Source organism: Netta rufina, assembly GCF_964035555.1.
Source record: "Netta rufina genome assembly, chromosome: 6".
Taxonomy (NCBI): Eukaryota; Metazoa; Chordata; class Aves; order Anseriformes; family Anatidae; genus Netta; species Netta rufina.
The window spans coordinates 14,543,051-14,615,139 of record NC_140129.1 but is presented as its reverse complement, the minus strand read 5'-3'; the positions used below and the strand labels follow the sequence as shown (position 1 = coordinate 14,615,139).

The following is a 72,089-nucleotide window of genomic DNA, read 5'->3' as shown; positions in this document are numbered from 1 at the left end:
TTCCCCTCTTGGCATTCTCATTTCCCTATTTCTGTCTCATCAAGAGCCCTGTCAGATTTTTTAATGCAGAAGCTGTTTCCCTAGGATGTTCAAAACTTGTAGCTCCTGTTCCCAAATTCTGTGTGCCCACGGGAAGGGATACCCATGTTGCAGTCCTGAGATCCATTCCCTACACAGGCAAATCACACTGAATGTAGAGGTGTGACAAAACACCTTTAGAAGCCTTCATCCATGATCCCAAGTCACATCTTGATTGCTGAAACATTCTCTTCTCAGGCCTTGACAAACCTTGGCTCACTGCTAAGTATTCAAAATGTTACTGCAAATCTGTCATTTTGAATGCCTTGTCATTCTCTTTGTGTCTGTCCACTGGCTTCTTCCTTCTGCTATACTACTAAGTTTTCTTTTCTACGTTTCGTTTTGTTTCGTTTCATTTCATTTCATTTCATTTCATTTCATTTCATTTCATTTCATTTTCCAGTCCATTCCATTCTAACTATCAGCTCTCATTCACTCTTCAGAAATGGCCTCCAGACTTGAACTGGTGAGCAACGCTGATCTTCATTACCCACTTGTCGTTAATTCAAAGAAATGTGCTCCATGCCATCCTTGGATTTGAAAATAATTCCCCATTGTGAGTTTAGGAGAATGCCTTTCTTTGTCAGGTCTCCTATCTTTAAAATATTTGGATTCTGCATATGTACACTGATTTGGAGCACTATCTCCTTTATGTAAAATTGTTTCAATGCTTTGTTTGATGTATGTTGAATGGAAAGGTTTAAAGGCTTTCCAGGAGTCCTGCTTTAACCTTGTGGTTTGAAATGCCATAACCATTTAAATAAAAAAAAAAAAAAAAAAAAAAAAAAAAAAGAAATACAGGGAATATTTAGCCCTATGAAAACTGAACAGGAAGCAAGATCTTAAAGTATATACTACGGGTGAGTTACATGTCTCCTCTGTACCCTTTAAAAATTATTTCTTAGGCTTCTTACTTTTGAGGAGAACAGTGCTCCTCACATGTCTTCAACAAATCTTTATAATGATTTATGCTTGAGATCCTTGTTAAGTGCAAACTTCTGTACTGTCAGAGCCTGAGACTATTAGATTACAACTATCTTTAGCTGGTTTTCCTTTTTGCAATGTTTTAAGAAACAAAGGAAAGCAGAAGTAAAACCATTCTCCAGTATTTTTCCATGTCTTCACATTTGCAGCTAATCACAGGGTATACCCAACTGCTTTGCCTTCAGATGTGAGGGATTCCTTCAGCTCTTTTTTTGCTTTCTCCTGACCACCACGTAGTTTTTAGTGATCGCTCCAGGATGAAGGTGTCCCCTTAATTGTGTGTTCAATCCTGAGTGACCAGCCTCCTAAGAAGAGCTTTGTGGTGCTCTGCTTTGCAAAGCTCCTTTCTTAAAGGCAAGTCCTCACACATCTGCCAAGTCACTTTAGGGCTTGTTTGAGTTCCTCCTAAAATCTCTCCCTTGCCATAACCCCCTATAGAAAACTGGAGAATAAGGAAGCTGATGTGTAAAGGTTTTTTGCCTGTTACTTCTCAGTCCTGTCTCTTTATTTCCTCTTACTTCTGCCTGTACCTTTTTCCATAGTATCCCATCTTACCTTTTGACTGCAAGCTGCATGGGGCACAGGGTCCTGGTTGCTGGCAGGTGTGCACTTACTGGTCAAATACACAAATACCGTGTACCAAACCCAGGCAGATAAGAGATACAAGGCAGACCTTCAAGGCCAGCTGAGAACTGTTAGCATGGAAAGCTGGGAGGCAATTCCTCTTTGTTAGGTAACTGTGGATGCCCTGAATTTCAGGAAAAAAACTTGGATGTAATTAGCTTTACAGTAGTGGAAACAAAGCCTGGAGTTTAAAAAGGAAGTACCAACAGCACAAATAAAAGGCACTGTCACACACCCACTTGTGCCTCAAATCCTTCTGGACAGTTGAGCAGCCAGCAGAAGGGCACAAGAAGTGCAACCCCTGTGTGCCCTGAGAGGCAGTGGCATGAGAATTCCTCAGTCAGTGCTGTCCTCGCCTCTGCTCATCTCTGCTGAGGCTGGACGGAGGGCACAGGCTTAGGACTAGAGAGCAGCACCTGCGAATCCAGGTTAGAAGCTGGCAGAAAGGCCACAGTTCTGAGAGATTTAAGAATCGGTGGTTTTGTGATGTGAGTTGTGGTTCCTTCAGGAACCAAGACCGATCCACCAAACTTGGTCATATCTAGGGCTTTACTTAGACTAACCAGGTTTTAGTCCTTTAATGGTAATGAAACAATATTTTTTTCCAGTCACTGTGTTATTTCCTTTTCTCTTTACCTATTGTTTTGTAGAAAAGGCTTTTTCTTCAGCCATATCACCTAGAGGTCTGGATTTTTTTTTCAAATGACAATGCACTTCAAAACCCCAATAGGTTTGTGGCAAACTACCACGGTAAAAACGTGAACTGTTTAACATAATAAGACATGATCTCACATTCTGAGTTTAACAAAATATCCTGAAACCAGATACTTATGCAAATGATAAGCTTCTCTTCTCCCCATTACACCTCAAGCAATTCACCAAGCTATTTTTTTTAAGTTCCTGTCAGAGAAGAAGAAAACATAGGCAGCATGAGGCAACTTTTTCTCTCAAGTGTGAAAATAAATTTGTGAATAATAACATTTTGCAGTGGGAATTCTGACAGTGTGTCAGCAGAAGGTGCACCCTAACAAGTATTCTATGAAGAAAAGCAATTCATATCACTAAAATGTGAACGACCAACCCAAAACGACAAAGAAGCTTAAATGAAAAACCTAGTTATTTAACTTACTAGCAATATGACTAATCACAGTAGCATAGTCCAGTGCATGGTGCACTCAAGTCCTTCTCTGTGCTAAGTTCACGGAGGCCATGAGACCAGGGCTGCTGCTAAGCTGATTCCTCAGCTTAAGACTACAGCTTAGCTCTGCAAGGCCCTCAGTCCCTTCCACTGTCCTGACTCTTTGCTGTGGAAGCACGTGTGGAGCGTAAAGGTTGCCCCTGATCTGGGGACTAACATCACCCCTAAGAACAAAGGGAATAGAACTATAATCTAAGCATGTACATTAAAGGAAGGATTTATCTAACACAGAGCTTTTGAACTTGGCAACTGCAGAGCTCAGGCTCTTGGAGTCAGCCTGAGGAATATCCTTCCTAAAAGACCTTCTGAATAACAGAGTCAAGGGACAGGCTCTTCTTTGACCCAGTCCCTTGCCCTGGCCCTAGGCCAGGTGTCACATTCCAGTTATGGGGAAAGGGTGATAGAAAAAAAGTTCAAAAGATGAGGAAGTCAGGGTGGGAAGATGCCAGACTGCACAGATAAGAAGAATCTGTAACTAGGTAAGATAGGTCCTTTGCCTGTAGCCCACAAAGCCTGTGTGGTATACAGGGAAGGTGCACCAAGCCGAAGATCCAGAGACTTCATCAGCTGAAGGGTTGTTAGAAGAGGAGAAGAGCAGAGAGAAAAGGCCTCCCTGACCATTCTTGTGGAACTCATTTTAGGGGGTAACTCATTCAGTTATCAATACCTTGTTTCATGTCGTAACTGAGCTCCAAAGGACAGGAGCAGTGAAAGGCAGATCACTGGGAACAAGAATCCTATTTTGCTATGTCATCAATCTGGTATCTGCATATGTTAACTCCAGATCCAAAGCTTGATTAGCAAGGAGAGGTAATCAATCACTCTGTGTAAAGGTAATCTCTGTCCACTGGAAGGGGATTCTCTGGGCTCACCTTAGGTTGCCCTAGCCATGAAGAGACTCCCCAGGGAGACACACTGTGTCTTGCTTAGAAGAGCAGCCATCATAATGTGAAGCTTTGAGGAAAAACAAGGGTAGAACATATCAAGTGGTAGACCTGAAAGGACACCATGAGAATGAAACAGCCCAGAAACAAGATGGATAACAGTGGAAACACAATGATTGCCAGAGTGGTTTTGATTGCTGGAGATACAGGCACCTGGAGCTACCTCTCTCTCTGGCTATACACAATCCTGTGGTTACATGGGGCAGTAAGCACTTGGTTTTACATGGCAATCTTTTGCAATTGTTTAGTGGTCAATTGTACCATCAATTTGCAGCCTCAATCAATTATCAGGAGATGACATTATGACTGATGATGACTGACTCAAATACATGATTTGTTTAACTGCATACAAGGCCCAAGACAAAAAGATACATAGGACAGGCAATTTGGTTACTACTCTGGATATGAAAATGTCAGGCATAACCTGGTAATTTCATGCCATAAATCTCACTGATATCCTGGCACATGATGTTGCAGTAGCATTAATTTGATATTAAATTTATTATTAACATTGATTTAATCCTGTCTAACCAGTAATACCATATGGCCCAGACTCATTATTCAGGTGTAGTTTTTCATTTTCCTAGAGCCGTATTTTTACTTATCATCTATTCTGATTTGAATGCTGGTTGAAATCAAATTGGCTATGAATCTGTCATTATGAACAATTGTTGCATCACCTAAATATAGAAGTAGTAAATTTATTTTTATCATTATGTATTTATGTGATTTTGAGATCAAATATTTATCTTGTGTCTTTGGATTGAGCAAGCTACTGTTCAAGAATGAATGTTGTTATTTTTTCTAGGTCACAGTTCAAAAGTAGGTCTTTGTAATCTACTAGATCTACATGTATAAACGAAGCACCTCCTAAAAGAACTTCTCAAAGTAGGAAAAAAAAAAAAGAATGATGACCTTCGGGGTAACTGCATTTTTATGAAATTCTTTAGGCAATGATTCATGGATGTGACAGCCTGTCACATAAAAAAGCACAACGATTTTCAGACCTTACATGACTTTTAAAAGGCCATTGGGTGAAAACTGTTTCACTGAGATTTGAAATGAGGCAGTCTCTCTAAGCACAGATAGCAATAATCAAAGCTCCCGCAGTGTTTTTCATCTGGTGATCTCAAGGTACTTAGACAGGAAAGTCTTTAGGAAGGAAAGTACTGCACAGATGTGGAAGTCATTAGCTATAAACCTAGATAATTTTTTTCTTGGAAACACAAAATCCTAAAGAAGCTGCGTTATGATTCAATCACATTGCTGATATGAAAAGTTGAAGCTGTTGCAATTGTAATCAGTATTTTGAAGGGGGCAGCAGTTTTTAAACATCAAAAGCATTAACATTAAAGGAAGCAAAGAAATTGGGGGCGGAGGGAAGTCCTCCACAAAAAGGCTAGCTTGCACTGATTCACTGTGTCACATTAGGCAGAAATACAGTTCTCTGTGTGTTGTCCTAGTGGGAAATACCTGATGATTGCTAAAATTTTAATGACTATGATTGTGCAAGCAGGCTGCACCAAAGGGCCTGCACTGCTCTATTGGATGATTACCTTTCCTCCCCCAATTCTTAAAGCAGAATGGATGGCAGTTTCAGATTGAATATATATTTTCCATCTGCTGAATAGTTGTTTTTGTTCATCTGTTTGAGGTTAACTATGCACGTACTAATCAAACCCACTACTTCCTTTCTCGTAAAACCAAAACAAAGCTTCATATTACTTTCAGGTACAGCATCTGGGATCAAAGCTATATATATACACACTGACTCTGTGTGGGTTCAAACATTTCGAAGATTCAGTATCCTGAAAGGTGTCACCTGTTTTCCAGTCCTTCTGGGAGTTCCAGTTTGTCTTAACGTCTGAAGACATCAGACACCTTCAGTCCCTTCAGCATCTGTCCCAGCACAGGAATGCTCTCAATATTGATCACCGTGGGATTTCTCTGCACAGCCACTGCCATTGCAGAAGGTGGGTAGATGAAGGAGGCAAGGTAGCCGGGGGTATCTGCATTTTCTCAGTTTCACATCTTTGTAGGACAGGGGCTGGGTACAAGAGGGAGAGGGAGATGACATGGAGCCTCTTCGCAGGACAGACTGAGAACTGAGAGGTGTCTGGAAAACCAGACGCAGACTTCAGAGCAGAGGCATCTGCAGAGAGGCTGGGCAGGATTCAGAGTAGCTCAAGAAGGGAGAAATATTTTGACAAACTAGGCCTCGTGAGTGAAGCTGGCAGCTGATGATAAGGCAGAGACAGAGGTTGGAATGGATGGAGAGATTTTACTCCTCTCTCTCCCAAATTCTGGCACTGAAGAATTGGGGAAGATAAGTCCTGACCACAAATGGACCGATATAATATGAAATCCAATACTGTGTCCTGACAGCTTTTAAAGAAAAAATAATTGCATTCCCATACTATAGTGGGACAGAGTACAGCAGTTGTAAAAGGTAGCCAGTGGTACACTAGTTTCCCCTTAAGATTTGTTATGATTTTTTTTCAGTATGTTTACCAGGCTTTGCTGTGCATTTCTGTGCTGTGGCTTAGGATATGGATGCTATTGCTGTACAGTGGCTGGGGAATAGCTAGTGCAAAAAGATCAAAATCAAAAGAAATGCAAATACAGTTTCTGTTCAGTTTTACTGTTATCCTAATGGTTCTGGTTTGGGCAACAAGTGATTGCTGAGATTTATAATATAATTTACAGTAATTAAAGCACTTCAGCGTTTCTAAGTATATTAATGGTGCCCCTATGTGAATTGTGGTTGTTGGTTTTTTTTGGAAGAGTTTATCAGCATTTCTAGGAGTTACCCATGGTTGACAGGGTGTGGTAGGACACTCCTCCTATTGCACAGGTTTCAAGTAAATATTACATGACTGCAGATAATTTCTTGACAGTTCATTTACTATCATGTCCTTTGCTTCGTTACAGTAATGGAAGTGTCTCAGCCAGCAATGGTGCTAGCCAACAGGCAAGGAGTTGCCAGCTTGGTGTGTAAATACAAGCACATCGGGAATGCAAAGGAAATTCGAGTGACTCTGCTGAAACAGACGGGTGACCAGTTCACTGAGATCTGTGCTTCAACCTACACGACGGAGTTTAAAATGTTCAGCGTGGAAGAGGTCATTCAGTGCCGTGTTAGCCCTAGCCGAAACAATGTGACCCTCACCCTCACCGGCCTGCAAGTTAACGATACTGGTCTTTATGTCTGCAAGATGGAGCGGATGTACCCCCCACCATATTTTATGAACAAGGGCAACGGGACACAGCTCTACGTGATTGGTAAGCCAAGCAGCTTTACAGAACTGTGGCACTCCCAGCTTAAGGGTGTTGCTATTATGCCTCAGAGATCTTCAAAGTTCTATTTGTAAGAAGTGTGGTTGGACACTTATTCAAGCTTTGAGAATCGTGCTCTTATTCCTTTAATGTCTCCCTGTAGATACCTAAAGCAGGTGTATTCACAGGCATGCAATGTATTTAGTAATGTATGAGCATTGGACAGCATAAGCAATACCATACAGCATATATGCTGTGTCCAGGCAGGAAGGCATGTAGGTGCTGAAACAGCAAAGCTAAGATGTGTGTTCTTCTGCAGATAAAGCTATTTTCCTTGGAAGTTGAGTGGGCAGGGACTCACAGCTCAGTCATGGTAGTATCTTGCAATAGTGCAGGTTAGAGAAAAGCAGTGTGGAGGCTAATCTTTGACTCCAGGGGATTCCTTATGTTGTGTCCGAGCAGTAAGGAATGTAAGTGCAGAAACAGCAAAGAGTAAGATGTATGTTCTTCTGCATGTGTAACATGACTTGTGTGATACGATATATTTTAGATCCAGAACCGTGTCCAGACACTGCCATATATCTCTGGGTATTAGGAGCTACTGCCTCAGGATTCTTTCTTTACAGCTTCATCATCTCAGCTGTTGTCGTGGGCAAAGCGGTAAGTCCTGTCAACTCAGCCCCATCCTGCTAATAATACTCCTCTGTGTGCCAAGGAAAAGGAGAAAGAACTGAGAAGAGGGAAGAATGTTGGGAGCAAAGGCATGGGGGTGTTCTGGCTCCCTTTTACTGGTGCAATGCAGTGCTGTTACAATAATGCAAGATGAGATCTTCCTGGACCTACCGTGACAACTTGTTCATGGATCAGTTGTGTTGCCAGAGTACCAGAAAGCAGCCAGCTTCTATCAGCTGGACTGATCCTTGGCTTACGTTTGGATGCTTAGAACAGGACGGAGTCTTGGATGCTTCTGGAATCAAAGGCAACAGACTTCAGGTGTACAGAGGCATGAGAAACCTGGGTTGCCCTTTTTAGTGTGGGTCTGGTGTGCTCAGCCTGTTAGAAATAAAACTGATGCCAAAGCATAAAACCAAAAAGTACTCCTGCCCTGTATTTTTCAATCCACCCTTGTCCCTAGAAGCCAAATGAAGCAGTCAGGTGTCAACATTCATAGGTTTGAACTGTTGCTGGACTCTGCAGCAAGAGCAGCTTCAAAGTGCTAACTGAATAGTAGGACTCCATCTTTTCCTAAACAGCCACTGTAACTCCTGATTATCCCTCAAATAGTCTTAATGGATCTTCTACAAAGAGAGGTGAATGGGAAAGGTGTCTAGAATATGTTTTACTCACTAAAGGCAGTACACCTAGCACTCTTTAAAATGTGCTTGTCAGTGATTACACTGCGATTACTTGTTCATTTTTGTGTCTTCCCATATTTTACAGATACAGAGAAGACGACGTCTCACTACTGGAGTCTATGTGAAAATGCCTTCTGAAAAGCTAGAGAAAAAAGTGATTCCATTTCACATCACTGTGAATTGAAACAGGGAGAGGGAGCCTGTTTCCTAGCTGGGGTGGAGAATCTGCTAACTGACTTAAGTCAAAGAAATAAAATTTGTTATCTTATTACAAAGGTGTATGGGAAAGAGAGATAATATTCCTTGTAACTTCTATGGTTCGGAGGAGAATAAATATAGTTTATGCATTAATATTTCAAGGTTAACCCTGTTACATAAAAATGGCTACATTAGGCCATTGATTCTTTGAGTTGTATTGTACCAATATGTAGTCTCTATATATATGCATATATATATGTATAGCATTAAGTGCTATTGCTGTTGCAGCAGAACATCTTATTGTTAAATTGTGCCATATCTACCGATCAACTGAGATCCAAACACTATTAAGACAGAAGCTCGTGTGTCATTGCAAGGCTAATCCTACAGGTCTGGAAGGCAGAGGAGCACACTAATGTACAAAGGAATGTTGACTTGTTTCTGTGCAGTGCTATTTATTGGTTCCATTTCTTGCATTAGTGCTTTGCGCTTCAACAGAGGCATCACTGTAGGCTGGCAGTGATGATACTGCTGCTCTAAAAGCCTGATCTCAGCACCTTTCTCTGGCATTGTGTCCCAGCAGTGCTGCGCTGGAGTTAACATTGATGATATCTGAGCCAGTGCTTGGACAGAAAAGCTGCCCAGCTGGAGACCTCTTAAGCTGTTGCTGGGAAGATGTTCCAGCTCTGCTGGGGCCTCACATTTTACAAATGCTAAATTAGCATCTATCCAAAAGGCAGAAGTATGTTGCTGTGTTTATCTGAGTCTATTTTCCATGAAAATACCAACAGTGTATAATCTTGTTTATTAGTTATGTACCATTCAATAAAAACCTTGAAGCTTTGCCCAAATTCAAGTTCATTTCTTATTCACCATTCTCAGAAGCAACAGGAAGTGGCTACATGTTAGAAAGCAGCGATGACAAGATGAACCTTTCCCCTCTGACCCTGTGTTTTGCCTTTCTGAGGAGCTTGTGTGCTCATGCCAACACTTACTTTCTCAGCCCTCCTCCTCAGGGGTCACCATTAAAATCTGCCAAGTCTTCTGTTTGTTTAGTTAGAGGCGCTGTGATGTGGTTCGCAGACGCTACCAGCCGCCTTTACGCTTCCAGCAAAGTTACTTGCTTGCAGAAGGTAACAGTAACGACTTTGGTAGCATCTCCGTTACCTGTTTATACAAAAAGCTAGTTCTAGTTTCAAATCCTGTTTTCTTTGCACCTCCTTGACACTCTCACTCACTTAATGCTACCTGACACACAAAGCTTTTAGAGCTTAAAACCATTTGAGAATTCTCAGATCTACCGTTTTAATTCTTTCTGATCAAAATTTCACCTTACAACCCCAAAACTTTGCAGAATGTACCTCTGTTTAACAGTTGTGAATGCATCTTTTTGCCTCAGTAACTGCGTGATCAAATCCCCACAGCCCCCTACATTGCTCCTGCAGCAGCAGCAGCTCGCAGGACACCAAATCTCGTTACTCTCTTGGTTAGCTTTTTCCCTCTTCCCCCATTCATCTTGCACCAGCTCCCACTGTACAAATAAACATTCACCTTCTCAGTTTGCTACCAACTCAAACATTTGCAGGTGCCAACTGCTTTCCCAATGTTGACCTACAATTGTAGTGCATTGAGTAAAAGTAGCATCTGGTGACATATGCTTTCTCTGAAGCCATTTTTTCTTATTTTGACAACAGTCTGGGTTTTTCCCTAATTTTCCACTAGCCTGTTGTTCTGGGCGTTAAAAATGGTAAAAACTCACATGGCTGACCTCACTGCAAAATGACCAAATTTCTTTCTATTCAAGTGCAGTCTGCTAAGAGAAATGTATTCCATGACTGGCAGAAACAGATTTGACCCACACATCCACTTGTTTGACCTGTAAAATCTTCCAATAAATTTACCCTGGCAAAGCAAGAATAATTACTCGGGTCAACTTTTTTTATCCCAGCACAGGAAGTAATAGCTCAGATATTCCCTGAATTGTGTCCAATTGCTAATCAGGAACCAAGTGTTTCTTCTTTTTCTCTCCCTTGACAATTTGTATGCACTACAACCAAGTGCTTCCTTCTCTTGAGCAATCTAAAGCAGCTCAAGTAAATGATTTTCTACATTTGTCCCTTCTGGGGGAAGGGATGCTTTGGGCCTCTGTCAACAATCTCATGACCACTGGCCACAGCTGTGAATCTGTGTCACCACAGAATCCAAGTATAAATAATATTCACTTTCTTTGCTGGCAGGTAAGCTGACCATGGTTAGGCCTTCTGCATCCACCAGGACTAATCCCTCTCAGTACACTAGCATTTCCTTGAGACATGCAGCCTGTAATGGGCAGTGGAGAATTCTGACTTAAAAGAACTGCAAGTTGCTAAATTACCCAAATAGTGAAGATTATGCAACACCTGAGCAGAAACAATCATGTCATATACAGCAATAGCAGTATTTTATGTTTGCTCCTGCACTTAAGTAATTTCTGGTATGATGCTTTTTAACTATTGTATTGGAAATTAGTTGGCCTATATTCTCTATCTGTTCTGAACTTCTCTTCATTCTCAGTTGCTTCCAACCCCAACTTTTTCCAACCTTCTCTTATTTCTGCAGTGCTGACTTTGCTCTGTCTTTTCTTACCATTATAGCAGCTTTACCTGAGCTGAATGTTACACAAGTATGCGTTACCATTTTTGTTCAAAGCCAAGTTCCTCTTTTGAATTTTCTGGCAGAGTACAAGGTGCACTCAAAACAGCAGATGTAGCAATGAAGACCAAAGTGGGATTTCAGTTCAGATTCTATTGACAATAATACTCTCGTAATTTATATCTGGCACTACAGAAATGAGTGGAGCCCAAGTGCCCACAGAGATGTTATTTATGCCTGTCCCCATATGGTCCATACAGCAGCTCTGAAGAGTGCATAGCACAAACCTCAGGGAATTTCCATTCTGCTCATGCCCTGTGCCGCCCTTCAGGACCTTGAGCTCTGTGCTTTCTCCTGATACTCGGAGAGTATCTTGTCACAATCAGCATTCAAAAAAATTGACATATGCAAGTAAGATATGCTTTTCTCTCAGACTACAGCAATACCAATAAAAAATATTACTCTACATCCCAAAAAATGTAAAAAGGAGGAAATGCTGACTCTGGGAAGAATGTGAAATGTAGAAGCCAAAGGAATTGGTCTCAGAAGAATTTAGGGCTCATTAAAACAGGGAGTTCAAAAACATAACTGAGTATCTTACCTGGGCAGCCAAACAATGAGACCGCACTGCTTGTTGAGGTTTAGGAAGGGTCTCTTTTGATGTCCCCTTTACCCAGATAGGAGATACGTCAGCCTGTTTGAGAAACAGAAATAGTGAGTTTCTGGCTGCATCTGCCTGGGCATTCACGTGTATACTTGTCTGCATCAAAGGCAATGGCATATGCACACACACACCGATATTCTACTTTCATTTTCATCTGCTTTTTTATATGAACAATTTTTCTCCTTATCATTGTCAACTACCAGATTCCTGTCTGATGCAGAAAAACATGCAACAAAGTCTCTCATCTGGCTATTCTATGATTTGGCAGAGTGGTCCATCACTTTAGCATTAGAGATCTTCCTGTGAAAAAGGAAACAACTATGCACATCTGAACTTGCTACTCAGTCAGGCCTTGAGATCTATAGGGAAAATCAATTCATGCTGTTTTCCACATCAATTTTTTCCTTACTAAATTAGAACAAATATAATCAAGGGCCCCCAAGCTATTCAACCGCAGACCTGTTTCTATTCTTCCTAACTTCTGAACTTTGCTCAAGAAGTGCTTGGGACTTATTTCTAGTTTTTCAGTAACAAACACCTCCATTGTCCAGGTAACTCCTAGCTTGTTTAATACAATTCCTGTCTTCTGACTTTAAGCTTTGCAGCTCCAAAGAGCATCAGAATTTGTGTAAGGAACTGAGGTGAGATTTGGAGGCAACAGTCTCTAAAGGTGAGGCTGTAAGTCTGGCTTCTTCCTTTTGCTAGAGAAAAGCTATTGCTGGGGAGAGAGCTCTGAGGAATAAAAAAAAAGTTTCAGTCCTCCCTGTGATGGGAACAGTCTGAACCATGACTAAAGAGCTGTGCCTCTAAAAGGAGAGGCATAAATAGGAATCGGATGATGTAGCCAAGAGTTATGTCATGAAATCCAAACCAAAGAAGGCTGGTGTATAGCAGATGGTTTTATGCATTACTAAAACCAATTTACTTTTGACATTTGTAAACTTCATGCTTGCTTGAACACATAAACGGTACTTTAAGCTAGTTTCTCTCACTGTGGAGCCTCTACATTCCCTGGGAGTGCAATGTCATTTTGAGTGCAGGCTTATGGTTGGGGACGAAAGGTGTGGGGAAGAGGTGAAATTCAGAAAACTTCTGAGCTGCAGAGAAAGAGAAAAGAATCACAAATACAGGGCATCGTACAGTTGATACTGCAAATTCCTGAGCACTTGTGCATGATTATTCCTCTACTTCTACATCCAGATATTTAGCACTTAAGAGACTTTGTTATCATTTTGTGTGAATGTTTTCTGTGACTGATAAAAGAACAGTCTTATTTAAGGCACTCTTACATCGCGTATCAAAGAAGAATGTTGAGGAACTGTGGCATGTTTGAACAAATTAACAGCTACTGATACAAGATCTTAGTAAGTCGGGGCAGGAGAGTTGTAAAAATGGCCCCTGAAATTAGTTTAGAAATTCCTGTTGTTTGCTAGAGGGATACAGCAAGGAAGCGTTCAGATAGGGGAGAAAACTCCATTTGGAATCATTAATAATTCCTTTCGATGTGACCTGGCAGATATTTCAATGAAACAGAAGATTATTAACTATTCAAAATGTCACTTTTCTACTTTTCTTTCCTTTTTCTTTTAACTTCTAAAATGGAGTTTTCTTTCAATTTCCAAAGTCAGTTGCCTTAACCACATACACGGTTTTAATTCTTAATGAACGTTTTTTAGTGGTTATGAAGTTACAGTTGAACAAAAAGTTCTCAGTTTCTTCACTGACAGTTTTTCTCCTTCATTCTCTTCTGGCTGTTGTTTTGAAAAAGTAGTTCTTTAATCTGCTCAGTTTGATCTGCTTCATTCTCTGCTCTGGGGTGGGACATTTCTACACAACACCACGTCTGTTCTGTTCAAACATCCACATGATACAAATGAGGTTCTGAACATTTTAAGTTACTTTAACTCACAGGAGCATCTACAGGCAAACTTCTTGCAGCACAAGCGGTAAGACAGACATTTTTCAATGTAAGTATATTACAAATTGAAAACAAATATATGTGATTGCAGTCCAAATTAGGACTAAAGAATATGGATGAATTCTGTTATAATATTTATTGGCATACAGTTTTCTTGCAAACATGCTATGTAGTACTTCTTTATTTGCAATGAAATCGATAATAAGAAAGCGTATCTTACTAATTATCAAGTAATTGACTGTTCAAAATGAAAAGTAGCATACTGATGGTTCTTTATTTTCATTACAAACTCTTTACACAAAGAGCAGCCATTAAAGTCATCTTTGGTATCACAGACAGCAACTGGGCAGCTGCAATTGCACAGAGCTGTCCTGCCACAGTGATGGAAAAGCATGGCAGAAATCTGAAACCATATATCAAGCAATCAGACAGTCATGACTTTTATTAAAAAAAAATAAAATTTTTTTTCTTTCCTTATTGGATGCCTTCTGGATTAGTTTGTTAGGTTTTTGGTTTGGTTTCTTGTTTTGTTTTGTTTTGTTGTTTTGTTTTGTTTTCAACAGTAGGCAAGCACTTGTTTTTAAGGAAAACAAAATTTCTCACATAATTAATTACATGATTCCAGTAGGTGGGACTTTGAGAAGAACAACTCCTGTTAGAGGTTATGTGATACAACGGGGAGAGCTTGAATTACCGGGTAACATCTGGTTGGACCGTGTTGTGCCGTGGGTGGAGTTTATCAGCATTCAGGCTCTGCCCTGTGATGCAGCAGCTTGTGTTGAAAGCTGGAGCAAGCAGCAGGATGTCTCGTTCTTCCTCGCCAGGATCAGTGCCCAGGATGTGGGTTTTCTGTTAGAACTGGACATTAATGTTTGGGCTGAGAGCTCTTGAAAGAAAGGATTCCTGTTTGCATGTAATACATAGGATTGCTCTTTTTATATAAATAAAAATAGCTACACCTAGCAAATACTCCAGGCTTCTTTCAAGGTACGAATTGAGTGGCCAGTCTCCAAAGACTTCTACAACTCAGTACGCACAGGAAGTAAATGAATGCTGCTCTTCATGGAATGGGTTACTGTTAACTTACTACTTGTTAGGCAGCTCTTAGGCTTGCTTTTAGAGCTTCTCCTTGGGGATTTGCAGCTTCCTTGAACTAGCAATGAAAGGGGCCCGCGGAAGTGCTTACTTTTGCAAAGTCTCTTTCCAAAGTTTGAGGGGATTGGCATGTAGTGACTTCCATAGTACTTTGCACTGGGCACTTGCGTCATCATGAACTATAAGAAATATTTCAAACTCCTTTTCTGTGAAAATTCTCCTTGGTCTCTGTTGGCCTTCAGTCACGCTGCAGAGCCACACTGCTCTTCATGTACAGCTGTTTGGGGAAAGCTGAGCTGTTTGGAGCTCTGCAGGAGCTCTGATAAGACTTCTTTTTCTTATATGTTTTCAGAGTCTGTATTCTTACCTGCTAGACGAAGTCTCTAGTTCCTGCTATTGTCATCTTTTTACTTAATTTGAAACCAAACAAATAGAACAAATAGGTGACTAAAAATAGGCTGTCTCTTTGCCTATGCTAGAAACTGTGCCAGGCAGTACTACGGAAACACAAAACCTGCTCTAACTTATTTGTGTCATACAGATTAAAAACTTAGATGCAATCAACTGGTCAAAAATTGTAGAAATAATTGGGGGGGGGGGGAACAAGAACTAAAAATAACCCACATTTGAAACTGTTATAAATTGTGGTATGCTAGCAGCACTTAATCAAGATCAGAAAGCAAAACAGTTCATTTCTCTGTAAGTTATTAAATCCTTCTGGTAAGTGACACTCTGGAAACATTCAATAGCTTCATAACTGGCTGACTTAATGTTTTACATGCAGGAAAGATGGCTAGAACAGCAGTAATCAGCAGAATAAGTTGGTTTCATAGTTGAGCTTTGGTGAGGTGTTACATCGTGTGGGTAGCATTTATAAGAGCTCTCTCACTTTTAATTCGGTAGCAAAGATGACTGTCTGCTTCACAAATTAATAATATTTTCCTTTCTCTTATAATACCAAGCTAATTCATTATATCGTATTTTATTTTATGACTCTTCGCTTAGCCTGCTCTTTATAGTATCTCTCACTGAGATAAACCATCTTTTAAGTTCTTTTTCTCTACTTGTCTCTGCGCAATAATATAATGTAATTACACCAGTAGTTTCCAAACTCATGTTACCCCCTCCCATATGTGAACCACAGATGCATATCCTGTGTAAAGATTCTTCACATTAACGTCATCATTTATATTGTAACTTTCAGATTAACTTCCATTATTGTTTCTCATCTTTTTACTTTGTATTCTATGATTAAGAAAGTCCAGGTTTCCATACCAGTTTTACTAAATACAGCAATTTCTTGGCTATCCCTGAGCACAAGCTACTAGTCGTTCTTTGATGGATATGGACAAAGTCACTTCACTCTCAGGTTTCAGAGGCCTCAGTCTGAAATGCACCTTAAGCATTTGCTCTGTGGTTCCGGGAACTAGGACAGTCGTGATGTTAAGTGTGGACATCTATTTCCTTTCTCCTCTTTCATTTTTCAATGGTGCATGCTCCATAGGACCGGATTCCTAGTGTCTTGTGCAATGAAATAGTTGGGAGGACAAACAAGGAGATGCAGGCTGTGTCTTGTTCAGTGGGTGGATGACATGCACAGGAGGGTAACAACCTCCATGGCACCTGAACGAAAGCCAGGCTTCAAGAGGAAGAGTCTGGAGGAAGTGAGAGGAAGTCAGCCTGTGTGCACAGCACATAAATGCCATCTCTAAATGCAGTGCCTTTTTAAATGGTTCTCCCCCATAAAACGCCAGTTTAGGTGTGGCAACATAGATGTTGTTGGTGTTATTTTCCAACATGCAGAACAGAAACACTCAGCACCCACGTCTGCTCCAGACAGATGAAGTATTTCAACTGAATACCCTTTTCCACTGATAAGCAGCTCACATAAGACATTTTGTCTATGTTGACTTGGTAAATTCGTGTGTATAGAAAAAAATCTAGGGAAAAAGGAGGTATGTTTGTATTTCAAAATGAAATACTTTGACTTCTTTGAAATGATGCTTCACTTTAAAATTTACTTTAACCATGTTGAAGTTCTAGCAAGAAAAATGTTTGTCAGACATAAAACTATCTTTTTCTCAGCTTCCTAGTTTGTCAAAAAATCACATTCTTTTCAGATTGGACAGTGAATTCAGAACCAGTTATTCTCATAAGTCTAGTTTTTGCAAAAGAACAGAAATTATGTATCTGAGTGAGAAATCTTCAAAGAACAAATAATAATACCACAAAATGGGGATGAGGTCAAATGTAGCAAAAGCTATTGTGTTGATCCTCCTTTCCTAGTTTACAATAAATCCAAAAGCATTTTGAATTAATTAGGACATTTTAGAGTGTAATGAGGGTAATGAGGGCAAAATTCTTTTTCAATAATTGGTCAACCTTTTTTCTTTTCATGCTATTAGATAGCTGCCATTATGTGATTCCAAATTCAATTAATTATTAGGATGAACAGAACTTCTGAAACTTCCAATTGGATCCAACTGGATATTTCCAACTGCCATTTCACTTTTTTTTTTTTATTATTTTATGAATTTAATTTTCTGAGACGCCAGTATGAATCGACACTTACAGCTAACTAGTCAGACTACAAGCTTGTTCATATGGCTTGTGAATAAATCACAAAATATTACTCATCATACAATAGTAGCATCTGTGTAGGGTAAAGTTTTGCAAAATGTTTCAGTGTTGTAGAAAACTGTCCCTGAATAAGAGCTGGAAGAGCAGAAGCTGGAAATAGTTTGTTTTATGTGAAGCAGGTGGTGTGGGAAAGTAGAATTAGAATTTAAATTTACTAAATATATACAATAAAATATATGAATATAGAAATAAGCATCTGAAATGCACGCAGCTATATGTTGTGCATACCCAAAGGCTTCCCATGCTACCTCAACCCACACTTCATTTTAAAAAGTGAAAAAAGTCACTTATTCATAAATACATTGTCTTGCATCTGTTCTGAAATAAAACTTATAAATTGGCTGAAAAATGAAGTGGTGCTAGTTTCTGTCTAGTTGCTAGAAAATAGTTTCATGTTTTGCTGAAATGCTATTTTCAGTTCTTTCAACATGAAACTGATGCTCTGATGATATTTGATCAGTAGATACCATGGCATTTTTGTAATTGTGAAGTGTTTAAAGAGAATACTCCAGCAAAATCTCAAATCCTGCCATTTTACACGTCATTCAGAGTTCTCTTTAGTTCCTGCCCTAATTTGTTCACTTGGATATGCATGAGTAAGTGGCTGCCACTTTCCAGTGGTGGGCGAGTTGGTCCTATTAGTCACCTTCACATAATTAGAGTTGTCCAGAAACTTCATACAGAGAATGATCGTTTGTTTTAAGAAGTGTGTGTGTGTGTATATGTATAGATGCATGCATGTGCAGCAACTAAACCTTTTTTGACAAAACTTTCCTTGAGTCAAAGCTAGATCTGCTCAGTGCCAGACACAGGAATGCAAAGAGCCTGAAGGTTGTGGTACTCATCTGGGAAGTGAGACGCAGGCTGCTGCTCCTTTGCCTGATCCCACATCAAAGGCAGGAACATGCTCAGACCACTGACTATCCCAGGAGAGTGCTCACTCCCTCTGCATTTTCAGCAGGAGACTGTCAAGGCTGGCAAGCTTTCCTGATTTTTACTGAAAAACTGAATGGTTGCAATTTTGCCCTGATACATAATGGAAAATTCTTATCTTTAAACTTAGCAAGTATAATAGCAGACATTGCAAGAATTTATTTGTTGAATTCTATTCAAGATTGTTAAAATCTGAATGTTGTTGACAACGCTGCCCTGCTAGAACATCGAACACCAGTAGATTTAGTGATGAGTATTGTGAATCTGTATCTTGCAACAGAACTAAGAATTGCTGTTTTCAACAATTTTGAGACACTTAGAAGTCCTTTGCACAGCAGATTTTAACGACAGCAGAAACTGTATGAGGTTCCAAACCAGTAACCCTTGTTCCTTCTCATACAAGAAAGATCTCTGGTCTGAAAAACTCATATTATTAATTTACGTGCTAATACCTATCAAGGTTGGAGTTTTATTTGTTCTGGTAATACTATGTTTAATCTTTCTTTTCTCTTTCCAAGTCACACATATACTGAAGTCAGGCATCTTATTTGTACAGTTTGTAGGTATTTAAGCATGAGATGCTGTAACTCATCTTTTTAAAACTTTCTTCTTTCCATAGACACAAAATAAATCAGCCACTGTTAATCTACGGGCTGTGGGAACACCAAAAGATGTTCCGTTCTGTGGTAGAACAACACATCAGCAGTTCTCTTGAATATATTTTATATAATATTCTTCTTTGTAATAATAAGGACAGTACATTATAAATGAGTACTAATCAAATAGTACTTGTTTTACAGTATCTGCAGGCCTGATTCAAGACTAGACATAGCAGGCAGAAGTGAAGATAGAATGATCCAAAAAGACACTGCAGCAATTAAGCAGATGCTGATTTCCACCTCTGAATTCCTAGGTGTTAAGCAGATAGCCTTTCCCCTTTGTTGCTTCTGTCGGAAAGGCTGAGTCAGGATGAAACCTAAAACTTATACAGACACATCAGAATGTACGAATGCCAAAATTCAGATGCCTGGAACAAAGCCATTGAGAATCATGGGACAGCTGAGGTGGGAAGGCACCTCTGGAGATTGCCTAGTCCAAGGTCCCTGCTCAAAGCTGGGTCAGCTGGAGCAGGCTGCTCGGGGCCGTGGCTGGCTGGGTTTTGAACATCTCCACAACCTCTCTGGGCAACCTGATCCAGTGTTTGACTACCCCCAGTAAAACTGTTCTGACATTTAAATGAATTTTTTTGGACTGCTTCTTGTCCTGTCACTGGGCACCAAGAGTCTAGCTCCATCCTCTTTATCACTACCCTGAGTATTTATACACACTAATAAGATGCCTCCTGAGCCTTCCCTTCTTCAGGTTAAACAGTCCCAGTCTCTGAGAAATCAGGAATGGCCTATGCTTGACATATATGAGAAACTACTAATGAAAATAATGAACCATGTTGGGTTTCCACAGCAGCATCTGCTTGAACTGCTGCAGTTTCACTGATATACTCTCTCCTCACTGGAATATCTGTAAATCAAATGTTTTTGTACTTGTATTCTCACTCCTTAGATTTCTGTTTGGGAATTCATGACAATACTAGAGTAACAGTTGATGCAAATTGCTTTCCTTTAGACATCCGCACATAAAAGTGTATACACGTATGTATTTGCATGCATATAACTCAGATATGACACAAAGCAAATGACATCTTGGGTGTGTAATTAAGCAGTTAACCTGTTAGAAGAGAAGACATTTAACTCACTTTAAGCACACAATCTGCAGGCTGTTCGTGGAGCTCTTTTTTCAAAGCTGATTGCTTCCTCTGTTTGTACTGAGTACATCCAACTGCTCCCACAACTGGCTGTGTTGCAGGAGATGTGCTTCACAGATGAGCTGGCTGCTCTGTAAGGGAAATGGCAGGTTGGTCAGAGAACTGGACTTTTTGACCTACACAGTCACCCAAAAGCACTACCTTTTTCCTGCAAAGCAGTAAGCCCATCTGAAAGGCACTGCAGTGCCATGAGCTTCAAATGATGTGGAGCACACTGCATTTTTTAGGCTTTGATGGCATTTAGCAAATCAAATTGCAATTTGCTATCCTAGTCAGCAACAATGAGAGCATAAGAACAGAACTGAGCCCACAGCAGGTCAGACACATGATGTACTCTTTCTACTATCCACCCCTCCACAGTGACCAAGAACTATATCTGGGAAGAGAATAACAACATGGAAAATATGTTATGAAATTTCCACAAAATACTGTTCCAGCCTTCCCTCACCAGCAGCTTAGGAATGTCAAAGTTTGGTATCTGTATGTTGTCGTGGTTCCGCTTGAGTGGGCAGCCGAGCTCCACCACAGCCGCTCTCTCACTCCCCCTCCTCAAAGAGGAATGGGGAGAAAATATGTGAAAAGGGCTCAAGGATTGAGATAAGGACGAGAAAATCACGCAATAATTATTGTAACGGGCAAAACAGACTCGGCATAAGGAGATAGTAAGATTTATTGCCTACAATTAACAAGCGAGAGAAGTGAGAAAACAAAGGAAAAAAAAAAAAAAGCACCTTCCCCCCATCCACCCTCTTCCACCTCCTCCCCCCGAGCGGCGCAGGGGAACGGGGGAATGGGGGTTATGGTCAGTCTACAGCGCTTCTTCTCTGCCGCTCCTTCTCGGTCACTCTCGTCCCCTGTGCTGTGGGGTCCCTCCCACGGGATGCAGTCCCTGATGAACTGATCCGGCGTGGGCTTCCCACAGGCTCTTCCAGAACTGCTCCAGATATGGGTCCGTACCAGGGGGTCCATCCCTCAGGAGAAAACTGCTCCAACCTGGCTCCCCTACGGGCAGCAGCTCCTGCCAGATCACCTGCTCCTGCGTGGGCTCCTCTCCACGGGCTACAGGTCCAGCCCAGAATCTGCTCCGGCAGGGGTCTTCCACAGGCGGCAGCCTCCATCGGTGCAGGGCCACCTGCTCCACCGTGGTCTCCTCCACAGGCTGCAGCGTGGAACCCTGCTCCACCGTGGTACTCCATGGGCTGCAGGGGGACATCCTGCTTCACCATGGTCCTCACCACAGGCCGCAGGGGACTTCTGCTCCAGCACCTGGAGCACCTCTCCCCCTCCCTCTACACTGACCTTGGCACTTGCAAGGCTGTTCTCTCACTCCCGGCTGCTGTCTGGCGCAGCGTTTTTTTCCCTGTCTTAAATATGCTCTCACAGAGGCGCAAACAACATCGCTTATTGGCTCAGATCTGGAAAACAATGGGGCCCTTCCCAAACATGGGGCAGCTTCTAGATCTTTCTCACAGAAACCACCCCTATGGCTCCCTGCTATCAAAACCTTGCCACATAAACCCACTACATATGTTCAACAACCTTGAGGGATTTCTTTTACATGGATTCATTCAGCCACTTTTCGAAACCTTGTGAACTTGAGTCCAGGTAAGCAAAGATGATCAGATGTTCTGATTGTTCTGATTCTGTTCTGATTTGTTCATTGCATTACATAAGAAATGGAAGAACTAGAAAAACCTTAAATGGCCTTGAAATTGGCAGAAAAACCTAGATAGAAAAAAGGTGCTATTCGAGGTAGTTTTCAAAGCTTTGGAAACAATGAATGGTTTATTTTCTTAGTGGAAAAATAGTTATGTTTCCATATCAACTGATTTGTAGCTGTATTATAAAAAAGCATGTATGTAAAGCATATTAAAAAATCACCACTTGCTCCTTAGAAAACCACTAACACTACTCACCCTGTTATGAAAACATGACTAGAAGGAAAGATGCAAATGGACAACTTAATTTTTTCCTCTTCGGCTACATTTTTTTTTTTTTCTTCAAGCAAAAGGGCACCCAAAACAGTCCATCACGCAAGCATTACAGAGTCCTCACTGATGTCAGTACCAAACACAGCGTAACCACAGCAACCCAAAGAGAAGTGAAGTGACTGGCTTTTTTTTTTTTTTTTCTTTTTGCTACTGCTTTGTTCTTAGTTGTCCTTACTTAGCACAGAAGGAAAGAAACAAATGGCCCACAGACCTTAATGCCTGAATCGATATAATAGGAATTAATGACTTGGTAACTAACGAATCCCATGTTTTGTGGATTGCAGGTAGAGTATAAACCCTAGCATAGAAAGTAGTACATTTGTACACTTCTTGTTGTACTGGGAATGCCAACAAAACGAGCAATGGTTATGTACTCCTGGGCCGCAACAGGGGCACTCCCCCCCCAATATCAGGTGAAGGGGTAAGTGTAAGAAAGACCTGGGTGAGCCAGTGAGTATATAGTCACATCCAAGAACACCTTTGAAGAGGTACATGGCAGCACCTCCAGGGAAACTTTCACCAAAACAAGGATAGTCCAGCTAACAAGAACAGAATCAGCTGTGATGCTGATCTCTGTGGTACATTGCACACACAACTTTGCCACTAACAGCTTCCCAACAGCCAGACGATGCCCCTGCTGCTAGCGCAGCATAGCGCAGACCATACAAGCAGAAAGAATTCTAGCAAACGAACAGGGAAAGTGGTTGGTTAAAGGGAGCGAGGATATGTGTGTGTGACTTTTCAGTGGTCACCTGAAGCAACAAGATTAGTAGCTGATCTATAAACTGACCTATGAAGAGAAAATTGACATTTTCACACTGTTTTTTCCATGGCTATCTGAAGAGCCATAGCTCCATTCTTGGCCTGGCTGCAAACCAAGGCAGCTCCCAGCCAGTAGGAGATACCTGAGGAATTAAGTTTAGGCTCAGGAACACCGCTATGAATAGCAATATTCGTAGACATATAATACAGATATGTATATATATGTATATATATAATATATATGTATATATATATAATATACACACAATAATACAACACAATAATTTTTGACACTAATATCAACACAGCAAGAGCAGAGAAACACCAACTTTTACCTGTTCTGATAGTCATCTAAACAGTTCACGAAAGTGTGAGCCTAAATGCAGCTGTACCAGATGAGAACAACAATACAGCAAGTCAAGTGTCTTGTCTCTCAGGTAAGTGTCCAGAAGTAGATGCTTAGTGACAAATGTAAGAACAGGAAAAACATATAGTAATCTTTCAGGATAGCTCCTGAGAGACTCACAACCAAAAAAAAAAATTGCAGGTCAAGGACTTTTCCTGGGTTTATGTCTTTGTAACTCAGCTGACCAAGGACACAGAAAATCCACATGAACAATACGGACACTCCTATTTCCCCAGCTTCATCATGCTGCAAGAGGTTCTAGCAGACTGCTTGACCTCTCCTTGGATTTGGGTCTGCTTTGCTGTGGCTCAGTCAGAACTGCATGAGGCTACAGACCCAAAACAGAGGAAGCACTTTGGCTAGAATAACAAAAGCCCCCCCCCCCCCCCCAGCAGACTTTCACTTTTAATGACCACTAACCACTGAGCTGAGATCAAAGAGACCAACAGTGAAAAGCCTGTTTCTTAAAGTTTGCCAGCAAGCAGGGAGCTGCACATTTCTATGCGATCAGCCTACAACTCCCTGGGCCAACTTAAGAGTAATAGCAACATGAGCGGGGAATAGCGTAGGCTGAGCAGAGCTCAATAAGGACTTACCCTGAGAACCTGGGTGGTCCACCCTGAACTGTATTCAGTGCCCATTAGAGCCAAACACAGAAGGACAGCTGACCAAGATAGGAGCTGGTCAGCTGCAGAGCTCGTAGCTTTTGCTGTGAGTGCTGTCTTGGCCCTATGAACCTTTGTAACATGCACACACACCAGTCTTTTTTCTTCTTGCACTCTCAGGGTGAAATTCATGAAAATGAAGCTGATTTCGACATGGTAATATGTAGATGTGGAGGGCCATCCAAATGAAAAAGAATGCCATTATCTTGAAGGTTCAGCAATGAAGAAGTTGTACAACTTACGAAGTAGCTATACCTGTTTCCCAGGGGCATTCAGAGGTGCACAAAGGTTGGAACTTCAATTAGGAAATCTGAGTCTTTACATGGCTACATGGCAAAGGCCAATTCACCAGAATATACTATGGTGATCTGTAGTATCATCCATGTGGTTAAAGTGATGTTCTGAAGTAGTCATTTCAATCATTCATGTTCTCTAGAGAACACATATATCTTGTTTCTACATTGTATTCACTGTTGTTCTAATTTTTACTTTTTTTTTTTTTTTTTTTTTTTTTTTGTGGTGAGAACAACCAAGCTGGCTGTGAGAGGAATACCTAGAGCCTTCCCTGAGTGAGTTCCCAGAGAACATCAAAGACTTTTAAGCACAGAAAAAGACATACTTCACTGGATTAAAAGTAGCCTGAGACAAACAGCAAACACATCAGAAGGGCTTATGGACAACTTCCCTCCTGCCATTCTTGCAGACAGGCTTTTGCTCCTGAGCTTAATGTGGGTTAACTCGGTGACTTTCTGAGTGGCAGCAAACTGAGTTCTGACTGATCCCTGGAGGAGTTCCTTCAATCTCCTTGGAGGCATACCTGCCCTCCTTTTCTCTTCATTATAACGTCTCCAAGTCCTAACAAGCCACACCTTTGCAGTTTGTTGCTGTGTTTCCCTGGTCAATGCCAGAGGAAGGTATTAGCATGATTTTCTTCCCCATTCTCTTGAGGATGCAATGAACTGTGAGAATTTTGTCCTCTTTTCCAGTTTAACATGTGCAAGCCAGTACCACACACTGCTTTTACCACGTTTTGCGTGATGGATGTTTCCAGACCCTGTACGGCTATACAGGGTCTGCTGAGCTTGACTAAGCTCATGTTTTATCTAGAGACAACTCTTATTTCAGCATGTTCACCAATAAAACTAGACTCGGTAAGTTGCTCATGGAAGGGGGAACCTGTCCTCCTGAAGCCTGGCTGTGGGCAATGCCGAGTGACTGAGCAGGCAGCGGGACCTTCGGCTGGCACCCGCTGTCCTTCGCCCCCTGAGGGGGCCTGGTAACACCCAGAAGGAGACACGATGCCGTGACGAAAAAAGTGACTTTTTTTTAGACTCCTTTGTCTCCTGGCCTTTCCCGGCCTGCTGGAGGGACCGACTGTTTTCACGGCTTGCTCCTTCTCATCAAATTAGCGGGTGCAGCCTAATTAAAATTAGCGGGTGCAGCCTAACTAAAAACTGCGCAACGCCCGCTCAGAAGGCAGAGCCTCCCCCTCCGCCGTGACACCGAAAACACGGAGCCCTGCTCTGGCCTGCGCGCCTCGTGTCAGAAACGTTAAAAATGAGGAACCCCCAAACCTCTCCAAACTAACGCTGCGTGTCCGCGGGCGGCCCCTGAGGCGCGGCTGCCCTGAGGCGGCGGGGCCGTGCCGGGCCGTGTGGCAGCGCGGAGCGGCGGCGCCCCCGTGCGGGCCCGTGGCGGCGGGGCGGGAAAAGGCCGGCGGCTGCCCGAGGGCTGCACAGCCCGGGCTGGCGCTGGGGCAGGGGCTCACGGCGCATGGGGCCCTGCCACACTCCTGTGCACGCCCTCGCAGCTCCCCTGTCATGCAGCAGGGGCCTCGGCTCCTCCACGAAGCCCAGGAGGGGTTTTACACTTCACACATCGCCCATGTCAGCTCTTGGAATCAGCTCCTAGCAAACGGGACAAAACCCCTCACAAAACTGGTCACTTGGCAACGTGTGACACGGGGCTGCAGCGTGTCCAGCTTTCCGTAGCTTTGTCCTGGCATCCGTAAGGGGGGTGCGGCAGGACCATGCCCTGAGCGTGGTGGAGCACAGTATTGTTATTCTGTGCTTCTTTCAGCTTTCGCATGCGTGGACAGAGCATTTTGTTCCCAGCACAGTAACCTCTGTGAACATGATATACACAAAAAAGAGGAAATTTAGTTGCATGTTTAAGGAAGATGTCATTTCATATATTTTATTCCTCCAAATCTGTCAAGGCCTGAGCTGTCTAAGTGTATTTTCAGTTAACCACTAGTAGGAGCTGCAAACCAAAGCCTGGCTCAAAAACACTTGAAAAAAAACCAAGATTTTCAAAGTGCTTCATGTGAGCTGGCAGCCGACAGCAGCATGGGTGTCCTAAGCCGCTTCAGTGTTTCTGGAAGTCCAGGCCTGGGCTGTGCTGTTAGACCTGTCTCTGCAGTTTTCAGCATGCCATTTCAGTTCTCGCTTATCTGCAGGAATGCCTCACAGCTTCAGGGGCTGTTTCTGTAGGGGAAAGTTCCCCTCGTGTTGTACTGTCAACTCGAGGGTAGCGAAAGTTTACCTTTAAAATGTAATCACAACAATGCTGAGATAAAATCACACCACAAACCCCAACTATGACTACAGCCTGCAGCTCTTTCAGTCCTAACTCCTCCAAAGCAGCTGACCAGACAACCACATGATAGGAGGCCCTACCTTTCTGAAAGCTTTGAAACAGTTGGGGTGTGAAAATGCTAAAGAATGTGTTTAATTCTTCACTGTCACACCCAGAAGGGAATTAAATTCAAATCCAGCAGCAGAAAAACCTTCATGGCCATCCAGCTCAACATCAGGTAGCTGTCATAAAGTGCTCTACAAGTGGCAAGACAAAAGCAGTCTGGGTCCCCAAGTATACATTTCTTTTGGATTTTGTATATTTACTGTCCACTCTGGAGAACCTCCCATCTGAACTCAGATGTAGGTGGCACTGGTGACAAAGCCGCAGGCAGCTGCACGTTGGCCACAAAGGAACTGCAAAGGCTGCAGAAGGTGTCCTCCTTCCTCTGGTACACATGAACCCATGCTGCTTACAACCCTGCTGTTGTGCTAAATACCTCCCACACATTTGGGCGTATGCCACTTGAAGATACCTGCTGCTCACAGTCCTCCTCCCAGCACACCTGGTAGGGCAGGAATACAGTGTTGGTTGTTACCAAGACAGGTCCCATAGGCCTGCAGTCCAGGCCATGAGCATATGTGTGCTGACCATCACTGGTCCATGCCTCCCTATGCTCAGTGATCCTGGAAAAGTGATTAGGTACCTCATTAGGTAGCTGTGTGCCAGTGGGCAGGAGGCCAGACACACAGAGCATCAGCTTGAGGTCAGCTGGAGAGAGGCCTTGAGGGCGTTGAGCCAGCCGGCACAAAACATGAGTCCCAGGACCTGAAGTGGCATTTCGGCCGACTGCATTTGCCACTTAGGCTCCTATTGATTGAGTTTAATGCATGTGTGTCAGATCTGGGCTAAACTCCTTACATACCTGTGCAGGGAAGTGTCTGCCCTGCCGCTGAGCTGCAGTGAGCCCCCATAGCCTCCTCTGGCACACTGGTGGTCAGAACATGACAGCGTGGCACAGGCCTGTGGGGGGGATCAGCCCCATACCAGCAGGGGAGGCACCAGAACGACGGAGGGAGCACACGAGTTGCATCTCGGGCTGAAACCTGTACACCATGAGTGACTGCGGCCTGTCTACACACCTAATAGCGAGTGATACTGATCGGAAGGGGGATTTAAACCTATCACAGGACCTTAAAATAGCACAAAGTCATTGTTCCCCTTCTCTCTTCAATGAACAGGAAAGGAAAGTGCAGGAGTGTGGAGGCTTTCTGCTCCAGCCCTGAGGAAATGACCCCGAGTCATGAGAATATAGGCCAGATATTGAAGCAAAGAATAAGAAGCAGCAGGAGACAACAGAATATAATTTGTGTGGATAGACTGTAACAGCCCCTGCAGAAAGAATCACAATGCATTTTACTGAGAGAATATTTTACATTGCTGTGGGCAACTGCTCATCATCCACACGCAGAAGTGGAAAACTGCCAGTGAGATACAACAAGCTACTGCAGTGTAAACACCACCACTATTTCATGGTGAATAAAGGGGTACAACACACTAGCAGGTTGCTAACATGGAAATTGTTTTGGGTGATAGTGATAAGAAGAGTAAGAGTTAAGTGATTAAACAGGGCAAAGAAAAATATACATTGTACATCACAGGCAAAATCCTTGCCGTGAATCAGTCTCCTTTGGGAAGCAGCAAAAGTGGTGTTTTCTGAGTTGGTTGGAGCTAGAAAGGACAAGCACTGAAGATCACAGGGTAGAGAATATTGATGTACAGATCAAGGGATGGGCAAGCCCGTTTCTCTTTGGAACTGGGTATGCCACTGGCTGTAGTTTTAAAGGAATAAAAATGCCCATAAGGAATTTCCAGGTTGTTTACAGTCAAGGAGATGGCAAGTCTGTTGTGGGTTAACCCTGGCAGGCAGCTAAGCACCACGCAGCTGCTCACTCACTGCCTCCTCCAGCAGGGTGAAGGAGAATTGGAAGAGCAGAAGTTAGAAAAGTCCTGGGCCAAGATGAACACAGTTTAGACAGTTTAATAAGTTAAATAAAAATAAAAAATAAAGGAAACAAACGAAAACAAAACCAAGGAAGGAAAAAAGTGATGTGAAACACAATTGGTTACCACCAGCCAAACGATGCCCGGCCAGTTCCTGAGCAACAGCAGCCCAGGCAAACTCTTCACCCCCCTCTAGATTTTACTGCTGATCACAACTTCATATGGCTTGGAATATCCCTTCGGTCAGCTGGGGTCAACTGTCCTGGCTGTGTCCCCTCCCAGCTTCTTGTGCACCCCACTTCCTCACTAGCAGGGCAGTTTCAGAAACAGAAAAGACCTTGACTCTGTATAAGTACTGTCCAGAAACAACAAAAACAGCGGTGTGTTATCTGCACTGTTTTCATCACAAATCCAAAGCATAGCATGATATGAGCTACTATGCAGAAAATTAACTGTATCCCAGACAAAACAAGTTGGAAGTGAGGTATGAGAAAAAGGAATTTATCGCTGGGATAATAGTTATGGGGGTAAGATACATAGAAAGAATGTGGCCTGGGGGCAGGAGGAGCCACGTTCCAGAAAGGACCTAGGACACGTGCTGGAGAGCAGCCGCTGCTTCAGAGGAGGACAGAGAGGGGCAGAGAGGGGCCATGGGCAGTCAAGTTAGAAGAAGAAAGGAGATCTGAAAGGAGCGTGTGGATGAAGGACAGTCAAAATCAAAATGAAGGAGGGAGAGAAATACATGTAAGTGACGATGGAAAAAGGAAACACGTGTTTGTGACTCAAAATAGCTACAGTTATAGGAAGCGTGTTGTGGAAACAGGCTGCTTGTCCCAGGTGGTTAACTGCAACCAACTGCAGTATTTGTAAGAAACACTTGTAGTTGCAGTCACAGTGTCTTTGTGAGGTACAAAAGCATGACAGAGGAGGGCGGCAAAGACGGAAAGAGTAAAGAGGGTGAAAGGCAATGAAGGTGTCTGTTGGCGTGGGACTGCAAGGTCCCACATGCTCAGCCCTGAGATAGACTTTGTGTCTCAGCTTGTGAACAAACACTGAATGCTCCAGGCTCTGCTGGCTCATCATCAAATACACTCAACTATTTGAAAAAATAAATAAAAAATTATCCTCATCAAACTTCATCTTGCTGCCAAGTACTCCAAACTGTGTCCTGGGCTGGACCCTTTTGGAACAATGGGAGTGGTGCGTTCTGGCAGTTCCAGAGCTACTGGGAAACAGAACCGGAGAAGGGGTAACTCCAGATTTGAGGCTATAAGGACAGGAGAAAGAGGACAAACACAACATATTTGCTGGGCAGGGAAACTTGCTCCAGCTGTAATAGCTTATGTCAACCAAGCTACACTGGTAGCTACTCTCGCTCCAGGAGGGAAACAGATGTATAATCATCTTTTCTGCATTGGCATAACGGATAAAGTCCCAAAGAAGGGAAGGAAGAAGTAAGTTGCTCCAAAACAGCTCTGTTGGTTAAAAAACAAACAAACAAACAAACAAAAAAATAAACTCAAAATGATTTTCCTGGCAAAATGTTTACATTTTGAAGAAAGCCAACATGTTTTATGAATCCCAGCAATCCCAATTTGTCTTAAAGCTCATTTCTACATAAAATAGTTAAAACATTGCTCAAATGCGTTCCCCTGCACCTTTACTGGCCTTCCCACCCAGTGGTAGTCTTTGTAGAGACTTAGTCCTTGGTATGCTGTCAGTAAAGCTCTCCCAAAGGCGGTGGTGGAGGTACTTTACATGTGATTCTCTTCCTCCATTAATTTTGCATCAGCAGCAGCTCCTTTTGCTATCAGTCTCTCTCGCTGCTTGCCTCAGGCTTACTAAGGGAGCAATAAAGGTCCTGTCCCAGGAGAAGGCTCCTCTGTTTCTGCACTTCCCGTAAGTTGTTGTCGGGGATGGGAAAGGTGGTGCTACCTGGAACCTCAGCAAGTTGGAGCCTGGGTCATAACTTCATTGGCAAAGCTCAGGAGTCAGGTGTATCTCTCCCAGCTTTATCATTGCTTGAACCTTCGTATATTACTCTTGAGCCTCAGAATTAAAAGCATACTGCAGAAACTTTCTGTAGTTAGAATTGCTTGCATTTGGCTCCAGAGACCTGAGCTGAGAATTTAGATCAAATCCTGTCTTGACTCCGACTTAGCTCTGATTTTCATTTAACAAAAGGCAAAGATTTGCAGGGATTTGCAAAGATTTGAAGAGAGTAAAACTCTCTGCCAGTGTCCACGTGAACAAATCTTTAGCATTAATAATGAATGACATTAAATCACTTTTTGAGAAAGAGTAAACCAACAGGTGAAGACTTATTCACAAAGTACAAAGTAGGAGAGAATCTGTAACCCAATCCTATTCACAATTATCGGGTACCACTGCACAACCATTACGAGGACATCAACCTCAGGAGTGTCTGTCAGGCACCAGAATTAGCCCTTTGTGTCTTCTAACATGTATATGACAGTCAGGAATGCTAAATGCATCTAATTTACTAAAGAAGCTGTTTTCCAAATATAGTATCTGCCCTAAAATTAGCCAGATCTAAATGGCTGTAGAACATTTTATCCCAGAGGGTCCCACACCACTTCCTGAGCACAGACGTACTGCAGGCCAGAGAGCAGCGTGCTGCACAAAAGCAGGGAGAGGGAGGGAGAGAAGCTTCTGCCCTAAGGCCCTGGGGCACTGGGCCAAATCTCCTCCGCTCAGAGTTGATGGAGTTTCTCATGTCTGCCCAGAGCAAGCCTCAGCTCCAGGGTGGAAGTTTTACATCCGAGTGAGCCTCCAGGATGTCACAGGGCTGAGCGGGTCCTTCTGCAATTTGGATCTGTTCTTCCACTGAATTTGAGGACCAGGACAAAGATGAGCCTCCTCCCCTCCTGGCCATCAGCTTCCGTACAGGGCAACGCCACCAGCTACACAAGCCCAGCTGAAGGTGGGGGGGAGGCCTGGTTGCCAGTGGCCAACAGGCACATGGAGTAGGTTAATTTAAGGAAGGGGTCACCAACAGCTGGCTATCTGCAGGAAGCGTGCTGTAGGTGATGGTAGCTTCTGTCGTGACAGATTTCACCAGAAGCAGTCTTTGCGGAAGTGATTATTAAAGGTAATGTACGAAAATCTTTCATCTTCCTGTCTGTGACAGCAAGCCATGAGGCGGGGGAAAAAAAAAAAAAAGCAGCAAACTCCACAGGTGTGGGCGACAGCTAATGCTGACATAGCTATAACGTAGTCAGGTGTTAAATTAAAAAGTCCTTCTGACTATCATATAATTTCCCCCATTGCCCACAAACCACTTCCTTTTCTACCCAAGAATTCTTCCCCATCTTCACAGCAGACAGAAGGCTAGTGCCTGAGTGTCAGGCAAGCATGAAGTCGGTCGCTGTAACGCTCTGTCTCCTCTGCTTTCAGTTTGGAGCCCTGTGTGGTGAGTAGCACTTCTTATTCTCCTCACAGTAGATGTCCCTACGGAATATAGCCCACCCAGAGAAGGGAGTAAACGAGGTCTGATAGCGTGGGGTTGGAGGAATAGAGATAATTGAGGGAAGCAGTTGCAAAAAGGCCACTCTTGACTTTAACATCACTAGAGCTGGTGGGAAGAGAATTCCTGCCAGAAAGGGCATTTGGTCTGAGACAAAATGCACAAGTTTTCATTGTCTGTATTCTTTAGCTCATCTGCTCAGTGTTATCCTCTAGCTGTTCAGACTGTAGTGCTCCAGCCAGCTTCCCTTGCTGGGCACAATGTCTTAGAGTAGCATGACGGTGAATGGCTTAATAAAGAGACACTAAGTTATTGATATTAATCCTGGTCATGTTTGAGCAGGGAATTTTTGTACTGTGAAAAATGTGTATGGCATGGAAGGGTGGATGAGATCATTTTGGTGCAGGCTTGAAACGGGTACAGACTTAAAAGGAGGTATAGCTCTCCTAACGCTGTGTTAGCGGTGACAGAGTTGCTCTCAGTCCAGCCATAAACATGGACATAGCATTTTGCGTGGCTCAGTGTTTTGTAATAGCTATGTAAAGTAAAATACCAGAGCTCACATTTATCTGAGACCTGAGATTTAGTGCACAGAGTTACTAACTGAAGCATTCATTATTTAAACATGTTGTTTGAAGGTCATGCAATGGGTTATTGAATATGTTTGCTTCTGAAATTCCAGTGATACATAGGTTCAGGATAGGTTCAGTTTCATACAGAATTTAAGCTTTCATTTAAATAAAAGCTAGCTTCCAGCTCTTTAGGCAATGCAGATACCCCTCTGAAGGTTAACTAATACAGCAACAGCATACCGAGCTTTTAGACGTTGAAAAATGGGTGAAATCACAGGGAAGGAGGGTAGTGGACAGTATCAATAAAGGGACACAAGCTGTTCTTTTTCTCCTTGAAAAATCATCTTAAATCTAACAAAAACATCCTCTCAATTTTGTTACGTATTTCTCAGCTAGTCAATTTAGCAGGTATACTTCACCAGCACACTTTTACATGTGGCTGGAGCCATCTAAAAGGTCATTCCCTTGGAAGAAACAGGATGGAATTTTAAGGGTGCAAATAATTGTTCCATCTAATACTGGCAGTTTCCCCTTCTTTCTCCCTCCCTTCCAACACAGAGAATAGGTCTTGGGCAGGGTCTGGGCAGAGGAGATGGCAGAAGAAAGACATTGCTTCCAGGGAGAAATGGTATCTCACTTTTTTTTTTTTTTCTTACAGTGCTTTCAGTATAACAAGTACTAATTATTATCATTAATGCTAAAAAGAAAAGGGCTGTATAACAGCAGCTTTATGTAAGACACATTGGTATGACACCCTCATTAGAGAGTGAGCTAGCACTCCAGCACTGTGGCAAATTTTGGGGAGTAAAAACAGAGTAACTTAAAAGCATGGCTTTTTTTTTTTTTTTTTTTTTTTTTTTTTGTCCATTTTAGCATAGTTATTAGCAAGCTCTACCTCTGATCTGTGGATATTGTTTCAGTGTAAATACCTCATGGAAGGTGATATACATGTGTGTGTGTATTGTGCAATTTGGTAAACCAGTCGTGACCAAGAAATTGTCTGTAAGAGCTTCTTGGGTAGACAAGTACAGGCAATGAGATTTTGAAGTACAGAGCTGTAGGACTCCATAGCACTTGAGGCCCTTGGCTATGAAATGCTGTACATGAGTTTTTGCATGCCAACATTTGCAAAGTATTATCGCAGTTTGCCCACATATCTCCTGTTGTCAACACCGGATGAAGCCATGGTCACTTCTCAGAAGGGTGTCTGAAACATTACCAGCAATTAGTGCAGCGTTAGTGGTATATTTTATAAAAGCTCCCACGTTCTACAACATATCTTATAACAGAGAAATAATTCAGATAGTCTTCTAGAGTACTTCTGGCCATTACTTGCTTTGCCCAGAAGGACTGCCTTCCTCTTAACCCTTGATTCCTGAAGGACAGCAACATGCTAGTTTTAGGCATAAGACTAATGACACTGAATTGACAGTGCCATCTTTCAGAGTGCCTTGAAAGATTAAAAGCTACAGCAACTTAAAAATGGTGTGCGGTTTCATCAGACATTTAGTAATAATAAAACAAAAATGCTTGTTTGAAAAGAAGGTTCTACACTTTATTTGCTCATTTTCAGTGGCAAACACACCCAAGCATTATGCTCGTTCTTTTAATCAGCTGATTAGTTTCTGGGAGCTGGGGCAGATAAAACAAAATGCAGGAAAACCATGCAAGAATATCCTATCCTATCCTATCCTATCCTATCCTATCCTATCCTATCCTATCCTATCCTATCCTATCCTATCCTATCCTATCCTATGCTATCCTATCCTATCCTATGCTATCCCTGTTCTGTTCTCCTATGTAAAAATGCAAGTTTGAAAATTAAGCAAATGTGTTTTTTAAACTTCTGTTAAGACCCAAATTTGTGACGGATTGTGATGTTTGCAAATAGCATTGGGTCTGCTGAAAAGCAATGAGAAAGCTCAAAGTTGCAGTCCCATTAGAATGAAAATAACCTGCCTTCTACTGGCCTCCATATTCAAGCACCACAACTGCAGAAATTTGCAAGCCTCTGACAAAGTACTTTCCCATTGCAGTAAAGATGAAAGTAAAAATGTCTATCAAAGGAGCTGAGGAAGACGTATTTGTTATCCAGGTAATCTCTTACAGGAATGTACAGGACTGTGAGTACACACAAACATAGGATGCACACTCACACTTCATAGTTTGACATAACAAGATGCTGCTCTCATACCCAAGTTCTTCTCTTGGATTCACATCTCCTTGACAAGAGGTGAGCTAGGAACAGCTCTACACAACATCAGTGTGACATGTAGGAAACCACTGAAAGATTTGTTTCCTCTTGTTATAAATATTACAGTTGCATTAGTTCTTTTATAAAAAATACCAAAAGGAACCTTACAGCCAAATGCAAGCATTTTTACTGCTGAACCAGCAATATTCTTCTGCTCGTTTTCAGCTCTAACAGGATGTATTCTTTTATTCATGTATTTTTTGTGGTAGGATTAGGGAGGTTTTGTGAGTAAATCTCTCAATATTATTGCATGTTTTAACCTCCATTTCCTGTATTCCACTCCCCTGAATGTACATTTATTCTCAAAGGAGCTTGGCAAATGACACGTGTCTGGCCATTAACCTCAGAGTCCTACAGGGTCCATAGGATTACCCTAGGAATGAACCAATACAAATGGGAACTTGAGAAGAGCAATCAGCCGTAGGGAGGGGGAATAAACTACCTCTTAGTATGCAGCGACAGAGCATTCACATCAGGACTTGATGCAGAATAGCTAGTGAGCTGGAAATCTCACTCATTGTGGTTACCCATGTAGACAATTCTGTGTTTTAATCTCAGGCACTGTTAATCTCATTTTAAAATATGCTCCCTTTATACTATGCTAAGCACACTCTTCTGTGTGGTCACTTGTTTCAGAAGAATACTAATTGTATTACTGCTACTGAAATGTTCCTTCACAGAAATACATTACTGAGTCTTTCATGAAAATAGGCAGTTACAGCTTCTGGGCCTCAGAGGATGCAAAACAATTTTTCAGCTTGCCACAGGGTCACGTGAACTTCACGCTTAATCACCTCGCTCTGCCCTTTTCCATTAAAAACAAATATTAAAACCATGATCTCTGACAAAGATTTTAAACCACCCAGTATGAAAGGGCAATTTCATTAGCCAACAGCAGAACTGAACTGTTCTCGGAGGCGCTCGGAGGCATGACATTCCCAGCTGTTCCTTTACGCAGAGTAGCGCAGCCCCATTCCCCTCCGGGCTGCCGGGGGCCTCTGGGACCACTTGGCCCTGCAGCTGCCAAGACCCCGAGCCAGCATCTGCCTCTCCTCCCTGATGTCTGGTGGCAAAGGTGGCGGCCTCGCTCAGCTACAGGTGGGACCCGGCCAGCTCACACATACACTGCTCTCCCTAGCTTCTGCTAGCTCGATACACTCGCTGTTTTCTTTCCTTCCCTAAATAATTTATCTGCTGTTGGGCCTAATTTTAAAGGTATATGTTATCAGCCCGCAGGCCACTGAAACTAGAGCATTTTAAAAGGCCTTTATTTCAAATGTTGTTCTCCCAGCAGCTGCTTTCCTTCACCACTCAGCACGCAAGTCATCAAGACGCGTTTCCTTATTTGACCTTTGCTTTCAGCTTCTCAGGCCGTGTGCCCTTCCGAGGGCTTGCACTCTCAGTATCGAGAGCTTTAATTCAATGAGGGTTGACAAGTTGTGTTTTGTCTGTCTTATCTTCACACCAGTGGTACAAGATACCTTGTCTGTTATCACACACTTAAGTAATAGTCTTGAAAGTAGTGCAGATATTTGAACTGTCGCTGTGTGACATAAGCCACTGACTGTGCACAGTAGGCCAGGAAGAACGTGATAACTGGGAAGAGGGTGAATCAATCAAAAAAGAGTAACAGTTTGCAATTGCTTTCCAGTTGCATATCACAAAGCATTTTCCACAAGTCCATTAGCTTATGTGTGACACTAAGAATATTTTAATCAAGTACTAACTCATTGCAATGCCCTTGCCAGTGGTGATAACTGGGGAGCAAGAATTCAAAGCAGAAAAACGCGTGGACACCAAAAGGTTGCCTCAGTCCAGGAAGAGAGTTGAAAGCATTCAACACTACATGACTGAGAATAATCTCCTGTTCCTGGGCATGTGCAGGCTGGATGTTGTGGATTGCAGGTGCCTTGGGAAAAGGATTATTTACACTGTGCAATCAGTACAGCACCCAGCACAGTTGGGAACCTACTCTGCATGGATCTAGACTGCCACGTAGCAATAACAAGAATATGATTATGTATGGAAGTCTTCAAGTATTTGTCCCCTGTTTTCTTAACATCAAAAAATCTTGATGTAGAGTGTATTTCAATCTAAGCGGCCTCTGAAGTATTTGCTCAGACTACCTGAAGAGAGGAAAGGCTGATACAGGTTTTTTTTCTACCTGTCTGTGTAGGAGATAAACCTCTGATTTTTGAGCAATGCAAAAAAGGAAAAGTTGAAATGAAACACTATCAGGCTGAGCTATGCCTGCTACTTAGGACACACAAACCATTTCAAAGCAGTGCATGCCACCAACTCAGACAGAAAATTCCATTCTCAGTATTGCCATAGTGGGTGGTGAGGGAGGTAGCACCTTAAGGAAGTCCTAAATAATTAATAAAAGTGTGCCAGGCTCCTGTAACAGAGGCTGCCTAAGCACAACAGACTGAATGCAGCTTGATAATCATGAAGAGAAAAATTTAGAACAGAAAACTGCGTGCATTGATGAATATTTTCTTGCTGCATATCTTGGAGCACCTTCCAGTTATTCATTCTGGATGTGCCAGAAGAAGATATTTTGATGCGGTGTTGGGAAACAGAACAAACGTAGAACAAAATGGGCACTACAGTCTGGAAACAGAGTATAATGCTAACTTATTGCCAACTCTGGATTCACGAGAAAACAAGAGTATACTTTTTAATTTGGGATAGATTTCCACACTATCTTTGGGGAAATTCTACTTTCATCCCAGTTTCTACGCTTTAAGCATGCCTATTCCTTCTGCAGAGGTGTTTTATGAATTTCTAAGTGCTATGTATGTTATCAATATTAATTCTTGCCCAATTAATTTTCTTCCTACATTATTTTTATACTTTGTGATTTTATCATACCATGGGATTTTATAGTGTAGCACTGAGACAAGATCAGATAGGCTTATGACACAAGTACTAACATTAGAAAATAACTTCAGCATCTTAACATCGCATGGCTCAGCCCCTCTTCCTGCATTTCTCTGCTTGAATTTTAAAAAGGAAACAATTTATTTTTCAGGAGCTGATACCTGCTCATCAAGACCGTGCAAAAATATAGGTAAGACATACTTACATAATTTGGTATATGTTTTCAAGTGCCATACTAGATCAGAAAATACTGTCTTTGAAGAAGAGGGTTGTCATTTTTTTACAGCACACTTTAACACATTTTTTTCTCAGGGCATTCCCCATGGTATTGGTTGCTGATTTTACAAAAGTCAAACTGTGAGGTAGCAGGAGGTCCTCAGTCAGTTTGCTTTCTTCTTCTTCTCCAAGAAAATAAAAATAGAAACATTTTGCAGAATGAGAGAGTTGTATAACATCTGTCAATGTTTTCTGTCAATGCTTTCAGGAAGGTCAAATATGATTTTTGGGTTGCATGTGAATGCATGCACGCAGTGACATTTGTGCTCTACTCATGTCCTCATGTTTGTGATAAAGGTCATATAGTCATCTAAGTAATTAAGTTTAAATTGTATGGCATGCCCCAAACCACTATCTCAAAAGGAAAGATAGGTCTTATGGTTAAGGCATTTATGTAGGAGTTTAGAGTTCAAATCCTGTTCTGCGTTTTCAGATACAGCAATGAGGTTCAGATTACAAACCCTAAACCAGAGATAATTGTCACCATTTTCATCCCACCTTGTTTTATTTATGAATAGGACAACAAGACTGAGGCAGGGATTATACGTCTCAGTGTTTGGTCGAAGGAGGCCTTTAAATATTATGAAGCAAGTCACTGATTCAATGCTAACAGAGACCTGTCCAGCCTCATAGCAGATAGCAGGCAAGGTGTTATCTCATGTATTTTCTCAGTAATGTGTGACATGAGCAGAACGATGCACTGGTATCTCACAGTCCAGGGCTGAGTGGCAAAGCCAGACTGTTCTGAGTACCTACATGTTTTAAGTTTCTATGACACGGTTCACTTGCTTTGTTTGAATGAGTTTCTTAACATTTTAGGGATACTCTTCATTGCTGTTTGAGTGACTGCACTTATTGTTTTCATATTTTCAGATCAGCTGCATGTCTCTGACTCCCAGGTGATGGTGGAATTTAATAGTGGAAACTTTAAATTCATATTTCACAACCCCAAAAATGTGAGTGAGTTCAGCATGACCCTCTTCAAAGGGCACGAAAAGAAGGAGATCTGTGCTCTCCATGTGAGCAAGGAGAAAGCTATCCCCAAGAGTAACGTCACCTACTGTCAGGCAGAGCATTCAAATACCAGCACCACTTTCATACTCACAAATCTGGAAAGAAAGCACATCGACACTTACACCTACTGCCTGGAGATGTTCTTACCCCCTCCTTACATAGATTGCCGCCTGAAAGAAACCTATTTGTACATCCAGGGTAAGTTTACTTCCCTTCTCCCCTCACTTCGGTTTGCTGATAAACAGACACTGGGTGTAGCTACACTGCAGCGAGAAGTGTGACTGAAGTTCACACGGAGAGCTCCAAGAAAGCATAAAAGTACTCAGGAAGGGTTCTCCATACAGATCAATAACAATACTGTACTGTCTGTTCTCCTTCCCTTTCTGTCCTTTCCCATTTCTCAATGCCAGGAATAAACAAAGATAAAATTATGTGGTTGGGCAAATTATCTATTATCCCTCTCTGAACTTAACACACGGTGATTGCAGAATCAGGCTGTGCCATCCTGTTTTGTCAGTCGTGTTTTCCACTGCTCTCCACTTCCACTTTCCTGACAGCCAGATGCTCACAGCTATTGCTAGCTATTTCATGCCCTACCGTATTTTCTCCGAGATCTGGACAAGGTTGATCTTGTGTCCCCCTCCACTTGCCTTCCTATCCAAACATGACTGCCAAAATCCTCCCTTCTTTAGACCAGGCTGCCCTTTAAATCACCTGTGGTTCTCACCGAATGTAAGCTTAAATCTTGCTTCAAATCTGAACTATCATCATGCTCTCAGTCTGGGCTTGGTTTCTTTTCAATCTACACTTTAAGCCTTGTGTGCCAACAGTGAGGCTTTCACTTCTCCTTCTGGACAACTGCAGTGTTTTGTTTCCTGCTGAATACACTTTCCCAAGGCAACTCTTCAACTCCTGGAAATCCTTCTCCAGAGCACACTTTGGCTGTTTCATCTAATATGAAGAGGAGATGGGAAATAATTTGAAAAGTTGTTTGTGGGGGGGAAAAAAAGTGCTGATTCTCAGCAATGCCATTTTTGCCTCCCTATCTCCAGATAAGGAAGACTGCATTTCACTGGGACTCATGACATGGGTAACTATTGGCCTGATCGTGTTTGCCATGATTTCCTGTGTCTGCTGTGTAGCAGCCTGTCGCTTAAGGAACAAGGTAAGCAAGTCTACGGGATTCTGCACAACCCTCCTTCCAAGGGTCATGGATGGGGAACTTGATTTAATGAGATTTAGAGGGTGGGACAGGCATATACTCAGCACGTGATACGTTTTTTGACAAAGAGAGTGAGCTGTTAATTTACCCCTGAAATTCACTCACTGATGACAGCAGCTCAGATTTAATTTTTCTAAGACAGAATTGTCTATTGATTTAAGGGCTGGGAATTAAAGGAAAGAAGAGAAATGCTGCACAGGTCAGCAAAATTACTTTGGTAAGCAATTCACCTGATTGTTTTCTTCAAGAGGGGAAAACAAATCATCAGTGGAGCAATTCCAGCTCTGTTCTGGAGCAAAACCACTTAAAGAAAGAACCAGTTGGATCAGGGAAGAAAGGAGACTGTGGACATAAGTTTTTTTTTTTGTTTTTTTTTTTGGACAGTGCATTTTTCATTTTCAGTTTGTTCTATTCCAACTTTTCTACCTGAGTGCCTGTCTATTCTGACTTTAATATTCACACTTAAAACAGTCAGATTAACTGCCCTGTTTAAAGAACAAAGGTAGGAGTGGCGGAGGGTAGTGACCACAAATTAAAGTCATGGCATTTCCTCTCTGTTTGCAGAATCAGCAGTGTGAATCCAACTCCCACGAGTACAACAGTGAATACATGCCCATGGCAGCAGTGAATGCAGCAAAAAAAACAAGAATCTGAGGTTGTATTAAGACTAGTAGTACTTGAACCTTTGCCTGTAACTGTTGCAAGGCCTTCTCTGGGAGGGACAGGGCTGCTTGCTGTGCCTCCCATTGAGTCTAGGTGGGTGGGTGGGAAGAAGGGATCCGCACAGCAGCTTGTGCTGCCATGTAGCAGGAAGGGGAAACAGAACAAAAGCTTTTGAATCAGAATGGTGGGCTGGTTCCTAGAAATGCAACTGTTTTGCTTTGCATCGGTGCCAAGTGATGATTGTATGTATAAGGAAGGCATGTAAAACTGTTCCATTCAGATTCTTCAGATAGTGTGTGCTACCTAAGGAGGCACAAGTGATTTACCAGATTCGCTCAGGGTTACTGGGTAGGGACAAATAAACTATAGGGAGTAAGGAATTTCCTAACTACTTAAATCCTTGCACTGTAGCCAGAAGCAGTTTGGATACCGAACAGAAGGAGAGGTTGGACTGATTCAAACACATGTGGGTTGCACGTAATTAATTCTCCATTTCTATTGCAGGTTTAAGTTGCTTGTGGCATAGACATTCTGGCAGTGGAAGTTTCCAGCTACTTGAACCTGGACAATGGGAAAACCCTGGACTATGGGAAATCAACATTTCCTCACCTTCTGCCTGCCTGAGCTCTCAGGATGGTCCTGTGCTCAGTCATGAGACACCCACTCTACCACTGCTCTAAGCTCTGTTTTGCTCTAGCCTTGTGTGTTAACTGGCACACTGCCTGATCCACTGACTTGTACATGAAATGCTAACAGTGTGTTAAAGATGTCAGCTTTTAGTTGAAGAAAATGTAGGGTTTGCTTGAGAGTAGATTCTTGCAGTGGTGCTACAGAGGCAACTTCTACTTTCTACGGTTTCCTTTATGGTAACTTTCCACTGGGTACAAAAGAAAAAAAAAAGACTACCTCCAATGCCAATCCTTGTGGCACTGCCATGAAGTGCTGTCAATGTATTGCACAAGCCCTTTTATTAGGGCTAGTCTAGCCTGATGCTATGAAGTCATCTTCAGATCCGCTGTCAAACTTCTTAGCACCACATTAGGCGAGTGTGGTATGCACACATGCTCTCCTGCCTGAGAGAGCACAGCAGAGACTTTATTGTGACACAGAACCTCAGATACGCTCCAATGCCTTTGTGCTAGCAGTACATCTTTGCCATTCACACCATAGGCCTCCTCTTATTTAATTAAATTCTGAATTCTTCTTCCAAAATAGTAATATATTACTTTTGAGACTGCAATCATTCTTTAAATTAGTCCAAACCTACGGGATAAGTCCCTAAACTAGGAGGCATGACGTCTCCTATTCACATGTCGTAAGGCCAGGGTATTCGTGGACTCTGGTTTGCAATTATTTTCCTCTTGTGGTTTGACATGAAGCCTTTACCACTTCCGCAGTGGGTTTAGGGGTTACTTGACCTTCTGAAAATTGCTCAGTCTTCAATATAGACCAGTAGGTCAACTTTGTCCTGGGCTGCATCAAAAGAGGTGCGACCAGAAGGTTGAGGGAGGGGATTGTCCCCCTCTCCTCTGCCCTCATGAAGCCCCACCTGGAGTATTGCATCCAGGTTTGGAGCCCCCAGCACAAGAAAGATGTGAACCTGTTCAATCGAGTCCAGAGGAGGGCTAAAAAGATGATCACAGGGCTAGAGCACCTCTCCTATGAAGACAGGCTGAGAGAGCTGGGGATGTTCAGCATGGGGAGTAGAAGGCTCCGGGGAGACTTCAGTGCAGCCTTTCAGTACTTAAAGGGGTCTTATAAAAAGGATGGAGAGGGACTCTATTCAGGTAGATAATGATAGGACAAGGGGGAATGGTCTTAAGCTAAAAGAGGACAGATTTAGACTAGACATTAGGAAGAAATTTTTCACTGTAAGGGTGGTGAGGCACTGGAACAGGTTGCTCAGAGAAGCTGTGGATGCCCCATCCCCAGAGGTGTTCAAGGCCAGGTTGGATGGGGCATTGGCCATCCTGATCTAGTGGCTGGCATCCCTGCCTATGGCAGCGGGTTGGAGTTGTATGATCTTTAAGGTCCCTTCCAACCCAAGCCATGCTATGGTTCTATGATCCTTCATGCTACTTGTGAAATCCACCAAAACTCTGACCATAAATGACCAACTGGGAATCCAACCTGGATGTGTTGCCAGATACCATTCGGCTGCTGGAAGCAGAGCAGTGCATTGATGGAGTCTTTCTGTAATTCACTGACAAAACACAGACTGGTCAGAGGACACTATGTTGAAAGATGCACAGCCTGCTTGTCTGGTAAATGGAAGGTTGGTTTCAACTTGACAGGGTAAAACAGGGATATCAGACATGAAGGGGACATAGCTGGTAAGTCAGGAATGGGCATTTCCTCAACAAAAAAATAAATATATAGAGATACTTCAGGAAGAAGGTGCAAATTGTAAGCTGTGACATTAAGCAAAGGGGAAATGAGTGCAGCACCAAATGAAGTAGGGATTGCCAATTTTGCAGCAGCTACCCTGGTTTGATAACCAGGCTCCTAGGCAGAGATGTAGAGGAGTACCCTGGCATGTTGGCCACCATTACATTCTTTTCTGTCGTTCCAATAAATAACTTTGCCAACTTACCTAACTTCCCTGTAATACAAAACTATTCTCTGTACACCCACAAATAAATGACTTCATCATTTTGAAAATTATTGGTGAAATAATTAGCTTTTAAAATTATCAGTGAAAATAACTAACCTTTATTGCTTGTAATAAATGCTGGATATAGGAGCCTATGTAACAGTGGAGAGTCCTAGTCTCTAGAAACTCTCATCAGACTGAGAAGGAAATTCATGGAATAAAGAGTTTCTGAAAGAAGGAAAAACCCGAGGTTTGCCTTGAGGTGCTGCTGGATAAAGGATAAATGATAAACATGATCTCTGATTTTTTTTATTATTTTCCGGGGGGGGGAGGGGGGGAGGGATCCTTTGGGGACCCAGGAGTTGAACTCAATGGGCCTTGTGGGTTCCTTTCAACTCGGATATTGTATGATTCTACGATAGTTCAAAATATACTGTGCTCTAGCAAGAGAAATGGTTTATACCCCTTGTAACAAAGCTTTGGGAAATCTCAGGTTCCATCTCTGCTTTTTTTTTTTTTTTTTTAAAGAGAAATTTTTATTCTTAATAAAACTGTTTTTATTATTATACCATGTGTCCTTAAGAAAATTCATGAGTGCCTGTGTGCCATAGGAAAGAAATAAGTTTTACAACCTACACAGTGCAACAGGGTAGGGGCAGTTTGTCACTATATAGAAACTTATTGGAAAATAGGAAATGTACTAAGGAAAAAAATGATAAAAAAAAGAAAAGAAGTGAAAACCAAAAATCTAGAGCTGTTTCCCTGCAGTGAATTAACGATGCTTTTCCAATACATTTGTTTCTTTTTATTTTCATGAACAAGTAGTTTTTCTTATAGCCCCATTTTTTTTTGCTTTCTTTTAATCCCTTGTGCAGTATACAGATAATGTTTAGGATTATTTTTGGACATTTTTCAGCTTCTTTCTGTCACTTTAGTACCCCCTAATCAAAAGAAGCTGGAAGAAGATAAATAATGGCAAAATGAGAAAAAAATCTATGAAAAAAGTAACATGAGCTGAATTTACAGAGTGACAAAAAAGGGATTAAAATAAAACAAACAAAAAAAGAGTTTAGAAGAATAAATAAAGTAGTCTGATATTCTCATAGGTCAGCATTTCAAAAGTCAAAACTCTCTTTAGAAAATCCCAGTTTTGTGAAAAAGATCGTTTCAGCAGGGAAAAAAATCAACCAGGAATATTTCAGCCAACGCTTCTAGAAAATCCACTTTCAAGAAAGCAGAAGCATGAGTAGTATTCAAATAAACTTCAGAAAATCAGAGTTTGGGGAGTAAAGTAAACTACTAAGAAACAATCTCAACTTAAGTTTTCTGCTTGCCATGTAAAGGTTTGGAATTGTAACAGAATTTTTCCAATTGTATAGCAGTCCATGGGGGGAGTTCTACAAGCTGAGCCTCTCCATCTTTATCTTCTACTGTTTTAAGGCGAAAATGGTTGAAAAAGGGACTTGGTTCCTAGAACAGCACCAAGCAAAATCCTTTTTCAATCATATTCCTGCTAAGATCAGTTTCTGTCATACAATAGGTAACAAGATCCAGGATCAGTAAGATGCTTTAAGACATTCTGATTTATTCTTGCTGCAAGTTGCTCCATATATATTTATTTACACTCATTAATGCCCTTTACATCTTCCTGGTCTGTGCCTGTATGGACTGTATGAAGTCAGTAAGTCGGTTAACCAAATAGGTTTGTACGGCAAAGAACTACTTGTAATCTTGCAGGTTAAGACCTGAAATAAAAATTTGCAATTGGAGCAAGGCAAGCTGAACTTAATCTTGCTAAACAGGTAGCATGATCTAATGTGAACAGGTGAAAGATTTTAAAGATGACAACTACAGCCACTCCAAAATTTGAAGATGGATATATGACAAGAATATCTCATTTAGAACACCTGCATATCTTGGGTTGGTTTGAAATCCAAAGCTCAATGTGTATTTTGCAAGTTTATCTTCCTAGCCTGAACTATGAACCCTATATCTGAATGCTCTTGGAGTTTAATGATTGGATTCAAGATTGGAATTTTGTACCTAATATATAACACTGTGAATGAAGTGCCATTATGAAATGTCATGGGCCATTTTCCCCTAGCATGGGAATTTTGTTACCTTCAAAGTTCAAGTAGTTTCAAATTCTGCCATACTTCTTACAGATTTTACAAAGGTTTTTTTAAGTCCAGGGGAAAAGAGGCTCAGGAACTAGGGTAAAGCAAACAAATTAATCAGAACAAAGATCTGAAGATATTGTACACTGTTACTCATAAAGTGTTTTACATGTGTAGTGTCCATTACACACATGAATCTACAACTTGCCATGCATATCAATATATCAATAATAAATATATAAATAAAAAGCTATATCAAAAATAAAAAATATCAACACATCAATATTAAAAGCAGAAAAAGTACATGTCACTGAAGTTACTTAAAGAAGTGATTGACCCTCTGTACTTGGCTCTCATGCAGCCATACCTCGAATGCTGTGTTCAGCTTTGAGCCCCTCACTACAAGAAGGACATCAAGCTGCTGGAGCGTGTCCAAAGAAGGACAATGAAGCTGGTGAAGGGCTTAGAGAACAAGTCTTATGAGGAGTGCTGAGGGAGCTCAGGTTGTTTAACCTAGAGAAAAGGAGGCTCGGGGAGACCTTATTGCACTCCACAATTACCTCAAAGGAGGCTATAGAGAGATGGGGATCAGTCTCTTCTCCCAAGCACTAAGTGATAAGAGGAAATGGTCTTAAATTGATCCAGGGGAGGCTTAGGTTGGCTATTAGGAAAAGTTTCTTCACTGAGAAGGTTGTAAAGTATTGGAATAGGCTGAGCAGGGAAGTAGCTGAGTCACCATCCCTGGAGACCTTCAAAAAATGTGTAAATGTAGTGCTCAGTGACACAGTTTATTGGTGGACTTGGCAGTGCTAGGCTAAAAGTTGGACCAGATGATCTTACAGGTCTTTTCCAACCTAAATGATTCTATGATACTACGATTCTATGAGTTAAAAATAAATGCAATTGTTTATTGGGGACTTCTGCCCATACAAGGTTTACCGGGGAGCTGGACCTAAGTCTTTGGTTTTGGTTTGACTCTAACTTCAATTAAACACTCAATATACCCAAGTCCCTTGAGTTGTCCAGTCCTTTATCACTAAAGCAGTCTACCTGCTGTCAAAAAAAAATTCCCATTTCCCCCATAGATGAAATTTTGAGATTTGTATTTATGTTCTGTGATTATGAGTTCAAATTGGTGGTGGTGGGGGGAGGGTTGACTGGAGAAGGTGAAGGAATGGGAAGGATTAAACAGCTTTTCTGGAAAAATGAGCTGGACAGGTATGAACTGGAGATATGAAGAAGAGGTCAGGGGGTGAACATCTTCTAAATGAGTATGTCTGAGCTATTTAATTCCTCCTGGGAGTCATAAGATCTCCTATGGCTTGAGATCAATTTTTAAAAAGAGATAAATCAGCTCTGATTATCAATGAGAAAGATTTAGCTGCTGCACACATCAAGCGTAATCATTTTTAAAAACTGCAAACATTAACAACTTTGAAATACTGAACATCTTCCACATATTAAATCCTGCATCAGTCCTCCCGGTTTTTAGTACTCTGTTGGCAAATCCATCACCTACCGTATTTCATCCTGTCTCAACACACTGCAGGAGCAAGCTTTACTGCATCTTATAGAGTTTGCTGCTGTCTCTCAGATTTGAGACAACGACCTAAGGCCTGGATTGTGCAAAGACTTACAAGGGGGTATTACTTTCCTCCTGCGGAGAAAGAAGGCTCATTTGCTGCCCTAGGGTTCTCCTCAAAAATAAATAAATAAATAAATAAAATAAAAATTCTGAAACACCAAGAGAAGTGAAAAGGAAAAATGCTGTTAGCAGCAGCTGACAGGAGCAAGAGGGAACACACCGGGAACACACCGCCTTCCCAAGGTGGCAGTTTAACTGGTGCAACCTCTATTTGCACGACAACTCTGCCTAAGTTTTTCGGGCTACCGAGGTTGAATTTTGGAGGAGGAAGTTCTTGTGGACTACAACAGACTAAAATAACAACTCTTAAGACCTACTGCCAGAACAGAAAATATCTTTGCTTCCAGTCAGTACTACTGATATTCAGAGTGATTCTTCAGGTCCTGGAAAGGGGTGAAGACCAACTGTAGATTTTTGTACATGTTATTCAGAAAATGCAAAAAATTTGCATTTTTGTTTCATTAGGTTTTAATTTTACGTTGCTCTTTGTACTTGCACCTCTGAGAAGCCCAGACTCACAGAAGGCAGTGAGAAGATCACAGAAACCCCTGTCTGACTGACTGAAACACGCAGTGGTGAATATGCACAATCTTTCAAGCACAATCTATTTATTCAGCAAAACACTCCCTGGCCTGGGGCTTCCTTTCTTGTACCATGGACTGCTGGGGACACTGCCCTGCCCTAACAGCTCCTGTTTTCCTTCTGTGGAGGTGCTCATCAGCCCTTGCCGGGGCTGTGCCCAACCCATGGGGCACCCTCTGCGGTCACGAGCAGCCTGACCTGGCCAAGGCGCAGTATCGGGGTGTGAGAGAGCTGCTTATGAGCAACTCTTCACCTGAAACTCTTTCAAGCTGAAGAGTCACTTTTTCTGTATTGCCTTGTTTCTTTTTCACACAGCCAATGCAAAGAGGCACACGGCACTTCCTACCGCAGCATCTGTCTCACCAGCTTCAAAAGCAAAGGAAATTTCATCTCCATCAGGACCCTGACCCAGATGAAAGGAGCCCTGTCCTTCCTGCTAAGTGTGCTGGTAATCTTTCCGTTTAGAGAAAAGGTGTGCTCTTTACTGGAAAACAGACGCACTAGTGAAAATGGTCACCCGTGTTGAATAATAGCTCGTGAATCATAATTTCCACTGAGAATTTGAATGAAAGAAAATATCCTATGCACTCAGGATGATGAAAACGTGCATTTTGTGAGAAAACAGGCCTCCATCCATCTTCTTAAGCAAAATTCTAACACCAGGCACAGTTACTAATTCAAACACAAGACCACATCTCTCCTTCTGTAATTATGACTAGCCAAAGCACCTCTCAGAGACCCGAACTGTAATGGGGACCATTTCCCTTTCCATGGAAAACAGCACTTGGTCAGTTGTCACTGATAAAAACAACAGCTGTGAATAAAAACATGCAGCAAAGCATTGCTACAGCTTAGCTAGTGCAATGAAACGTACGCAGTGGATTTTTTTAATGTAGACATTCAGTCAGATTGCTTTGATGGCAAACCAGAGCATTACACCACATGACCATGGAATCACTTCTGAGTCATTTTCAAGCTACACTTTCTCTGCTTCTGCGGTGCTGGCACACGCAGACAAAGAATGAGAGTCTAGAGCTAGAGCCCTGAGGATCTGCGCATTTCTCAGGCATACAAGTGATATACTCCAACTGAGTAATCCATAACGAGTGATCAGTCGTCCTGAGTGATCCATAAAGAACCTGCCTGGCTCCGTGGCAGCCTTAGGTTTCCAGAGACCTTGCCCTAAGAGCCGGTTGGCAGAAAAGCGTAATTTCTTTGTCTGCATACAGAAGCTCCAGCAGGTGAGTTCCCAAGTGCTATCACAGAATGAACAGACTTCAGGTGAGGAAGGAATTTTTCTGAGTGGTCAGGACATGAAACCAGAGCATGGCTCATTCGCCAGTAAGCTACTGGTGTCCTGTGCGATCTGAGAGCCGTCAGACAGTTTAGACACTGAAATGCTCGGCTTTCTCCAGCCCAATGGACAGATGTTTGGCTTTGGCAGTGGATACCACAGCCCTGACCGTGGTCTTACATCCCATGTGCCTGGGGGCAGCACTTCACCAGGGGACTGACTCACTGCAGCAGTCACAGAGCTGGAGATGGGATGCAGCATGGTCCTGCAGCCTGGTGGCTGCATGCTCTCAGTACCATCCTGAGGACTGCTTATGAACTTCAAGTGAAAAATTCAGGGGTAAAGTACCAAAACAGATTTAGAATCAGAACTATGGCTTGTCCCTTTTCACAATGACTACCTGCAACTAGAGGTCTACAGCGATTTCTCTCTCCCACACACTTCCCCTTTCCCCCAGTGAATCCTCAGCCTGCTGCAGGATGTTTAGCCCAGCGCACCTGGGGGTGCTCTCTGGTACCCAGGGGATGCTCAGTAAAGCACGCAGCACTGGGTAAGCCACATGCCACCAACACAGCTACAAACCACCTCAAGTAGGCATTTTGCAGCTGGATGCTGGCTACTGCCTGTGCCTGCGGGCAGATGGGGACCTGTATCTGCCAAGGGCATGGAAACACCTATGAGAGCTGTGAATCTGGGAGGTTTTTTGCAACTGTTTTATATATCGTTGTCTGGTATCTCACATATTGTCAGTGTTTCCTGTGTCACAGATTAACACTGCTGCAGAGAAATTATTCAGCATGTTTAGAGCTACCTCCAATTACTACCCTCAAATACCAAGTGAGGCCTTAGTGCAATGAGAGCAACACTGGGGGGGGAGGGTGTCTGGATAGCAGAAGGAGCTTTGAGCTTTCAGGAGAGTGTAGAAGGAAGGAGAGACTCCCTCTCTTCCCCTTTTCCTACCTCCCTCCTTTGGGTAGCAGAGTTCCCACTTGGGGCCCTGTGACACAGCGGCCTACTTTCCTTCCCCACAGGAGCCTCTGCTCATGGTGTCTTCTGTGATTCTGGAGAGAAGGAAGAGCAGAAAGGGTTTTGCATGTAGCACTGCTCATACAAGGAGCCTGGTGGAAGAGGAGAGACCTGTTCTGCAAGCCGAATGAGGACTATCCTTTGTTGCACTTCAGGGAAGATTTAATCAATGCCTGTCAACTGATCTGGCTCCCTTGGAGGGAGGAAGGGAAAGGAAACCAATGCAAGGCTGAACAGAAGAGGAGAGGTCAAACATTCCTCTGGAGCACCTGTATTTAAATAGTGCTTTGCAAAGCCATTTTATTTCCTAATATAAACTGTATGGACAAACTTTAACAAAACTATGCAGAAGTCAAGTGATTTGGGCTTTCTTAACAAACGACTGAGATTCAGGTCACGTTTGCTTACAATATAGTTAATCTGTGAATCCTTTTGCTATATCTGGCTACTTTTGCTTTGACATCAAAATAATGACAATTTCACAGTCCTTCAAGGTGTGCTTGCTGTATAGTCACACGTTTTATGAAGCTCTGTGATTTTCATTGTTTGTTTAAAGATTTGAGCCAAATTCAGTCCCTGTATTTGCAGATAGAACTGTAGAATGAACTCTAATAAAATCAAGCCAAGATGTTTTCCTGTGGCTGCCAGGTGCTCACTGCTAACAGCGCCACAGGCTGGTTCCAGCACCGCTACAGCACAGCTCTCACTGCCTCCTCCCTCCTACTGCCCCCAGAGGGCCCTGCCAGCTTCCCTTCCCGGCACCTTGCTGGGGTCCCATTACACAGGCTGGACACTTCAGGACTAGCTTTCTTTAGGAACCTTCCCCGACTCTTAAAGTTTTGTCAGAGATACAGATTTTCCAGGCTACCTGCAAGAGCATTCAGCACAGCAAATAGCTCGAGACTAAACCGACTGCGTTGATAACTTTGGTGAATTCCCAGAGGGTTGCAAGTGGCAGAAAACAGTCTCTGATGCCAGCCTCTTTCCTAGCACAAATTTCTAAAACAGAGTTTTCTCTGCTACATCAAAAAGGGCTGAAAATCAATGAAAAGAACTTGAAAAGAAGCTGATCCTCTGATTCTGTGCATGTGCATCTGGCTCTGCAGCGTGGTTCTGCTGATACCTGCACCCGCGGACGGCCCTAGAAGCAGTCCCACAGAACACACACACAGAGGTGCCAGGATCCTTACACAGCGTTGCAATACGTGGTACAAGTAATGGTGCTTGTAAATACCAGTAAATAAAAATACCAGTAAATAAAAATAACAGTAATGTGAGCGCACATATGGACAATCAGGTCTTCGTTTCGGAGTTCAGCTGGTGAGGCCAACCAAAAAAAAAAGCATTTCTCTGTGTGTCATTGCTCTGCAGGGCCACCAGCAACAAGAAATACATGAAATATTCTCAGAATGAAACTAAGAGTATACAACCCTGAATGCACAGAGTAAGCAGATCTGCTGAAAGATGGTAGCTCAAAGATGGTAGTCTCCCTGCTTGTAATCACAGCAAGCATATGCTGCTACTAGCAGTCTGCCTTCTGAGCAAACCCAGACAGTGTCTCATGACAGGGATCAAAATCAGCAACTTCAGCAAGACTCATCTTCGGGGAAGAAAAAAGGCCAGAAATCTTCTATCAAGATTGGCTGTGTGTTGAGAATATTGATTTCAACATTACCAAGACAAAATTAGTGATATTGAAATGAATGATTAAACACACAGCTTCCAGGAACTGAAATCCTACAAACTAAATCTCTTTTTGGAAGTTGTATTTTATCTAAACACAGTGAGACTTTGATGATCAAATAACTTAATCTATCAAATATGCTGTAGTGTTTCTGAGGAGGATGGAACTGTCGCACCCTTTCTTACTTGCTTGTCATGTTCCCAAGTACATACATATACATGTATGTGCTGTCACTTTTTTTCCTAAAGAACAAGTGATGCAAGGAGCTAACATGCCATTTCTCTCTGCTGTTCTGTTTCATTCTTCCCCTCCTTCTCCTTCAGATTTGGCTGCTGCCTGTAATTTGGAGGTTCCTCAGTTCAGCGAGCACACTTAATGCTGTGTGGGTACCACAAGGCCCTCACTCCTCCTCTCAGCCCTTCCAGCACACGCACTACAAATAAACTAAAATTCCCAAAGCCTTGCCCATCTCTGTGCATCTCTTGAACCCCACCTGCCCCCAGCCCACCCAGCTGTAAGTGAGCAATGCTGACGGGGCTGGAGGCAGCAGCCACGGAGCTGTCACCCCAGCCCTCTGCCTCTGTGTGTGCTGCGAAGCCACAGCGAGCGTGTCCTCGTTACACATGAGCTGATAAGGCACCGACATCCAGCTTTGATCTTGACCTTCACCTTTTGACTACAAACAAGCGTGTGCAAAAACCTGTTTACCACAAAGCAGAGCCTGCAGTGGGTGTATCAAGGGCAGCCCGAGTCCAGGTACTTTGGGCCCAGACAGCAGGGGTTCTGTGCGCAACAAGAAGCTGCTTCTTTGTCACGATCAATAACTTGCCTGTGAGCATCCCTTGGGAATTCAGAAGGTCCCAGACAGCCCACAGCAAATGATGTGTGGATGCAGAGCACCCTAATATATTCTGGGGTCCCAAATATATTTAGTTTTACCATAATTACATTCAGGTGTGTAGGTGACGGGTTACTCTGCTCCAGCTATGCCCCTGCATCCTGCAGTGTGGGTTCTCCATCTCTGGGTCCCACCCATGGACACAGACAGTGAAAGCTGGGAGTCTTTCAGGGTTGGGGCTCCCTCCTCAAAGAAGGGCCTTTCAGGACCCACACCATCATCCCTGGGCAGGGAGCTGCTTTTTGGGAGTGTAGATGCAGTTTGCGAGCAGAGGCATGGCGAGAGCTCCAAAAACATAGTGCAAGCTTTGGCTGGAGACAGGCCTGGCACTTGGTGGGCTGCTCACTTTGCTCTGGAAGCCTTTGAAGGTTGAGGGTGTGTGTTTTGGAGACCTGCATGATGCTGGAGAAGGCATTCCCTCCCCACTCTGTGAGACATGAGATCATTTTTGCTTTCAGAGGCTTTCAAGAGGCCACCACCACAACACTGCTCCAGTGGCAGTTCTGAGGAGAACTCCCAGCACAATAGATGCGGCTGTGACACAGCTTCTGCCTGTCACTGTGGAAACAGCCTGAGCAGCAGGAAGGAGGGGAGAGGCACTTCTGACGTGATGCTCTGGGGTATTCTAATACATAACAAGAGATGGTGTCAAGTGGATTAAGATAACACAATCGATAGCCTGCGTTTTACAAGCATCTTTGGGTCCCCAATGCCTACTGGAGATGTGATGTTATGTAATTATAGCAGTGACCAGAAATGATCAGCGCACAGAACATTGCATCATTTCAAAACCGTGTGCAGGTCAATATTTGGATGCTTTCAACTTTACTTCACTTTTAGTGAAGTAAAGGTGTGTTAATTTGCTTTTTAATGTGCGTCATTCCCATGCAGCCTGAGTGCTTTCACCCTTGTACATGTGGATCTTCATCATTTCACCTGGATGAGAAATGCTTCCACGGTGAGCAAACTGTGTGAGCTAACACCAGTCATTATGCGGCCATAGCCATGATTGATGCTACCTCCTCGACTGTGCCTGAGTGAGAAGGATGCACGCAGCACAGAGTGGCCTTTGAGGTGCCCTAGTTGTAGTTCTGTACCGGTATAGTTCTCAAAACTGCTGAGATGCGTAAGCGGTTTTGACTTCTGAGAACTGGGTTGAATGATGGTTGAAAACTTCAGGTACAGATGTCACTTGTGTGTACTAGAGGAACATACAGATGATAAGAAAATCATTATAATCACTATCTTACTAAATTATATACAAATAAAGACTATATACACAGTATATAACTATTACTGCGTATACACACACATCTGTGCACATACATGATTATAATCAGCCTATTCTGATGCCACATATACAGTCATGGCCATTTTATGCTAAAAAAAAAAACAACCCTGGAAGAGTAAGAAAAATAAAATTATTTACAATTCTGAGTATACAAGAAGAGAGGGAGATACATACCCTACCTCCTATGATTTAGCAGTAATTCCAAAATGGGAAGAACATCAATCACTGTTTAAGGGGTGAAGAATTTCTTACCAGCAGTTGGTAAAAGATTTATTGGCACAGAGTTGATGGACTGTAATTTCAGAGTGCCTCATTCTAGAAGTTATTGGGGATATTTCAGTTGTGGGTCCAGTTTTGTGAGAGGTAAGACAAGGTAGAGGTGAGCACTCAGGGCAGAGAGGGCAATCTGGTGTGCATGAAAGTCAAGTACCTAAGCCTTGGGTTCGTAGAGCAATTTTTCTATCCTTAACAAATGGCATAAACCCTTAGGACAAGGGATGTGAATGACCTAGAGGGTATTGCCACATTTTTTTTGCCATTATGAAAGAACTTCATTATGTTGGTACTTTAATGAGGGAGGAATACTATGGCATTGACTGCACGAGGCCTGGGAAGAAGCGAAGTTGCTAGGATAGTGTCAGAACAACAGCGTTAAACCTTGTGATCTGCAGAACAAGGTCCTACAGTGCTGCCAGCAGGATGAATGTATTTTGAGGTGGGCCTGAATCCTCACTAGGAAAGAGATCCACAAGTGATGAAGAACTCCTTTGTTCCAAAGGAGGAGAAAAAGTTCAGGACAGGAAAACGCATTTAGAGCCTTGCCAGTACATAACCTTGGTACATCTCTGCATGGCTACGGACAGATTTATATTTTTCAAGTCCTGGAACACAGCACTTCCCTCAGGCAGCTATCACAGACACACAAACATATTCAATCCCATCAATACGGAGGTTGTTGTCTATGTCACACAAAGAGATCGCTGAAAATTGTCCTGCACTGAAGGGTGGAAGCATTTACTTTTAGATGGTGATGCAGTTGCTATTGGGAAACTCAGAGTCTCTGAATTTAACATTTCTTTTTCCCCACATTTTGTGTCCTGCTATTGCGAAACAGTGATACCTGCTAATGAGTCTACCACACAATTTTCTTTTTAGCAGAACAAAATCATTTCTCTCTATCTTTGTGTCTATAAAGCTAGAGATACAGTCTGGACAATTTGTGAATGCCAGAATTGGACAGAGAGCCTGTGGCTTTTTTAAAGGAAGCTCAACAACTGCAGTCTCTAGACCGTAGGGATATTCTTTTCTGGGGAAACAATCAATGGTATGTGTTTGTATTACAAGCCCAAACCCCACAGAGAAATCCATTATCAGCATTTTAACCAGTCTATACCCTCCTTCCTCGGTATCTCAAAATCAATCATCATAATTCTGACATTCTCTCAAATTAATCTAGAATTGCCAAAGTTAAAACATGTCTTCTGAGAGACTTTTCTCCCTCACATCATTTGTCAGAGCAGGTAACAAACTTACATTCCCTCTCTAACACATACACAAAAGGAGGTACCAGGAAACAGAGTGAGGAAAGGGCCCTCCTGGGGAATCAGAGCAAAGGTTAGAGGATAGCTAAAAATCTGCAAGATTTGTCATTTTGAAGAGAAACATAACTTTCCCTTTCTCCAGAAAAAAAAAATCCATCTCAGGCAGAAGTGTGAGGCCTCAGGATTTCCCACATGCCACACAACCCATGGAAAAGGAGAAGAGCATGTTAGCAAGTCCAGCCAGAAAGGAGTACATTCATGTAGGCACGTGAAACTGGAGACATCCACTGAACGACAAACAGCCAAAATATTTAAAAATTTCTGCGCAATAAATTTGACCAAAAAATCCTCCCCAAATTCAGCATTATGAAAGATGCTAATAAATTCTTCCAATGTCAGTTTTCCCCAGAATACATGGCTTCAGCATGTGATGTATAAAACATTAAATGGAGATACAGAGGTGTCTCTTCAAAACATGTCAGCAACAGGTCAAAGACACACACTGCTGTGTATGGACATTACTTACACAAATTTATTTCATAGCCTGTTCTGCTGCTGTTTGTGCTAATTTTGAATGATGCAACTTGTCAGACCCATTGCAAAATTCCTGCCTCAAGCATGACATAGATGTGGTGATACCTGAGGTGTCAAAGAAACCCTTCTCTGAGTGATGATTGAGGATGAGCAGAAATGTGACTTTCTTAGAATTTCTTGTCCAGTTCTGCACCTCATGCAAAATAACTCTATTGTACTCAGCCTACAGTAGTTACAGTCTTAGAAAGGCCCTTGACTTAAAATGACTTTAAGAGGTCAACAACTGGCATTCTGGAAAAGATGTGCAACCATGTAAAAAAGGGTGGGAAAGAAAAGGCTGTAAAAAAAACTATGAAGGGAGAGAAACAGCTGGGAGATGTATGGGGCTAATTACCCTAATGACCTTTTTTTTAATTTTTTTCTTTTCCTTTCCATTCCTTTGATCCTCTGTCTTTTGATTAAGCAATAGTTCAGCTGAAAAACTATACCACACTTGGTAGCCAGCCATCAGCTGGGTTAAGGTTAAGGTCTTCTCTTCAAAGAAGAAAATACCAGAATCAAACTGAAAGCTCACTACTGGCTGAAATGAGAGCTACTCTCTAAAGGACATGTGTATCTGAATACGGTAAAGCCGAGTCTTATTCCTCCATCCTTCAGAAATACCTGGCCCAGCCTCAGCCGAGTGATGTGGATAAAAGAAGCTTTGGGCTGTCTCACTCTGAGCAGGAACGCTGAGATCCCACTGAGTATCTGCTGACTCCAGAGGTTGCTGCTCAGCGTTCTGGAAGTGCTGGAGTGACTCAGCAAACATTTTGTATTCACAGGCTGCAGTACTATTTAATGAGATGTATCACTGTAAACATACTCTTGAAATGACTTATACCTTTTAACTCTTTTAGACATATGATTAAATCCATGGAGACCCCCGGATCCAAACCTATAGTGGCACAACTCCACAGAAAGACTTTGCTGTTTGACACTGGCATGAAAGATGTGACTAACGGATGTCCTTTCTTCTTTGCCATGGCAGCACAGGTAATAGGGGACCACTGGAATGCCTAAAAACATCTGCAAAAGCCTACAAACACAGAAGTACCACCACCTGTAAAACAAAACTAAACAACATGACTAAAAAAGCTGATCAAGTCCCAGTTCTTCACTTTTTATCTTCCACTTAATGTCTCTTTAGACTTAAGATCACTAGGTCATTTTTGGAGCTGTTGAAATATAACGAGCAAGAAAAAAGATACTTTTTAAATTAAAATGTCCGAAAAGGTTTCCTATCAAGGGATAAGATGAAAGAAATATGATTAAGCTTGTTGAAAATGTTTTGCAAACATTCCAGACATGTTTGAAGCATTGCATTTGCTTTCAACAAATTGCATCACCAATTAGTCATTTGTACCCAGTTTTGAAAGTCTGTTCAAAAGATCTCCTGCTGGGCTATGTGTCGCATACAGCTACAGGTGCAACAAAACAAAGGTCTTGTTTTCTTGCTGTTGTTGAGCTTGCTTGAACTGGCCACGTATAAATTTTGATCACAACTCCAGAAAAAAAGAGTTGCCTGGGGCTTGCCCAGAACAGTCAAAAAAATTCCCACCCAGGTTCCCTGTCAGCCAGCCTTCGTGTAGCATGTGTGCAGTGGATAGGAGTGTATATATCCATCTGTCAAACCTGATGGCTCTGGCCTGAGCAAGTCACCAGAGTCACTTTCAGGGAACATGCCTATGGATGTCTTCTTCACATTGAAGTACCTTCATAACAGACAAGGGGGCTGAGCAGTGCCCAGACTCATGTGCGGCCAACTTGGCCTATGGTTTCTCTCTATAACATTGTCAAAAACTCCCCACCTGGACCTATTAACAGGGGTGGTCATTCTGCACCCCTGCAACATAATTTCTGCCCTCAGCTTCCCTCCTTTTATCAGTGAATACAGACTGGAGCATCTCTGGGTGGGAGACAGGTCACAGCTGAAATCCACGTAGCCAAGGCCATTTCTGATGGTCTTACTTGTCCTTTTTTCTCTGGTAACAGTGCCAACATGACTCACGGGAACTTAGTGCACATTGTCCTTCATGTGAGGACAATAAACACGATTTGTTCTTTCCCCGAAAGGGTATACAACATAACCTGTGTATAGAAAACACGACACAGCTCTACCATGACCATGCATATACACCAAAGAGAGATGTTTTGTGACTACCTGTGGTGGTGAGGAGCTCATGAGCAGCCCTTCAGCAGTATTATTTAACGTAAGGGCTAGTTTACCTTCCCTGGAAAACATCTAAGCACCACTAGAGATTTTCAGGATAATCTTTCCAGCCATCTGTTCGCTGCTCAGCAGAATCTCAGGTGACCTGGCCTACTTGTCCTGACTTTGTTCACGCGGAACAATAATTCCTGAAGGGATGAATAATAGCACTGCAGCATAAATTATGCCCATTTCTTACCTCCCTAAGGAGATTTGAAAAGCAGCGTCTTCAAAAATGTTGTTCCAGCTGTAGGGATGGTGTATTTCACCTAAATCCTCTTCCCAAGAATGTGAGAGATTCAAAGATTCAACTGACAGGATTGTAAAACCTGAGCTGATGGTTTATGGGCAAAAGTCCAGCACAGGCTTTGCTGGACAGAGAGCAGTAAAAGCTCCCATCACTCGTACTCTCTCCTCAAACCACCCCTGTCCAAACTGCACACACTTTTGAGACTCCCACCCAGCTGCTGAACTTAGTATGCCATGCCAGCTACTACTTCACCAGCCACTGTTTCTTTTTCTTTCCTTCTACAGCTATAGTGATTTCAACCATGTAAACCTTGTCCTTGCTTGCACAGCTGACTTTTTGTAATTCTTGAGTTATTCTATCATCCTTGTTCTCTGCACTCAAAAATCTCTGCCTGCTTTGAAATTTTCACTGGCCTACATCTGTTAATAACCTTTTCCAAAGGCTCTTTTGATTTCTAACACACTCAGACAGTGTCGTATGATAAAAGGAGGGCCTTTCCCTTCCCTTCCCTTCCCTTCCCTTCCCTTCCCTTCCCTTCCCTTCCCTTCCCTTCCCTTCCCTTCCCTTCCCTTCCCTTCCCTTCCCTTCCCTTCCCTTCCCTTCCCTTCCCTTCCCTTCCCTTCCCTTCCCTTCCCTTCCCTTCCCTTCCCTTCCCTTCCCTTCCCTTCCCTTCCCTTCCCTTCCCTTCCCTTCCCTTCCCTTCCCATTTTCTTTCCTTTTTCCCTTTCTTTAGGGCTGGACTTTGGAAGAAAGTTTAAGACCTTGTAGCTCTAAGCCAGTGGCAGAAAATGGAGCCCAGAGCAGAGGCAAAGGATTTTCACCCTTCATGCAGGTGTTGCTGACAGTGATTACAGGCAGGTCCCAGTGCTGTTACCTGAAGGAATTCAACTGGTCACTAAGGGCAGCGCAGACCCAGAATGTACTCCTGCTCCTTGCTGTAGGTGATTTAATTCATCTCGTCTTGCATTTCTCCATTCCCACCCGCTGCTTTCACTGACAATCAGTTTCTCCTCTCCCATGTGCACTTGTAGTTTAGGACACTGAGGAAAATCTACTGTACATGTATGCTACTCAGGAGACGTAAACCTCAGCTCTGAGTGAGCGGGAGGTTGAGGGAAGGATCTGGATGCTGCCTCCAGCCCGGAAGGCTGGAGCAATGGAAAAGCTGCCATAGCACATTCTCTGCCTTGGATTTATACGGCCTTACATATTTATCTAAGGCTTAGTACAAATTGAGACCTGGAGAAGCCTTGGTCTGGCTTTCTTCGCAGGAAGGCTCATAGCTTGGCTTTATCAGATGACTGAGTTCTGCAGTGGAGGAGGGGAAAGGCACTCGAGCCACTAAGAGCTAAAGTCAAAATCATCTTTACTGGCACACGTTTTACCAGTTTCAGCACAGGTGACTCAAGAAACACAGAACTGAGTCATTCTTTCAGTGACATCAATGCTACCTCCAGCGAATAGCCAAAACTCACCAAGAGAGCTGCTTGATAGCGCTGCTTCTGTTTTTACTCATCCCGTACCTGCCACAGGACAATTACTGACTGCTGGTTTTTGAGCTGCAGCAACCGGTCATGGTTTCTAAATGGGGGACATGGCAAATGGTGCAGTGATTGTGGCCAGAGGCCCAGACCATTCTGGGGACAGGCAAAGTGACAACAGACAAGCCTCTGTAAGCTGTGCCCCCGAATGGGCTCCAGTTGTTGAACCAAAAGGTTTGAGCCGATTCCTTTTGTCACGCCTGCAGCCACAGAGCACAAGCGTGTCTACTGCCTGCCCTCTCCCAAGCAGGAGGAAGAGCAGAGTGAAAAAACATGTAGGCAGGGAGCCTGGGTGCAAGCCTAACCCCCAGTCTGATGTGACAGCCTGTGTGACACACACCCATCATGCAGTTACTAGAAATTTTCTCTCTCGGGGACTGAAATCATAAGGGGCATAAATTCACAATGTGAATGGAAATCAAAGTATCTTACACATATCTTCAACCCCTATCTTCAGGACAACACAGATAGATAGTGTCAAAGCTGTAGGAAGATACGGTATGTTTCCTGACATCATTCCTTTACCCCACTTTGATCCCAACATTTAGGATGCAGCTGTTAGAACAAGGTCTCAACATGGTGAAATAGGATGTTCAAAAAAACCCTCGCATTTTGTTTCCTTTCTGCTGGGTTTGAACTTTTAGATCAAATCACCCTGAAAAAGATGTTTGTGCAACAGGAAAATGTGGTATCAAGATTATCAGAGGAAGGTAGACAATAATATATTTCGTGTAGACTTGATTGCAGAAAATGACAAGGAAACCACAGGACATCGCTGTGAATGCAATGGAACAAGGCCATGAAGCATGTGTTGTGCGCCACAGACAGAAGGGTTTATATAGACTTGAATGAGATTCAGTTTAGATCAAAAGGACTTTCAATCTTTTTCTTTCTTTTTAAGATAGAGACGTCTTTTTGGCATTACACAGCTTGTGGCTATTGAGGCAGATCTGAAGGTAACAGGATATGGAGCACTTACTTCTGATTTACTAGCACAAATGGCTTACCCAGGCATGGAAAGTAAACTGTTTTAAGCCCTTCAAGATCAGAGATAAGACTCATTAGAAGGACCGGCTGAGGAGTTTTTTCTCATCATTTCCTTGCCATGCTAATTTGGTACTGAGGTACTTCCCTGACTGGCCTATCTGCACAGCACGACACCCAGATTTTGTAACACATTCCCTGCGCTAGCCTCCGTGCCGTGCCCCCCCCTCCCCGCTCACTCTGCTGTTGCATCTTCCCGCTGTCATCTTAACCTGCTGCTCTCGCAGCTCTTGGATCAGGACTAGCTGTTCTTCTGATTCCTGTTTTCCTACAGCATCTTCCTCTACGAGCTGGTGGGAAGTAACGACATGACAAACACACCCTAAATATTGCAGAAATGGGCAATTTGATCACTGGGACCCCCTGACAGAATGGCACTTCGCAGCAACCCAAAATGCTCCTACCTTGAACAGTAGTCTGCAAGCATTAAAATGCACACCCAACAAGTGCTGTGACAGCTCACGAAAGATACTTCACTGTGTGTTTTCTGTATATTTCTTGCTATTCCAGAATTCATTGGACCCTGAAAAATTTTGTGCTGAAACATAATGCCCACTAGGACATCCTAGTACAGATCGTTTACTTTGTAGAGTTGCTGTTAGTTTGGAAGCTATTTTCTCCCTCCTTTCCCTCCTTTAGAAAGCTTTGTCCTTTGGTTCGTGTCAACGATTTTCCTGTTTAAAGCTCATCACAATCTTAAAACTGTAAGTGCGGATCCTTAATTACCACTAACAGAGCACCCAGAACAAGACGCACTTTGTAACTTAGAACACACATAAAACAGCCTCTCTTGGCCTGACGTAGCTGGTGTCTCCTTCATACCCAACTTGTTAAATACTTCAGGTTCAGCTTGGTGTCCAGCTGCATGGATCGAAGCCAGGCTCACGGAGCAGACTGCCCTCATGCTGCAGCTCCCAACCAGTGACCTGCTAAGTAACACCCCCTCCTGAGACCCATCCAAGGGGAATGTAGAGACAGAACAGATACTCCTCAAAGAAACTGTTCTTCAAAAGCAAGCGCTATGGAAGATGAGGGAAATCAAGCTCTTATCCTACCTCTTGTCTACCGTACTCCCGAATTCTAGCTACCTAGAACCTGCTTTCCTCCCAGCAGCTCCAGCAATCCTACAAGTTTCACTCCAGAAAGAAAAAAAAATATCTCTTTGACCCACTGCTTTCTAACCACTAGGCTCTTCTCATATCAGCTTCTCCTCAGCATCTTTTGGAGAATACTTTCCTTACTGCTCTGTCTTGTCCTGTTGCTTGGGAGATTCTAGCATGAAGAACCATTGCTCTGTTGACACCAATGAGAAATGCTGTTCATGAACACAAATAATCTGGGCTCAGGGCCAGTCATAAGCAGGTCACAGGCATTACTGTTTGAGAAGAAGTTAATCAACATGAATTTTGCAAACCTGAACCATTTTAAAAGAACATTATTTTAATGCCCTGTTCACATTTAAAGATCTGAACAAAACCAGCTAACTGGTTTTAGTCTCCCAAGGAAATAAGGCAGGGAAAATGTGTTTTAACAAAGAACTCTCGAATATACAAAGAACATGTAATAACCCCTTTCATTCTGTATCTTTCCTTCTGGCTTCCTCAGAAATAGCTACTCTACATGCCAGATTTTTCTTGCCGTACAACTGAGATGGTGCTGCCCAAAGTAATAGGACCTTTCTGCAACTATGGCACTATTCAATGTATGTGAGCTCTCTATTAAAATACCTATATGCTCTGAATTTTTATGCTGGTACAAGCCTAGATTTCTGTGCAATGTACTCGCACTGTCCAGGAACAAAATCATTTACATCTCATTTTCTCACAACGGTTTTTTTTTGTTGTTGTTGTTTGTTTTGTTTTTGTTTTTATGTTTGCCCAACACATGGTGATCAAATGGTTCTGCCTTCATCACAGAATAAACCCACCAGTGGAATGGGTCTCTGCTGTGATGAGCAGTGTTTGGAAGCAGGAGGAAAAGCAGATGAGTCTAGCCCTCATTAAAATTGTTCTTTATCAGAGAGTAAATGTTAATAGAACTTCTCAGTGCTCAGAGAAGACTTTGAATCAGACTTTATACTACTGGAAACATTTATTCAGAAAAAGGGAATATACTATTGCTACACCTAAGGTTTTCCAGTGTGTTCGATATACTTGTTTTTTACAAGAAGCACCTCTCTCTTTCATAGAAACATTTCACATGTGTCAATGCAAAAGTGTCCCGATTTTGCTTTTGAAAATAGTTACTTTTCCTAATACGTAATACGACTTTCAAGATTAAAATACCAATTTCAGGTACGTGATTCCGGAATTAGCTCATATATATTCACCCACCCTATCAAATATGGCTACATAGTCGAGATGATTTAGATACTAGTTTTAGGGTAATTTATTTTTTTTTTTCTGGGAAACTCGAAAGATTCAACATAGAAAAATGAATAAATTTAAAAAACATGTTGTTGAATTCACATAACTCGCTTTCACACAGCCCTCATTTCAAGAACAAAACACATTTTAATCTCCAAATTCTATAAAGTCTGAACACTTAACTGAAAGGTGTCTTTGCAAATGCACATTACATATTTAGGGAGGACTAAACAAAACCAATACTGAGAATAAGACAGTGTTACTTTATGAAAATCTGGTCTCTCTTTGCTTTTATTATTAAAATTGTGCCTGTTGGAAATATAAACGCTCCATTGCTATTACTCTAGAGCAATTACCGCCCAGTATTTCTTGGGTTCTTGCGTGAATGTTCCTTTATCTGTTCTTCATTCTGACTCTTTGTTATGTTTTCTCTCCCCTGTTTAGGCCCAAATGACTTGAAAAGTTTAACACACTAACTCTTAAAATATGATTTCTTTAAATAGATGGAATAATGGAATATAGGACTTCTCTAGCCTGTCTTTGCTTGGAAGACAAAAAGTTGTGTTTGATTAAATCATAACATCAAAAAATGCACCTGCAGGCTGATATAAAGACAGCAGGAAATGGAGAAATCCCACCATTTCTTTTGAAATTTTATGCTGCTAGTTGATCCCTTTCAGAGTTAAAATCCTGATTATTTATTTGTGTGGGTAAATCCTTCTGGTCAGGCTGCCTTCTGAATTACTGCACATATGCTAGGGCCGTGTGGTTCTCTGCTCTCACAATATTTAGAATTTGGAACTGCATCTTGAAAAACTTGCTCAAATCTTTTGTGAATACTGTTTTTTGCATTAGCAGATAGAGACTCTGTCTAAGATTTCACCGATAAGTGCACAATAACTGTTTCTGCTACAGTACCAAAAAGACAGACTGAGGGGTTAGAGAAGAGTCCCTCCTTTTACAGATGAAGAAATGAGGCACTCTGAATGTTCTTTTGAGTTCATTTAGGGTAGTTCTGAACAACTGCCACATGTTGGGTTCATCCGAATTATTTTGTGTTTACGAAGGAATAAATTAAGATCAGAATCTGGCTCTGAAACTTGCCTGAGACTACCAGGAAGTTTGCGGGAACTGAACCCAGAAAGAAAATTCCTGTCTACACAGCCCTGGAAAAGAGCCAAGCAATTTATGGTTATCATAGATTAGAGCTCCTGCCCTAATTCTATTTGCTGATACCCAACTGCTTACTGTCTCATATCCTGTAAACTCAGACTGTGCACTGATGCACGCCCACATATGTGGCACCAGACTGACACCACTTTCATCGCTTCAGTCTAAGCCAGCTACAGATTTGGAAGCTTTTAGTCAGCAGCTAACTTGAGAGTTTCGCTGTCTTTAATGGATACGAACAACATACGTTATGCCTTGTTACATACATTTTCTTGCTTTGCCAGTAAAAGCTTTCCTGTGGCCAGAGTACTGCGTGGCACGCTGACTTTGAGTGGGTGTTAGGCGACAAGCTGAAACAAGCTCTTAGCTCCCTACTTGAGGAAGTGTACTAAATTTTATGTTTTGATTGAAATTTTATGGCCTTCTAGAGTGGGACACTAGATCCTTTCCTGAGCTCCTGATGGTTTTTTTCATGTTTTGGCCTGTTACATCTGAAGTGACACAATACAGCTGCTGCCTTCCACTCTCTTGGTTGGACAAAGATGGATAATGAGGAGACCTAAATAAACATTTCTAAAGCAAACTTAGTAGTTTTCATTTTGGCATACAGCATTTGACAGCTACTAGCCATTGCTGTTTTAGTCTTGCCTTTGTTTCTTTGTAATGTACAGAGGGCATTTCTACTAGTTCGATTATTTAAAAAAATATGTTATTTTCTTGCTATGTGGAAGATTTGCATATATCACTCCTGTCAACTGTAATGGAAGTTACACATGTGAAAACCCTGGTGGCAGATTGTGATAAAGCAGATTTGACACACATCACTCTGCAGATAAGGATGCTACAAGATTGACATTTGGACTGAAATGCTTCGAGGAAGGACTGTATATAATCAATAATGAAATGCAGATAGCTTGAGTGAAGTGGATGCCTAGAAGGTGACCGGCCTTGCAAGGAAGTTTCTGGCAGAGCTCATCCCATAAAAACGAGCAGAGACAGAAAAGGCAGGCCATTTTTGCCCTTCTCCTGTTACTGGAGAATTAATGCTACTAAAAGTAAAAAGGCAGAAGGATTGAAAAGGGGGAGGAGAGAGCGGGGAGAAAAACGGGGGAGAAAACAAGTCCCCCAAGATCAAAAGACGGGGCTGGAAGATATTACTCTAGCATGACAGTTTGCCTGCTTCTTCCTCTCTCCTTCCATTTCATGAGAGACTTTGCCCTGAGTACTTTGTGGAGGTTCCTTTTCTAAACAAGGCACCATGCCTCTACATACACGATTAAAAAGCAAGCAGTTACTGAAACGCCATACATCATTTCCCACGCCACCCGCATGAAGAATTTTGTCTGTCTTTCCACTAAAGAAATGGCATTCTCTATTTACTTTGAGTGACAGATATACCTTCCACTAGGTTCTACTTGAAATAGTTTTAGCTATTACTCATAGCTGTTTCAGAACTATAATACTGATTTCCTTGCCACTACCCTGGTGATTGGTCATGCAGTACAGCCATCGCCTGTGAATGATGGCAGCTAACCTTGAAATAGAGCCAAACCTGGAGTGGGTTGTAAGACTTTGCTCAAAAAGATAGCCCCCTCAGTTTAGTGAACTTTAAGCGGCGAGAATCTGCCTAAAGAAGCAGAGTTATCACCTGAAAATGAACTAACTCAGGGTTTGCAAATCTTTAGAGACCTTGAAGCCAGAAAAATATGTAGATGGAAATCTTAAAATCATCAAGCCTGGGAGAAGGCTTTAAACTTAGGTTTATGATTTACTGTTTGCCACTTAATATCGACGCAATGAGGCCGTTCTCTACCCCATGAACATCTTTTAATGCCAAATTCTGCTGGCTCACAGCCTTCTTTCTGTGCTTAAAGAAAGAGGCATCTAACAGCCTGCTACCTCAGAAAGACGCAGATACTTCTTTCCATATATTATCCACAGACACAAAACCTTGCATCAAGCAGTTGTTCAGCATTCACAAGCATTGTCTTCAGCCAGCTAAAACCAGAACTATCAACCGTGTGAAGAAATTGAAGATGTCTCAGATATCTGGTTAGATGACTGACTGCAGGTCAGCCTAAGAAAGCTTGGTATCTCAGGTGAAAAGCCTAGCAGTTTGCATGTACTACAGGGGTCAGTGCTGATGCTTTCATAAAAAGATAGCACACAAACTATTTGGCAACAAACAAACCATGGGCTCTTAGCTTATGAAAAAAGAATGAGAAATACAGCGAGCTAAAACATGGAGAGAACCACATCTTCTGTTAGATTTCATGGACTCCATTTTTTGTAGTGAAAAGGGATCTTGAAAAGCCAGAGCACAAAGATGCAGGTGTAAGATGCTATGAGCAAGGATTAGACAACAAACCAAACACCTCCATAGCGGTATGGTTCCCTTTCGAAGGTGATCGGGGCACCAACACCAACATCTCTGGGCTGTGCTGCACAGGGCCATGCCACAGACATCAGTGGCGAGGCTGGCAGACCTGTCCCAGGTGATCTATTCAGATCTCAGCTTGCCGATACCCCTCCAGTGCCCACCAACCAAGTCTTTTGGCGTAGCTGAGTGAAATCCCCATCTCCACCCCTTGCCAAAGCAATCCATGCTAACCTGTTCTAAACGTTGTCCCACTGCTGGGCCAGGATTTTTCCTCACCTCGTACCTTTTTCCTCCCACAAGAGGGCACCAACACTGCATCCTTTGAGACTACTTCACAACGAAACGTGTGCCTCAAAAGGAAACTGGGGGAGGGAGAAACAAGAGGGACTCAAGCAGCAGGTTTCAGATCTGCAGCAACCCCCTTTTCCTCGTGGCTCCGATTTATTTTTTTTTTCCCAAGGTTTTGATTCAGAAACGACTCTGTGACAGCTTCATGAAGCCACTAACAGGAGATGGTTGTGTAGAGCCACTAATAGGAGATGGTAGCTCACAGGCATATGTTTGATTTTCTTTCCCTCTTTTGACTCTTGGCCCCCACTTCAAGCAGTGAGACTACAGAAAAGGATGTCTCTGGAGTTGGAAACCTTCACGGACCTTAGGAGGAACCAGTCGGGAGAGCTGAGAAATACCAGACTCTAAATGTCTCTAGAAATAAAACATACATGAGACAGCCAACAGACAAATCTTATTCAGGGAAATCGGAGTGAAATAAAAACACAGTTAAAATTGCCATGGGACGGGGAGAATCTAGTGAATAGAGAACAAGCTAAAAAAAGCCCTTGTAATGCATAACCTGACACAGTGACAGCCATGGGTGAGACGAGATAAATATGCGGAGAAAATGAAAATCAAGAAAGGAAAGGAATTACCTAGTGTAGTCTAAGGGTTTGTGCTTACAAATACAGAAATAATTCCAGGGAAAGGAAAATGTAGGCTAAGTACCAAACAAGCTTCTTGTAGAAGATAGAGAGCCTACATGATCTTTTGCAGACAGTGAATGTCTCTACCTTCAAGCCACTAATTTGGCTCCCTAATACTGGAATTTGTAAATGTTGGGCTAGGCTTCAGTGGCTGGACACAGCTGCCAAGAGGGTGTTGCTGGGGATTCTGCTAGAGCTCTAGTTTATGCAAACTATTAACAGACACGTTTTACATAATTGTGTGATGAGAGAATTCCAAGAAACCTGTGGAACGCTCTTTCCTCGTGTCTCTTTCTCCACCTCCACTGCCTACAAGCAATACTTCCCAAGGTAAAGGCAGAACTGTTTTACCAAGTCCTATAACTTGAGAACCAGGGACACTTCATGAAAGCAGTAGCAGTTGTGATCAAAACAGATAAAAGCAAGTGCTTCTTTACACAAGGGGTAGTGAATTTCTGGTACTTGCTACTATAGGAGGTTGTGGAGGCAGGCATGGCAGCAGGTGAAAAAAAGGTTCTGACAAATTTCTAGACAACAGGTACATAAACACAAAGTGAAAACTCTGGGCAGGGACTTGTTCTCTAACATCCTAATCCAATGATTTAGATGCTCAGGGAGTACAGGGGGTACGGACAGCAAATGGTGGCCAAGTTTGTATGGTGTCCCAAAACAGCTGCTCCTACTGCCGCCCCTTAAGAGAAGACACTGAATGACAGACTGCTGGTCTGGCTCAGGAGTGCACTTCTACATGCTCTTGTTCACCCCTCTCACTCTTCTGATTTCGGTAGAGCTATAGGAACAGCAACTTTTAATGCTACGTTCACTTACAAAATGGTTAACTTAGAGGTTGTGTAGAAAGAGGGGTCAGTACAAAGCAGTGCACTTTGAATAGTTGATTTGAAAAACAGCCTAGTGAGTATCTACAAGCCTTTGAAAGCCACCATGTTATAGGGTTTCAGAGGTGGATGCTGTACACAAAAAACCTGGTAAATGCAGTGTTAAATGTTGGTGGAACCATTTACTCTCAGAGGATGCAATTTCAACAAGGTTTATGTCCTTCACCAAAATGCATCAGTTTGGCTTAAGCTTATTTTGGCAGCCAAATACCAAAGGAGAGGGGAGAGCACTCTTGGTATTGTCCAAACATCCCTCTCCAATGTTTTTTTCAATGAAACATTTTTATTTTTCTTGTTTTGATTGGGCTTCAAGAACATTTTAAGTATAAGGTATAAATAAAAGAGGTGAAATCAAACTTTTATGTGTAGTGGTCTAGGGATTCCGAGTCACGTTGACTCTTATGGAACACACAATTGCACTGAATAGTCAAAGACTGAATATATCCAATCTTAACAGGCACAGAAACGGTATATAAAAAGGTAATGTTTAATGCTTTATGGTACATGAATAGCCAACATGTCCTCGTTGTTTTCTTTACATGAAGGTCTCACTAGGGAAACTCATTGAGGAAAGTTTAGTGTTTAGAGGCACACAGAGCCAGTAAACCTAAGTCTTTGCAGGGGAAGGCCTCAGAAGAGGTGCTCCTGGACAAGTCTCTAATTTTCCCAATGTCCATAAAGGAATGCCTTTCAGGACCATATATTTATTACACAGAGACCAAATCCTATAATTTCTCTTCACGGGACTAGGCAAAGGCCTTAGTTCTGTTAGAAACAATTAGATTATTTAGAAAATTAGTTCTACAAGGAAGACTCCAATGCTAATTCAGAGAACCCAGTTTCTGGATCTACCTCTTGCATGGCCTTACACAAGTCATGTTCTCAGCCCTGTAGGTACTGGCAGAGATGGGCAGACCACACCAGTGAAGTTACACCAGAGTATGCACCTAATCCAGTGCACCAAACAACTCCATGTTCTCTGTCAGGCTTGAAACCTCCTTACCTGTGAGAAGCGATATTTCCCTGCCTTATGAGGAGGAGGGGGGTATCACGTCAGAGAGAAAATCCACTAATAATTGTGAAGTATTCAAATACTTTAGTGGTGTAGGCGGCAGGAAGAGAGCTGAATTGTTATCATACCCTACTTACACCTACTCATGGACATACTGATTCATACCAGGAGCATCTGGAGAATACTCTGGATTGCATTTATTGTTTTTCGTTACAAGTATGAAAGTGGTGTTTGAATTTAGTAAACCCTTCTATGGTTTTTCATGCACCTCTTCTCTCTTGAAATGACTCTTGTAGCTTTTGTTCTGAAAGTAACTTTGAATAAAAACTACCGAAAGTTATAGTAGCTCTTGTACTATTTTTGACACATTTTACAATTCAATCCCAGGTTTCACATTAAACAGTTCCACTGCCTGTTTTTAAGGCAAGGCAGACAACTTCATTCAAATGACTACTGACATCCCAAGTTGCATAAAAAGACATAATATGAACATTCTTTTGTCCTAGGCTCACCCTGTGGTGTGTCACAGAACAGGTAGCCAGTTACTCACTGATTTGGAATTTGCATAAATGATACTTCTTTCTATCACGGCAAATGTTTTTCCCCCATCAGTTATTTGGGGTTCATACCAGCAGATTCAAAGTATTTAAAATGGGGAAAGAGAAGTCTGGAATAGTAATATTAAAACACTTACCATGTTCCATGCATTAGCACAGTAAATGCTGTAGAAGTTAAATTGTCTGTGGACTCAGCATGGACAAGGTGCCAGGAATCTGCAAGTTCTAATCTCATCTCTGAAGCTGTAGAAATAAGCATAAGAGAATTAACTCATCACACTTTATTGCTTGAAAGCATCCATAAACTAAAATTGTATTTCAGATATTCTTCCCTAATTGATTCACAGTTTTACTACAGTTATTTTCTTAATGGCCTTTCCAGGCCATAACTCTTAGTACATAAGCCTGTCCAAAACATGGAAGCTTGTTTCCTCACCCATTGCTGGAAGTAGCAGGACAGGAGACATGTTCCAAGTGAATAAAACTCCTTATAATATTAACCATGATTTTTTGTTTGCCCCAGGATTTTTTAGTTGTACCCAAAAAAGTATTTCATAAGCTCCTCTTGGTGTCAGAATTGGTTACAAAATCTCCAGCCTAGGAGATGTTTCCATCCTTTCTTCTTTTCCCTTTTCCTTTTTTTTTAAAGTGAGATAATGCTTGAGAAAGATGCCAGATCAAAAGCCCTCAAGTCCTCCTTGTTACACTCCAAATCCCACGTCGAGAAACACTCATCTCTCCTCCCAGGCATGACTCTTAACCCTCTGTCTAATACAATAATTGAAACCTGCTCCCAGGCTCTCCTGTGCTCAGCCATCTCCCTTGAAATTCTCAAATAGGATGCCCAGCTGTTGGCCTTTGAACCTGCAATGAGTATATGGAAGTCAAAGTAATTAGTTTAATATATCTAGAGAGCATACAAGTTCCTCTCATGTCTGGATCTGATCCTGCAAGGGGCTGCATATCCTCAGCTGCTTTGACTGAGAAGGCCTTGCATAGCTAAAATTAAAACTCTGAATGGAAGAAGAATGCTAATATTACAGGAATGATAGATAAAGAGATTTTGCATCAGTAAAAATAAAATTTAAAAAATGTAGCAGATGGTGTAGAATGATAACAAAAGATAAAATTAACAGCAAGGAATGACATCGAGGAAACTAAAAGAATGCAGCTGATAATAAAGACAGCGATGGAGATTATAATGCTAATTCCCAAGGTGTCAAACTTGGCAATACACCTGTTAGTAAAACCCTGGCTTGTCAGAGTAGAATCAAAATTGTAAGGGATAACTTTAGGCAGAA

At 42.3% G+C, this 72,089-nt stretch overlaps 2 protein-coding genes across 2 annotated transcripts; both read left to right on the top strand.

The window, feature by feature from the left end:
* Window positions 1–5,743: 5,743 nt before the first annotated feature.
* CTLA4 (cytotoxic T-lymphocyte associated protein 4) lies at window positions 5,744–8,643 on the top strand (the record flags this gene model as incomplete). The annotated part of the gene is made up of 4 exons (XM_084288941.1): window positions 5,744–5,801; window positions 6,760–7,110; window positions 7,655–7,764; window positions 8,545–8,643. The coding sequence occupies 4 exons, from the start codon at window positions 5,744–5,746 to the stop codon at window positions 8,641–8,643; spliced, it is 618 nt and encodes a 205-aa protein (XP_084145067.1).
* Window positions 8,644–32,134: 23,491 nt separating this feature from the next.
* On the top strand, window positions 32,135–41,127 carry ICOS (inducible T cell costimulator; the record flags this gene model as incomplete). The annotated part of the gene is made up of 5 exons (XM_084289529.1): window positions 32,135–32,198; window positions 38,113–38,151; window positions 39,111–39,449; window positions 40,304–40,416; window positions 41,038–41,127. Exons 1-5 carry the CDS (start codon window positions 32,141–32,143, stop codon window positions 41,125–41,127), a joined length of 639 nt encoding a protein of 212 aa, XP_084145655.1. The 5' UTR covers window positions 32,135–32,140.
* Between the last annotated feature and the right edge of the window lie 30,962 nt (window positions 41,128–72,089).